A 72,089-nucleotide genomic window follows, 5' to 3' on the forward strand; every position below is an offset into this window, starting at 1 on the left:
TTCCATTATATCATATTCCATTATATATTTTATTTTAGATTTCAATAAAATCTCTTTTCCACATGAAAGAAGGCGGGTATTTTTATTTTATCAATTTATCGTTTATCACTTTATTTCCCACATGCAATAAAGGCAGATTCGAACTCCACCTGCCTCCACTTCTGCCCCAATTTCTCCCTCTCTGGACCAGCTGGAAGTGGAACCTCCGGCCTCTCCACAACGGGCCACTCTGCCTTTACCTCTCTTCAGTAGCTCTACGTTGGCAGGGCGGCGCGGATGACGTCATCAAAGCGCGACGCACGCACGCACGGCGAGCGGGCGAAGGCGCCGTCGGGCCGCTGATATATTACGCCAACTACGCCCCGCTCGCTCGCTCTGTGACTAGAGGCTCGCGGGAAGAGGGCGCGGCCGACGCCGGTTCTCTCGGGTCGCCGTCATGACAGGGCGCAAGTTTCCCAAGGAGAAGAAGCGGCACCGCTCCCGCCTGGGCTGCCTGGACGAAGAAGGCGGAGGCAGCGAGAGGAAACGCCGGAGCATCGAGCCGCTTCAAGGCCTGGCCGAGGTAACCGCCGCCTGGGCCGCCCTGAGGGAAGGCGGGGCAGGGCTGGTATGCGCATGCGCATGCGCAAGGTGCCTTGGCGGCCACGCCCCCCCCGCGCTTCTTATAGTTGTTTTCTAAAAGCCCTGGGAGTGGACCTTTCAGTATTTGTAAAGCACATCTTCCGTGGATGGCACCTCTTCTTCTTCTTCTTCTTCTTCTTCTTCTTATTATTATTATTATTATTATTATTATTATTATTATTATTTTATATTACGTTTGGATTCAGCTTCTTGAGATTTTGAAGCAACGTTCCCCATATTCCTGGACTTGTGTCCATTTGCTATGAACAGCTGTTCCGTTTACTTGTTTGCAACCCAATTTTTGTCCTAGAGTAACCCAGCTTTATACAGAATCTGTATAAAGCACATCACAAGGTGGAAACCCAAAATGGGGGGGGGGGGGAGCTTTACAATAATCAAATAAGAACTACCAAAAACGTTTATATTGAAAAATTGAGTGGTGGTGGTAAAATTATGAATTGCTTTGATCAATTTGACTAACAGCCTAGCAAGGTTAACATTTTTGTCTCCAACTAACTATTATTATTATTAATAATAACAAAATAATAATATACTATTTATACCCCACCCATCTGGGCATGTTTCCCCAGCCCCTCTGGACAGCTTAACTGTGGAGCATAATCATCCCCATGTTTTTTTTTACTCCAGTAACTTCTAATCACAAACGTGACTGTCCACTTCTCAATATGGTTCTGCTTTTAGCTGGCCTGATTCAGAGCCACTGACAGACCTAACCTGCATCATGAATTTGTTAAAGGTTTTTTTTTAAGTTAGAAGGCATCACTGTTTTTTGCAAGGAAGTTATTAGTACATTAATTGTATGCTACATTAACATTCTTAAGATCTGGTGTTAGGGAGCAACTTTCTGACCACTCCTATGCATGTTTACTTTGAATTAAGGCTTACTCCCAAGTAGGTTTGCAACTTTAAAAATATGATCCAGATACTCAAATTTCACAGTCATGAATTCACAAGGTATCTTGAGTTCAACCTCTTGCCTGTAATTGTGATGACAGTACCAGCGTCCCTTACAGGGCTGGTGTGAGAAGAACAGGGATAGTAACCAAAGTGCTTTGAATGTGTTGTTTCATCCCCCCCCCCGCTCCCCCGAATGTATTCTCAGTTCCTTTTACTGGGTGGCATAATATTTTGAGAGATAACTATCCCAGTGGATTTTCTTTTGCAGCATTCACCTGTAAACTTCTTTGCTGACTATATGATCTTTCAAGTAACTTCAAAATGCAAAACTGAACACCAACTTTATGGAGCATCTTAAACATTGCATTTGTATTTTAGACTGCAGCATTAGGAGCCTATATAAGAAGCTTCATTGATTCAGGCTGTAATCCTATATCCTGGGAGTAAGACCTATCTAACCTTGTGGGACTTACTTCTGAGTAGACATGAAATGGCTTGCACTGTTCCTTTTGTAGTCAAAGCTTAGTTGCCGATATTACTACATAAGCAAGTGTTTTGTGTTGGGTCATGATTGAAAGGATTTTCTGTGTCATCATTTAGGAAACAAAATGTACTACACAAATTCCAGAAAGTGAGGATGTGGAAGAAGAATCCAGTGACCTAGAAGAAGGTGGATTGGATCTCAGCGTGCAATTGAAGCCAGTTAGTTTCTACATCACAGATAAAAAGGAAATGCTACACCAGTGCTTTTGTATCATAGGAGAGAAGAAAGTGCAGAAAATGCTGCCTGATGTCTTAAAGGTACTGAAATATATCTATTCTGGCAAATTTTGGAGAAAGCTGAACCGTTTCAGCATTTATCAGGAATAGGGAGTGTTCTGAATGCTCTGTAACAAAGGTTAAGCCTCTTGCTACATGCTCTGGATTTTATTTATAACCACTCTGATACCATCTAACCCTGCTTCTTCATTCCACAGTTAAAATATACTCTTTTATCAGGATTGAAAAAATATTTCAAAAATTAAAGGTGTGCTGCCTTGTTGGCTCCATAGAGGTTGCTTAAATTCCATTCAGTGGGTTTTCAGTAGCTTAACTGCACGTAGTGTGATAGTCATCCTTCTGTGGACATCTGTACAGTAGAAATTAAACAGTATATATTTATTATAAATTTATTACCCTGACATGTGCAATTGGCTAGCTTTTGAGATGGTAAGGAAACTCTGAAAGGTTTTGGTGCTTCATTGGAAATGGGACATTTTCTGTTATGCACTGAAATCCTTAATTTTAATTAGAACATTGCTATGGCTATTTCCTTGATCATTTTTTCTTTTTCTTTAATTATGGCTATGGTACTGGATGTATATTCAGTCGTAACTTGGTTCTCCAACGGAATCCGTCCTGGAAGTCCGTTCAACTTCCAAAAATGTTCAAAAACCAAGGCGCGGCTTCCGATTGGCTGCAGGAGCTCCCTGCACTCAGTTGGAAGTCATGGAAGCCGCGTCGGACATTCAGCTTCCAAAAAACTTTCACAAACCAGAACACTCACTTCTGGGTTTGCGGCGTTCGGGAGCCAAAACGTTCAAGTTGCAAGGCATTTCAGAACCAAGGTACGACTGTACATGCATAGATTCAATTAAAAATATAAAGGAGTCATATTCACTTTTCAAGGAGCCATGCCTGCATTTATATTTTAAATATTTATGGAAGGTGTTATTATCTTGCTCTTGAACTGTACAGGCTCCCACAGTTTATGTAAGATTTTTTATAAATACTTGCTGGTGTGGAAACAGCTCAGGGAGAGAAGGGTAGAATATACAATAACTAACAAACAAACAAACAAACAAACACATACATACATACATACATACATACATATATACATGTGTCACACTATATTGCCATAAAGAGGGAACCTATTTCCAAATTTCATGTTTAAATTTTGGCTTCCGCCAGCATAATACCATGGCCTGTGTTTCAGAATGGCACAATTTTCCACGTTGGGACTATCAACTTAATTAGAGAATTTTTAGTTGATGCATCATCTTCTTTTTTTAACGGGTTGGTTGATTGATTATTGCTAAAACAATTTGCAGTTTAACAACATTTAATGTAGGTATCTTTCTAAGAAACTGAAAGTGGAGTATGATAATTTTATAATTTAGTAACTCAGGAATTCCTAAATTCTGTTGTTCAAGAGCACTTCTAATTTGCCCTGTGTAATGCATTGGAGAAAGGCTTCTGTGTGCCCTAAGTGCCCTTCTTGCCACAGAAGAGGTAGCACATCAATTCTCTGCATGAGTCACTAGTTAGGGGCTGCATTTTCCCAACCAGAAGGCACACTGAGAAAGTGACTCCCATAGAGCGTGGGTTCCTCCACTGGTAAGTGCTACTTATTATTAGTGTTTCATTTGGGTTAAGTTTTCATTCCCTAAGAAAGTGTGTCTCAGCTATCATTAGTTTATGAAACATTGTAATAAACAAAAGCTGCTTCACATTGTTGAAAGGAAACATGTGAGTCCATTTTCTCTTTGAGTGTTACAGTAGCACACGAGAATTTGAATAGCCTTAAAAATGCGCATGTGCCCTCAAAACCCCACCAATTAAAATGTACTCTTGCCTATTAAAATGGTATTGCACTGATTAATCAACCTAAGCTTTAATTGATTAACTTGCCAATTAAAACTTGCAGCTCTATTCAGTGTGTATCCTATGCACTTACAAGCTAGTTCAGCAAGTACTGAGATCAGACTGCTACAAAGGCTTTCAGAGTTTATATATTTGTGTATGTGTGTGTTTTAATAAATACTGTTGTAGAGCCCTCGGAATGAAGCAGGCTGCAAATGTAAATAACCTTAATTACTGTGGCATATGGAATAATGTAGTATATAATTATAGCATTTCCACAGGGATGTTGAAATTTTTCTTTAATTGGACATAACACCATCAGAGATGAGTGTGGCAGCCTGGCAGTTTATAAATAAGTAATTTATAATTAAAAAAGAACACTACTCCCAACAGACTTAAGACATCCTTGCTTGAAAATAAAGCAACTTGAAGTTGGGGGTAGGCAAGATTTAAAAATAAAGTAAAAACCACACAATAAGTATTCTGGCTATTTATAAGAATATCATAGAATGCTCCAGTTGGCAAGAAAAGCACGTATGTTCATTTTTATGATATACTAATTTTGTCTCAACATTTCTGGAGAAAAGGATTTTGTAAAATTTGGACTGGGAACAGAAACGCTCCCTTAACCACACTGTTTTTCTTGTAGTTCATCCCTAAGGCTGCAGAGCAGATTCCATAGTAACACTTTGCCTGCCAGCTATACTGAGCTCCTCTTCCACTGCAGACACCAGGTCTGGCCTAATACATTTTGGCACCTGAGGAAAACTACAAAACGACACCTCCCCCCTCCAGGGCAGAGAGGCTGCTGTATAGGCGGCATAGCAGGGCTACAGAGAGAGCAGATCCGGCCTCCAAGGAATGTGCCACAGCCATTGCTGGTACTGCGGCAGCGGGCCATGCATTGCTTGGAAGCTAGATCTGCTGCCCGCTACCACGTACCCTCTCAACATTTCTCAAGTGAAAACAGGAATGTCCTATTAATATTAATATAAATTTATTTATACCCCATCCATCTGACTGGGTTGCCCAGCCACTCTGGGTGGCTTCCAACATATATAAAACATTAAACATTAAAAAAACCTTCCCTATACAGGGTTGTCTTTAGATGCCTTCCAAGGGTGTATGTATATCTCCTTGGCTCGGGTTCACATAACTCCAATAACTTCCAACATTTCTCCGATGAAAATAGGAATGTCCCAAGGGAAAACAGGACAGATCAAATCAGAAACCAGGGAGGCTTCTCTAAATCTGGGACTGGCCCTGGAAAATAGGGGCACTTGGAGGGTTTGCTACCACCTGAGGCAATTGACCCACCTTGCCTCATGGGTGGGCTGGCCCTGGTAGACTCCATAGAGCAGCCTTGGAAATGTTGCTACCTCCCAAATGTTTTAGTTAGTCCTTGTTCTCCCATGTTCCCACGCTCCCATGTTCATGGCCTTAAAAGCCTGTGAAGAGAAATTTGTAGGAACTTCTCAGCCTACTTGGAAGTAATCAGACAAGTGGCTGTTTACAAGTCTACCATAGATATGGGATTATGTAGAATCTTGAATCCATCAGGCAAGGAGTTCGGGAAAATGGGAATTGCTGGAAATGCTGAAACACTGTTAACTCAGTCAGATTTTTGTTGTATGTAGCCAGTGTCTATTACTCTCTCTCTCTCTCTCTCTCTCTCTCTCTCTCTCTCTCTCTCACACACACACACACACACACACACACACACACACAAAGACAATTCAAGATAAGTTTAAAACATTTCAAATTTTAGAACTGCAAATGATTGAAACTTAAAATTATAACACTCCCCAGATAATTTAGATTTTTAAAAATCTACTTGGCAGAGTCAACACTGCTTTGGATCTGTACATGTGCAGGTAGTAAGAATGTTATCCTTTAGATTACAAAGTTGTATACATCTGCTTGCAGCCCTTTGTTTTTGAAATAATCTGATTGACCTTCTTAAAAAAACTTTGAATGAATAGAGGAATCTTCCTAGGTGGATTGTATAGGGGCAATAAAAAATACAACACACAATGTCTTCAATCTGGCCTGATCAACATACAGAAAGATGGTCATATGTTGGCTTATTAAATAATTTACTGGTCAGCTGTTCTGTGTACATAGTTCAAAATCTGAACTGGGTAAATGCATGTCTAATGGGGGGGATTAATTCCTGCAGGAAAGTAACACTTTTTGTGATCAGAATCAATTTTAATGTACCAGAGTGAAGACTTGGAATTCTTTACATGTTCAAAGTCCATTTAGGCATCTTTAGCAGAAATTACATCATGGGTCTCATGGTAGGAAATATCAACCAGTTGGCTGTGTCCACTTTTGTGCTGCAGACCTGGGAAGGTTGGTCATAAGTCAATATGTTCCTTGGCCTGCAAAAAATTAGCTACTCCTCTTATTGATGATGCCGATCAATGGAGTCAAAGGCAAATGAGGGATTAATAAATGTGACATACTGCTTTTTTGAGGGACCACTAACAGCTGGATAAGGTAATTCAAAACAGAACATTGATCTGCAATGCTATGCTTCTTGGAAAAGCCAGCCTGCGTCGGGGAAGGAGCCTGGTACTCCATTGTTCTAACTTCTCAGATCTTCTCAGGAACATCAACAAAACTTACTGGTTGAATTTTATTTTCTCTTCACTTAACTCTTCCAAAAAAAGAAAGAAAAGGGAAGCAAATTTTAATAAATCATACAAGAGTTTGAAGTGGGTTTAAATCTTAGGGTAAGGGAAACCTTGGTTAGCCTTAATCACAGTTAATTTGATGCTGGCAAATGATAAAATTTAATTCCAGGAAGGGGTAGTGTTACAAGAAAGTGTGTTTCCAAGGCTGGTGCCTCATAACACTTGTTACATTATATCTGTATTAGCCCCGTTTCTCATAATTAAGGTTTAAACTACCTGTATAATTTTTCATGGGCTGGTCCACTAAAATTCTCTGTCAAGTGTAAAGTACGAACAAGAAGTCTTCTGAATGATTTTTATGAAAAAGAATGTATTAAAGGTTTAAGAGTCTTATGGCACAAGACTTTTCTTTTGCTGTAGCAGACTTAACACAGTTACCTACCGGGAGTGAAAGCCTTATTAGGGTGAGAGTGATATTTTTCAGAAAGTTGTATTTCTTCTTCTTTTTACTCAAGCAATACTAATGAGAAACAGTGGCTGGAATAATCCATATCCAACTGCCAGCATTAGGGAATTTGAGAAGTGCCCTTGGGTTGTATTTAATTGTATGACCCCCACTGACAGAAGGCTGTTTGATCCAGCAGAAACGTCCATGAGGTGAAAAAGAGGGGAGAGGTAATTTTTGCAGTTTCTTCCTTTCTCCTGCAATCCCCTGCTGCGCTTGCCACACCGTTCAAAGGGTCCGCCAGCGCTCTTGAGCAGATTGGGGTATGTGCACAGGGGCCTACCCTTTATGCCAACATACGCCCCTGCTGGATTAGAATGCCTTCCGTCAGAGGAGAGGCACAACTGGCTGCAATGCCTGCCTTGCGAAACCTAAGAAGAAAGCCAGGGTTCAGATCTGGCATACTTTGCTACTTCCTTAACATTGTCTTTTTGCAAAACCGTCTTAATAAAATTTCTAATTCAGATCATAATGTTTTAAGTTTGGGTTTAGTGTCCAGATTGTATGTACCTGGCCAGGGAGGGTGGGGTACAAATAGAAAAAGGATGATGATATTATGTTGTTGTTGTCTTTATTAAAAAAAAGAAAGGTGAAATTCAAACAAGCACTAAGGAGATGACCTGCCACTGAACGGAGTGGTCTCCTCTCTTCCCCAACCTCTCATTTTGGAAGTTCTCCCAACTCTTCCAGAGACAGGACTCCTCCTGTTGGCTCCTGCTAGCTCAACTAAAAGCTAGGTGCCAAATGGGACCTTAAACCAGGATTGCTTGGTCGCAAGTGTCCGATAGGTGCAAAATGCGCATGGCATCTGGCTAATTGCAGGCACCGTTTATAACAGTCCCCCCTCTCTTTCTGTAGGGCTGTTCAATAGAAGAAATCAAAAGGCTTTGTCTTGAACAGTTGGAGCTCCTGTCTGAGAAGAAGTTACTGAGAATTCTTGAAGGTAGGCACTACTGTATCATATTGGAGCTCCTAATGAACACCAAGTACTGTACATGGATGCTTGATGTAGCAGAGAAGCATGGCAATTACCTAGAAGATAGATTGGAAGAGAAGCTTTGAGCAAATGAGGGTAGTCATGACTTGGAACCCTGTTATAGAGAGACTTAAAATTAATGGTTACACCGTTCAGAGGAGCTGCTCACAAGAGATCTACTTGTGGTATTAGGCTTTCCTTTTTGCTCTGAGGACTGGAAAACCAGCCCCCATAAGCTTTCCATCAGTTATCTACATTAATGAGCATTGTATGATTGTGCTAGGGACGCGGGTGGCGCTGTGGGTTAAACCACAGAGCCTAGGACTTGCTGATCAGAAGGTCAGCGGTTCGAATCCCCACCACAGGGTGAGCTCCCGTTGCTCAGTCCCTGCTCCTGTCAACCTAGCAGTTCGAAAGCACGTCAAAGTGCAAGTAGATAAATAGGTACCTCTCTGGCAGGAAGGTAAACAGCATTTCCGTGCGCTGCTCTGGTTCGCCAGAAGTGGCTTAGTCATGCTGGCCACATGACCCGGAAGCTGTATGCCGGCTCCCTCGGCCACTAAAGCGAGATGAGCGCCACAACCCCAGAGTCGGTCACGACTAGACCTAATGGTCAGGGGTCCCTGTACATTTACCTATGATCGTGCTTAATTTTTAAAAATAGTTTTAACTCCTCCTTGTTAGTTAGCCTTTTAGCTGTAGTGCTGAACTTCTGTTACAGAAGTTGCCCAACACTTTTAAATGTGTTGCTGAATATATGTTCTATCTATAGACTACTCAGAGCTTTAGTATGAGAACAGGTCCTTGAACAAACTCTGTGGCCTGTATTACATATGTGTGTGTATGTGTGTTTGCATAAGAAAAAGGAATACCTGTTTTCTGTACAAATGCTCCTACAATAGTTTAATATAAATGGTTGTGTTGTAAGAGAAGATAGGGTTAATTTTATATTATTCCTTTGACAAAGACTCTTGAGCTGGGTGGCATTTTTTTCTCTTACCCGAGTGACACAAATTTCCCGGGGAAACCTTTTACCTGGATTCTTTTGTGGTGAAAGTACTGAAGACTTACTCTGTGTTTGTAATGGTCGTTTGCTTGCAAAGATACCAAGTTAAGCATGGAGGTGCAGAGAAGCAGCCAGACACTTATTGCTGCTCGTTGAAGCATCGTATCTCCCCCTACCCCAGGCTCTCCAAACAATATAGCCTTGGGACGTGCTATGGTTCCTTAGCGCCAGCCATCTTCAAAACTCAGGCCACTGTCTCCCTCACAGACTACAGCTCCAAATGGTTTCTCTTGAGTACCTTAGGCAGGCAGGTGGGCTGTGTCTCTTCATTTGACAGTCATAACAGTATTTACTGATGCATGTATTAATGAGGCAGGAAAATGCTGCCACACTGTATAGCATCTCACATTGACGTTGTATTTCAAGGTGAGAATGAAAATGACTCCGACAGTGATGAAGAGGCTAGTGGTGGGGAAGAGAAGACAGCAGTTGAATCTATCAGCCAGTAAGTAATGGTAATGAGCAAATTTAATTTAACTGTCCTCTGAGAGTCTATTTAAAAGTTTGTGCTGACAATTTCGTTTTCAAGTGTTGGTGAAATCCCAGATAAACCCATGGTGAAATCTTGGCTGAACCGCTGCAAAAACTGTGGGGAAATTTGCAAAACATTAGTGAAATGAAACTTCAGGTGAAACTTTAGTGAACCTTGCTGAGCATTTGTAAAAACCCAGTGAGCCTTGGTGAGATCCCGTTGAAATGATAGTTAAATTGGCAAAATCTTCTGAAGTCCAAAGTGCCTTGGAACAGAGAATCCTAATTGTATCCTCCATCAGATCCTACGGTACAAGGGTATGTGTACAGCTGCTCTTAAATCATGGCATAAAGTAGGAAAACCAACCAAATCAAAGACTGTTTACATACAGGCAACCCTGATTTTTTGTGGGGGTGTGTGTGTTGCATTCGGGTAATTGTGCGTGCTGATGGAGCCTGTTCCATGCTCTTCCTGGTCTGAATGTAACACATGTTCAGGGTCATGCGTGTTTTGAACGTGTGCAAAATGAAAGTTGCCTGTAATCAGCTTGTTGCCCATCCCATGGCTGCAAATAGGATCTTTTTGTTTTAGGTTGGCTGTTAATTGCTAGGGTTAAAACAGCGTGGAAAATTGTGATTCATTTTGTTATGTAATAGGGTTGGGAGAAGGCAGAAGTTCTTGGGTTACCAAGCTTCTTTTCGGTGGCTGCTTGTGAGTAGCATAGTATGGGTCCTTCTTGGTGGGAATCAACATTTAAACGGCAGTTTTTACAGTTGCCTGGGAGTAAATCCCATTGAGCTCAGTGGGGATTACTTCTGAGTAGAAATGCATGTGATTGTGCTGTCAGTGTGAACGAGATGTACTAAGTGACTCACATATCAGCTAGTTATTTCGGTTAATACTAAGCATCTAAAAAAGAGCATCTAATCTATGCAACATTTGGCCACAAGATGGCAGAAAATGCACGTGTATTAAACTTAAGAGTTGCGCCATTACATCAAGAAGCCTTTTTATGACAGCATAAGAATTGCCCAGTGACAAAGTGTTTTGGACAGCAGATTGTCTGTATTAGTATGTGTACCTTTCTACCGAAGTGGTTGATCTCAAGCAGGTACCACATAGTTTCTGCAGCTAGTTTTGCAGTGCACTGTTCAGGGATCAGAAAACTTGGTAAAGCTCATATGTTGAAAATCACCATTTCCATGACCAGTATTTAAAATAAGCTGCATAATTGGAAATAAAGAACTTGTTGTTGAGGCTCTTGCCAAATGAACAATCCTGATTCCTGAACAAAATTTGGCAGGACGACTCCGGACAGCAGGAGCTTTATTATCCTAGAGCAGATATCCTTTGATACATTTTCCTTCTGCAAACCAGATGACTGTGCCAGATCATCCCTGTTTGCCAATGAGCAATACTTGATAACAGCATTATCACTCATTTAGGAGCCGATGTCTTCATCCTGTGGTTGGTTAGGAATGAGGGGTACGAATGCCAGGGACATGATTGCCAGGTTCCTTTTCCTATAGTGTGCTGGGTCTGTACCGATGCTCAGAGTTGTACATACCTTGCGCCAAACAGCTTCAGATATTCTGCATCGGGATAAATAAAATTTTGTGCCAAGGAAGTTTCAGCCTGTCTGCCCAGCCCAGCACCCTGGTGGGGGTGCAAACCACTTCCTCCTCATTCATCAAATGATTGATTTGATGAACAAGGAGAGACCAGTTTGCGTCCCCATCAGCTGTGGGAGGAGAGTTTCCTCTTTCGCTCTGCTCATCATGTATTTTCCCAGTGGGTTGGCCAAGAGTGAATATAGCCTTCTGGCCAAAATGCTTGCTGTAGCCTAAATCCAACTTATTTCCCCACATTTGGTGCTCTTTCATGACTCTGATTCTCCTCATAGGTTTGAAATTTACGGTACCTTTGAAACCTTAAAGGCTTGAAGTTTAGTTGCTGTTGTTTTTTTGAATGGAAGGCAATGTTTCATTCTGAACCCAGTGCCAATTTTCTCCTTCATAACCATGAAATGATTGCTGCCCTGCACACACACACGAATCTATATGTTCTGAGTAAATGTCTTAATATCTGTAATAATTTCATAGGTTTGGGGGTTCAATAGGAAAACTTTGCCTTGAGGGCTGAATCTGTAGCAGCACCTGGTACTGAACAGAAGTGAATTGAGATGAGATGAGCCCACTGGAATATTTGGCAGCTTCTGTATTAAGTTAGACAAGGAGGCTTGTGGAGACAAATCCAGGGGCAGCAGGAAAAAGGTTTCTTCTTTGTGGACAGATAGATTATTTTTCAGGGATCTGGTTAAAAATGAATCGCTTATATATACACCCCCATTTTAAAAATTATCTTTAATCATAGTTTAGTTACAATACTTAACAGAGGTGGACAAACGCCATTAGAGCTAAACCTCTGAAATGTAAGTTAGGATGACACTAACCTTGTAATGTTAAATTTAACTCCTCCCTGCAAGCTGGATGCTTTGATTGTGTGCATATTAACATAATACGTACATTACACATTTTAGACAAAGTAGCTGAGGTATGAAATTGGTTAGATGAATATAAAATAATTTTATGGCTAAAATGCTCATTAAACTCAACAATTGGACTTGCCTTCCATGATTTTGAAATCCTGTGGAGAGCTGTATCCTGTTTCCTCAAGTGTGTCTTACAATCTTTCATTTGCTTTCATGCTTTGTATAAAGACAGTTGAACATCATGGCGAGATAGCAGATGAAATGTCATCCTTTTTAGCACTTTCTGAGTTATTTCCCCCATCCTTTGAAACAGAAAGCAATGTGTCAAATTTTGGTGAGAACGTGTAGAAATAGCTAAACCAGCATCACCCCACCCCACCCCAAAATGTGGGTTCAGTGATCTTTTTATCATTTTTGTGCAGATTGTGTAATGCACAAGGCTGTTTTGAAGTTTGGCTGCACCATGCGGTTTTGCAGGTTGCATCCTTGCCTTGCTCTTCTTTCTTAATGATCCAGTGGGTTCATGTCTGAAAATACCTTTTCCCCTTTTCTGTCAGAGACTAGATTACTTTTAAAATTAATGATCAGTAGTGTGTTTGTAGTATTAATCTCAGCAATTATAAATACATTGCTGTGCAGCAGCGTTGATGAACACTGTAAGTAGAGTTAGGATCTGCTGTTTTGTGGGGCAAATTCCTACGTGTAATCCCTCGGCAGGGCTTCTATGCCCAGTTCCCCTATTGTCCACAGGTTTTCTCTGTGTGTTTCTGCAGTTGCCTTACTGGGGAGCTCTTTCCTCCTATTGATGTATTTCAAGGAACTTGCTCTCCAGATTCTTCCCCTGATAGCAGTGGCATCAACCAAAGATACTTCACAGTTAGGGTCTCTTTTGCTGATGTTCTGTATCTTTCACAAGCACAGATGTTCTCTGGGCTGTTTGGGGGCTGTCTTTTTCTTTCTTGTTCTTCAGCGAGGTTCTTCTTTTGAAAAAACAGCGGTGGCAATTCTGGGGAAATGGACAAGGAATGCATCACTTTTTGGCACTGTAGCTCAGCAGTAAACCACATGCTTTGCATTAAGGTGGTCTTGGGTTTGATACCAAACATCTACTGGTGATAATCCTGTAGGAAACCTTGGATGAGCCGGTGGTCTGGCTCTGTATAAGTCAGCTCTGGGGATACAATACTGTTAATACAGTGTACTTTCCAAGTTTTCAAAGCATTTAACATAACTTTTATCTCAGTAATACTTACAACTGTCCTGCAAAGCAGATCCCTTATTAATCTTTAGGGGGTGAGCTGTGTGAAATAAACCACGGAGTTCTTGACTGAACCAAGATTTGAACCTGGAACTTGTAGCTCCAGCTCTTGTCACCGTAATTCAGCATATCTCTGTAGGTTACCGGCTTGGTCAGACAACTCCAACTAGGTGGTTCTTCTCATTGGAAGGCAGGAGTTAGGCTGGCATTTCAGAAGAGGATGTTTTCCTTGCCTTAGAACATGTCTAATTTGGATTGCTCCACCACACTGAGGGGGAAAGTAAAATCGACACTTGTAGGGTGGTTTTTTTTTTTTTTGTCTTTAGGATATATGGTTTATTTACGAATGCATACTGCCTGAGTCCACGATGGAGGGATTAATTGTATTTTCTTCTCAGGTCGGGCTTAGTGGAGTTATTTTGCTCTGCCTTTGATAAAAACAAGATCTTGTCACATGGCAGGGAAAATATTGGTATAGCTTTGGTGGTCTGGTGAGTTGTGTTTTGGGCTAGCAAGAGATGTTTTCTTGTCCTCAAAACAATGTTTTCTGTAGCACTAAGTTTCTGTTCTGTTTACTCTTCTTGGGTGCAGGTAAAACTGATTTCTGATTTAGAAAAATTGACATATTCCTATAGTTGTGTCCCCAACTGGGCAGGCACTGCTTACCGTGTAAGTGATATAATTACATTAAGTGAACTAGCCCTATATCTTTGGGGAAGAGCATTACATTCCAGGCAGCCCTATGAAACTTGAGAAGAAAGGAAATTATCAGTACTACTGCCTGAATAAGCATGGCCTGCTTCACAAAATAAAGCAAACAATGAAATGTGGGGGCACGAGAGTATGGATATGAAATGCTTCTTTTTATAAACATAAAAGGTATACTAACTGAAATGTATTATTGTTTGTTCTCAGGCAAGACAATAGTATAGATTCTACTTCTTCTTTGAAGGAAGACCACAAACTGGAAGCTTTGGACTCAAAGCAAGGTAGGAACTGCAGAAGGCTTTAAACGTTGCCGCCTCTGCGTTTGGCATTCTAAATAGAGCAGTAGCAATAATGTAACATTACTTTCCTCGAAACAAATGCTCTGGGTCATCTCTGCAAATGCTACATAATAGATTGCAAATGAAACAATGATGCATGATAGAATAACTTTCTTTGGAAGATATAATTGAATTTCAGACATTAGGAGCCCCTTCTCTAGCTAGTTGTCAAATGAAACCCAGGAGTTTGTCAGCATTTTGGGCAAGCATTTGGGCTGTGCTTCCCTTTTCTTTCTTTCTTTTTTTTTACATTTTCACTAAACATGACTTTGTGATGCAAGTTCTTCTTTACATCTTTGGCTGTGGATTATGCTTTTTAGTCATTCTAGACTGTAACAAAGATCGAATCCATCTCTGAGTGTTATTTGTACTTGTTGTCATATTTGATAGGAGTAGTGATCCAATCTAGAGTTCCTGACTTTCCCCCAAACCCATTTCTCCTCTTCTTGATACATCTTCCCTAGCACACCATCCATCTCTGACATCTTGTTTTACCATCTGAGCAAGGGGTGGGAGTAAGGTGTTTTTTTCCAAACCATACAACGGCCTCTCAGAATCAAGCTGCCTATTTTCATAGCTGTGCCCTCTTTGGAGGTGCACAAGAGTGTGTGGAGGAATATCGGTGGGGGGGCATCTTTTATGGGCAGTTTCATGTGGGAAGGCTCAAGCCTTTCCCCTTTGACTCTGGGAGATATAGTGCAATAGGGTCCCAGATTTAGAGCATTGTTTATTTGGTGCAGTATATAGCGGGAGCTCCCATTGCACAAAGTATCCATGCTTCTGTCAACATGATGGGAAGGAGCTGCTTCTATCGCTCCATACCAAGGGCAGATTTAATCACTATCCATACTGGTGCCCCTGAGTATACCCCTTTACTTCTTTTCGTGTAAGTGAAAGATTATTCTTCATTTCTCCAAGAAAAAGTGCAGGTACTTAAGGAAACTATTGGGATAAGGGCAAAACTCGCACTCCATCTCTGCTGTTTGCCCAGGAGGAAGAAGGTTGGAAGGAGAAGAGAGTGGACTTAGGATCACACAGGGAACAAAAGGAGTTGTTTTTTTGGTTGTCTGGGTTTAACCCATCAGCAAAACACCAGCGTGAACCCAAATAGTGAGTCCTAATGTATTGTGTGGGTTTGTGCCTGCCAACGTTTTCACCTCTTTGCCTAGTGATGACAGGCTTGCTGCAAGCCATGGGGAAGGATCATTCTGTATCTTATTGCCACAGGAAATATCCCCAGTAATTACTTACAGCTCTTTAGAAAGAAGTGCCCCATTCTTCCTTAAAGATGGTAAAAATAGCTAATAGGGGGAATTGAACTTGATTAAAATGGTCTCATAAGGCAGCCAAGCGATTAGCAGGATGCTGTGACTTTGTGAAGACTGCTTTAAATATTGCTTGTTGCACTCTCTGGAATGACCTCTGAATTGACATGTCTCCTGCAGACTTCCTCTCTTCCTTCTCTGCTATCAGAGGGAATTGATGACTGTTGCAGGTGATTGCTTCTTTGTCCTTTTTATGACTTTATCAGCCACTGGTTTCGTGATGGCTCTGGGCAATGACAACAGTGCTAGTCAGGATGTTAGCTTTTAAAGAGCTTTTTTGAGACTGTGCAGGCATAAATGGTAAAACTTAGCAACTGTTCTTCTTCCACACTGCAGTCTGTGATGCTGAAGATGAACAGTACGAGAGCCAAGGGGTAAGCAGAAATGAGTGAAAAGTGGTTAAGAAAGAGAAATTAAGTGCCTGGAAATGAATTTCGCAATCCTAGTTGAAAGAATAAATACAAGTTATCAAAATGAAAAAGATAATGAGAAAAATGCCATCAGAGACTTTTATTACTATGTAAAATTACAGCTGCAAAAAAAGGGGGGAAATGAAGCGGTTCAGCTAATTAAACATTTGTTAGGGCAGTAGGGCTATGTGATTATTGTGCATTGTACTTCCATGGAGATTTCAACTCTGTAGAGAGCCCAGGCTGATTGTACCTTTAAGCCTGGTTTAGGTAACTTCTTATTCTCCAGCAGAAGGATAAATGATTTCTATAAAAAATAGTTTTGTCTCATTCCCTCGGGTCAGTGCCCTTTCACTTGGATCCATTGGCCTTTGGCAACAGGAGAGGAGTGTGGTGGAACATTACTTCTGAACTTTGAACCAGCCTTATTCCGTTGAGAATGTATTCTCGCTTTGGAGATGTTCTGTTCACTTGAACAATGCATTAAGTAAATATGGACTAGTGCCCTGCAGCAAAGCAAAAGAATTTCCATTCCTTAATCCTATTGATTCCCATTTCTTTGATCTTTCACACACTTCTCTAGCAAGTTAAAAGCAGTCGGAAGATGTTTTGAGTTCATGCCTGCCTTATTGTAGGCAATGTGTGGTGAAGAGTAAAAACGCCTTGCAGATCAAAGTTCGCTATTTGATTGTTTTTGAGAACTGCTCCTCAGAAGACTGTGGTGATGACATATTTTGCATAAGTTTCTAACAGCTGCTTTTAAAACCATGGTTTCATAGGTCTTGGTAGACTTGTCAGAGGAACAAGAAACCCCAACTGTGGCCGTTTGACTTAGAGTTTTATAGCCTTGACCATCTGCCTCATAATTAGACTAATGTAATCTAACTTCTTTCACCTTTTGTTGTTGTGTGCATTTTAAAGCTCATCAGATCAATGCTGTGTTCAGTTGATCTGATTTTGCAAACATACGGCATACTTAATAACTCTTAAGTTGGTCAGGCTCTTATGCAATAATATAGTACATATTAAAGGTTAGCTTGGCTTTGTTCTCACATTTTCTTGAATCAGTTGTGTTATTCTGTATGTGTTTTTTAAAAGCATAGGTTTTGCTGATTTCCTCATAATATATTTACAGGCTACAATTGTCTATATTTCTAATATTTGTAAAACTGCTACATGTGGAATGGTTTACTTTCTAGTTACTTTATGGAAAGCTGCCTCCTATTTTGCAGAGGAAGAACATTTATTATACATTTCTCTTAGTGTTCGGTATTGATTTTTCTTCCCCCTCCAGATACCAGTTATATCATAAAAAGTCAAAGAAAATATGCTTTTCTAAAGATTTTCTTCCTTGCTCATAAACACAAGACCCATACACACACAAAGAAAGTTGCGATACTTCTTTCTAAAAAGATTTAAAAGCCAGGCTAGAATTTCTAAAGCCTTTCCTCCTACTTTTGTCTTGAGAGGAAAACTAGTCTTCCTTCAACTCATTTTGGAACCAGCACAGATTAATTTCAGTAGTATGTATTCTGCTTCTCAGTCTTTGTAGAGGACTTGCTGAGAATGGAAAGTACCCAGTATAAAGATCAAGCAGAGAATATTGCCTTTTATGTGTATGGAGAGGTTTTTACTACTCCATCCCATTTTCCAAAATAAACCCTCACATCCATGTAGCTAGCCTTGTGATACAGTATACTATTATAGCCAAAGGCTCTGAAATATTTAACAGCACAGCAACACGCCTCTAGAATCTAGAAACTTTCATAATAAGCAGAGGCCAGCACATGTATTTCTAGTTCTTCGTTTTCATTCTCATTATAAGGCCAAAGAATGGTGAATAATCCTCTTGGGACTTTTGCAAAAATGAAACTTTGCCTATTAGCAATTTGTGAAAAGCCTGGCAGTATCAGCAATACAATTCTGTTGCCAAATATGGTATGGACACATCACAAATCTATGACATTCTGGGTGCTGTGGGAGTCTTGGCAGACAGACATTGTTGCATAATTTCTCTGGATCATGGTTCTTGTTTATGACTTAGTGGTTGCCAACCATTCATGCATGTGTCTGAGGTCAAGATCAAAGTATGGGATTGGGCTGTTCAGTTCCCTGAACCAAGATCCCTCTCTCTCAGTCCTCACCATGCGTCTTTGTCTCACCATCTCCTCCTCATGATCCATCCCACAAAATGTCTCTGTGCACTACAAATGAGGGACATCTTTGCAGCACACAGATGCACACTGTGATCTGAATTGCAGCCCCATGCACCTGCTCCATTGGTGACCAAGGAGTAGGCAGTTAGTGGCGGGGGGCTCAGTTTGTGATGCATGGAGCTCCTGCCTGGAAATACATGGAGTTCATTCATTGGATGGAAGGAGAGTGAACCCTGATACCCCTAGAACAAGGTCCACAGGACCCCTGATTCTTCCCCAAACTGCCATGGATCCCTGCTGCACCTGCTACTTACAACGTACTTGCTGCAACTGATGGTTATAAAAGGCTGGAGTAACCTGCTTCCAGATTCTTAGGGGCTACTTCATTCTGCACAAAGTGGCTCAGGGGTCAGAACTATCCACCCTGTAATAAAAGTTGGCATCATCTATCTTCACAGTGACAAAGCAGAAGATACTGGATGGAGTCATTGCCATTGCCTTTTTGTAGATGGGGGAGCTAAAGAAATTAATGTGGTTCCTGAAAGATCCCTGGGGGAACAAACAGATGGGCGATGGCATTTTGCTTTTCCCTAACAGATATGTTAGCAATATAGTAAAAGTCATGTGAAATGTCCAGAGAATCCATTCTTTCTGTGCAGCTGATTATATCACATCTTGATTAAAATTTGAGAGTCCAATCAACCACCCCTAATTTTAAGGATACCAATGTTTAATTTTTTGTTATCTGATTAACCAGCATTCCCTTTATAAACAGAGCTTTACTAGGGCTGGGGTTATTTGATCCTCGGGAACCGCAATTCAGAGGCTGCTTTGTATTGGTTTCCAGTATATCAGTGACTGTGGTGCTGATGAGCAATAGTACCAGATCAATAACACTTCAAGCCTTGGAGATTTGAAAGGAGAGGGTAGAAGAGGGGAAACTGCTAAGTTCTGCAAAAGCCGTCCAGTAAAAGAAAATATTTGGGACCAAGTGGGGAAGGGCTAATTAAAAACCAGAATCTCCAAGAAGAAAATGACAGAAGAGTATTGATAAACACGTTAATTATTTCAGAGTGTTCTAATCTACTGCTATCCTTTTATTATCATAAATGGCATATAGGAGCTCTCAAATGAATGCCGTGTTACTTTAGACTTTTCAGAGTGAGCTGAAAAGCTATCTTGTGTTTTAATCCACACATCAATTTAATGCTCTTGAGGTTTTATTGATAATTGTGGCAGCTATTAGTGACATTTATATTGTAGGCAGAATGGATAAAAATGGGCAAGTGTAAACCTTCAGCCTAACTAACTCCAAATCTGTGTATCAAGGCCTTAAACTGTAAGGATTACAGAGAATGCGCACATTCCAGAGGAACGTAATGCCATGGCCTCCTGAAGTAAATTGCGCAAATGAACAGTTGTGTGTTTTATCACTTTGCTGTTGCCAGGCTGCGTGTAAATTCTTGACAAGGTTTTCTCATTGTCTCTTTAAAAACACTGCACATAAAGAATCTCCCAAAGAGCAACATATTGATCTTTACCATAATAGGCCATATGTCCTTTAAGAGGTACCAATGGGTAAGTAGTCTTCGAATCCAGCTTTTTAATATAGGTAGTGAATTCTGAATTTTGCCTAGGCTATAATTGTCGGTTGGGATGTGTCACAGCGAATGTGTTATGCCTCCATACATTGAACAAGGGCTGGTTCATACATTTAAAGTATTTTGTCTGCTGTTCAGCAAAAAGAAGGGGGAAAGCTCGTTGAACGGCTTACAGATACCCATAAATTCCTGTCTTCAAGCTTGCAGTCTAAAGGACACAACTAAAAAAGGAAACTGATTGGGAGGGAGGAGGAAAAAAGGAAACCTGAGTAGTATTTAGTTGTAGAACTCTTGAAATGGCCACCTGGAATGGAGAGCATTCAAGGAGAGAGGAGGAGCTGAATGTTGCTGATGGCTCAGCTCAGCTGACGGAGAGGTTCTGAAGTCCCATTTCTCCTTTACCGTAGCCTGATGGCATGGTTGCTTCTAGGTGCATGTGTGTAATTTGACGTGTCCTCATTTGAATATGTGTGAACTGACTCCATTAGAAAACACTGTGTGGATGGGGTAAGGTGGTGGCACCTGTGTCCATATTGTTGGCTCTGCGATGGCATCTTCACATATTGAGTAAATAATTTGATGCTAGAGCCATTGAGCAATGAATTGTGTGTGTGTGTGTGTGTGTGAGAGAGAGAGAGAGAGAGAGAGAGAGAGAGAGAGCGCCAGTCCTTGGTAGATCAGTTCCATTGATTTGATACAATTCACTTTCAGTAATTTTTTGATAGTCACACCCCGGATTTTATGTTCCTCAAGGAAATACAAATGCCATTTTGTAATAAACAGCTTATTAAAAGTTCATCTTAGGGTGCTATCAGACACATTTTTCCATATCAAATAAGTTTAACACTTTTTACATTTTGTAATGGCTTATTGTGCATTTAACAAATATAAGTAGTTTTAATGGAGAACGTCCAGAGATAAATGATCACACATACATAGTACCTGAGGACAAGATGTCAAAAGAAATATATGCTTTATTATGAGTATTTGTCATGTCAGATTCAAACTTGTTTCCTTGCATCATGTTCTGTTACATTTTCCTAAAGACCATTGCCTGGGTCCAGAGAAAGGGAACCCTAGTTCTGTGCACCTCAGGGAGTTTGGGGCTTGTGTTTCTAGAACCCTAGTTCACCATCTTCCATGATTTATTTTTCCTTGGAACTGCTGGGATTTCAAAAGCCCAGTGAACTACTGCAGAATGCAGCTTTGGCATTCAAAGGGCCTTTTAAAATTCTCAAACCTTGAGGTCATGTCCAAAGTAGTTCTTTGGATCCCAGCCCATGTTTTTAATCATAATTGAACAAATAGGAACACTGTAATTGTTTTTGAGATAACTTAAATTGAAACACTTCATTAAAAGTCTTTGCACAGATATCTCTTAATAAGTGTATTGCCACGCTGATATCCGTACCCTCATTTTATTTTGTTGCAATGTACACGAGAATTTTAGGACTATTTTTAAACTGCACTTCAGGAATTAAATTCACTTCTAAAATAATAAACAGCAGTCAGCCCCAAAGGCTCCCCACATCAACTTTCATTTTGTAATGCAGAGGCGTCCTTGTGATATAAAACCTTATGACATTTTAATTAGGAAAATAGATCATGCAATTCCATACGATGGAATAAATTTTCCAAGCGCTGCTGCTCTGGTCTACTGCATGTTCTCCTAAATTGGAATAAAAATGCATTAAAACTTGTCTAAATTAGATCAGTCTTAAAGCTGGGGGAGGGGAGGAAAGAGAGAAACTGTTGATTTTAATTTATAGATGACCTTTCCTATACCTTAAATCTATGCAAAGGAGTATTTGTATGCAGAGGAAATGTTTCACAAGATGAAAAGACAATTTTATTTTATTTTTAAAGGGCTTCTGAATTCTTCCTTTCTGTGTTACAGGCAAAGGAGAAGACAGTGATGTTCTCAGCATCAACGCAGATGCGTACGACAGTGACATTGAAGGCCCATGCAATGAGGAAGATAATTCAGATGGGCTGGAAAGGACTGTCAGAAGTGGAGATGGTCCAATAGACGACCTCCAGAAGGACATTGAGAAAAGCGTGAACGAGATCCTGGGGCTTGCAGAATCCTCCCCAAAGGAGCCAAAGGCAGCAACTGTGGCGGTTCCTCCAACAGATGATGTCCAGCCATCAGCACAGCAGCTGGAACTCCTGGAGCTTGAGATGCGAGCCAGGGCTATTAAGGCTCTCATGAAAGCCGGAGATGTAAAAAAATAGCCCCAGGGCTGTTTCATTTGCAAGATGTCTGCATTTGTTCTGATGGGTGTGATGTCTGCTCCCTTCAGTGCTAAAATATATTTGAACCGGTTTTGACATTCCTCATTCAAGCCCTTTGTGTATCCTGACCCATGGCTGAAGAAGTTGGCAGCAGTTTGTCACTGCCATCAGAACTGTGTGACTCTTGCACAAGTGGAGAGGCTTGACGCTGTTCGACTCAACTGGCCATTTTTTCTCTTTGTGTCGGATTTCCCCCCTTCTCTCCCACCGCCCTCAACACGAATTGGGAAATGGTTGTAGATCATATGCATCTCTTGCTAAATCCCGGTGCTATGCAGAATAATTGGGGAACAATGTAAGGCCTTCTCAGGGCTTACTTCAGCATTCTGGGGAGGTTCCGTTGGGGAGAAAGAAACAGACCACCGCTCCTTAGAGATGGAGGCCTATCGGGCATGTATATTGAGAAATCCCTTGCACCAGCAGTTGAGACCCAGATTGCTTGTTTTCGTTGGGTTCAGTTTATGAGCAAAATATTGTATGCTCTACGCCAAGGGAGCCAAGATGGTAGTGCAGTCTGTGGAGCCCTTAATGGGTCTTGGCAGCTTCTGGTGCCAGCCCATGAGCATTCCTAATCTGTGTAGTTTGAACCATAATACAGTTACTGTCTCCCTTAATTTTTAGTGAGTTTAAGTAATGATGTGGGTGCATCCTAAAACACACTCTTTAAAACGAATTTCTGGTGCTTGACTGTAGTTATGTGCGTAGCATCCAGCTTTCCAGGACATGTTACAAATTCATTTTTAATCCCTTAAGTGCATTTTTAATGTTAAGTTATAGACTTAATATGGTTAAATGTGATTTGTAAACTCTGCCTAGGAAGACCCTTTCCTAGGACTAGATAGGACGTTTTGACAATGCAAAAGTAGATATTTATATGCAGCTGGGGTAGTTGTTACACATGTCTATCTTGTACGTTATGAAGCAGAGCAACTAATACTTAAAATGTCAGTATCCTGAGGTTTTGTTTTGAAGTATGTCTGCACTGATTGCAGGGGGGGAAAAGACATATAAAAATTTATGACTCCTTATTCAGGGTGCAAGGCACACCAATACCTGCTGCTTTGAAAACAGCCAAAAAGTGTGGGAGTTCAACATTTGACTATACATTTCAGTGCATGCTCAGGTTGATTAAATTAAAATAAAAATAAAAATGGGTGGAAGTTCCAGCAGGTTGCACTGTGTGGTATAGCAGGGCAGAGGCAGGCTGGCTAGTGACTGCTGGTTGAACAATAAATACTCATTTTAAATTGCATTATTTTGTTCTCCTGCCTCCTTAAGCTTGAATGTTTGGGTTGGAGAAAGGAAGAGCTTGCTGAGCCTAGCATTGAACTGAGTGAAAAATGGGGACCATCAATTTCGTGCATTAAAGACTGGAAGGAAACAGTTGGCTTGAATGAGAAAAATGGGGATTTTTCATCTCCTTGGTTGGGGAGCAGAAGGGACAGTTAAGTGAGGGAGGAAATTCGGGGGATAAGGAACTGATTTGGAAATGATGCAGGGAAACTTAGAAGAAAAGTTAATGGAGTTAAATGCCTTTGAGTTTTGGTATAATCAAGGAAGTGTTAATACTTTGTTCTATTTTGTAGATGGTTGTTGACACCACTTGGGGGAATGAACAAGGAAGGCATCTAAGCTTTTTCTTGTGATAGATACCATCTCTGTCTTACTAAGCTCATACATTTCAAATTTTTCACATGAAATTAGAGTCATTGTCAAAACTATCTCTTCAGCTGTGATTTAACAGAAATCTCAGCTGTCAGTACTAGAGTGGTAAAGTGTTGGGTTTATTTCTGAGTGTAGAAGCTTCACTGACCATTGTGAATTCTTGAAGCAATAGTCTAGAAAAATAAAGTATCTAAAATATCTCCCGGGCATTCCTTGTATTGATTCACCACTGGGCACTGTTTTTTAGCAAGTGGATTTCCTTACAATGTCTTAAAAATGAAGTGCAATTGATTTCACTTAAAAAAACACACCTCCCCTTCAGCCGTCAGTTATAATAGAGGTATAAATCTAATGACACAACCGTTACGTTAACTGTGAATAAATAAATAAATCTGGGGTGTTTTTGGTGATCAGCAAGTGGCATCCCTGACCCCAGATTTTTCCATTTAGCACAGCAGTTGGGGGATATTTGCCGGAGTTCAAATGCAAAGAAGAATGGAGTGAGCCAGTTAGATGCTGCTGAGAATTCTGCCTAATTAAGTTTGTCTCCAGTAATTCTTCTTGTTCTTGGCTGCTTGGAGAGCTAGGGATTGCTTCGAGATAGGAGGCAGGTGGAGGACAAAATGAATAAGTAAAGGGCAGGTGACGAGATCCTAAACTGCTCTTTGGGATTCAAGAAACATTTAAAGTCAGCTGGTTCTAAGAACAGATCCACTGCCACAATGGCTCGTAAGGTATATATGTTACAGCTCTCTCAAGTTAGTACGCATCCTTATTCAGTAAAACTTACTACAACCCTGGAAGCTTAAATTTAAACCAACATGGCTGTATCAAGCTGATCTGCTCTTCCATTCCTTAGTGTGAACAGATGTAGCCCCTCCAGGTGTCTGTTTTCCCTGGGCAGTCCCGGATTTACAGAAGCCGTCCCGGTTTCTGATTTGATCTCGGAATGTCCTGCTTTTCCTTAGGATGTCCCTGTTTGCATCAGAGAAATGTTGGCGGGTATGGAGTTATGCGGACTGCCCCCAAGCCAAGGAGATACAACCTTTAGAAGACAACTGAAGGCAGCCTTATATAGGGAAGTTTTTTAATGTGTAATGTTTTTTTCTGTTTTAATATACCGTATTTTTTGCACCATAACACTCACTTTTTTCCTCCTAGAAAGTAAGGGGAAATGTCTGTGCGTGTTATGGAGGAAATGCCTACGGGTGGCATGCCTACGGATTTTCCTCCTCTAAAAACTACGTGCGTGTTATGGTCGGGTGCGTGTTATAGAGCGAAAAATACGGTATGTTGGAAGCCACCCAAGAGTGGCTGGGGCAACCCAGTGAAATGGGATGGGAATAATGAAATAATAAATGAATTAAAGGTAAAGGGACCCCTGACAGTTAAGTCCAGTCGCGAACGACTCTGGGGTTGCGGCGCTCATCTTGCTTTACAGGCCGAGGGAGCCGGTGGTTTGTCTGCAGGCAGTTTTTCCGGGTCATGTGGCCAGCATTACTAAGCCACTTCTGGCAAAACCAGAGCAGCGCACAGAAACGCCGTTTACCTCCCCGCTGCAACGGTACCTATTTATCTACTTGCACTGGCATGCTTTCGAGCTGCTAGGTTGGCAGGAGCAGGGACTGAGCAACGGGAGCTCACCCAGTCACAGGGATTCGTACTGCCGACCTTTTGATCGGCAAGCCCTAGGCTCAGTGTTTAGACCACAGTGCCACCCATGGCCAAAATAAAGGAATAAGATGGCCCTGTTTTCATCGGAGAAATGTTGAGAGGGTATGCAGGTGCTTTGTTGTTTACCACATGGTCTAGTCACTTGTGGAAGACTGGAAGTTGGCCAATACAAAGCCGTCTTTTTCTTTGGCAATCACTCGTAGCAGAGTAAGATTGTCTTCCATAAACACGGTTTTAACCATGAGTCTGTAAGTGACTGTGGAGGCCAATTCTGGATCTACATGTCCCTCCAGAGCGGGGGCATAGGTTTCCAGGTGGGAGTTGGTCATGGTGAGGGTTTGCCAAGCATGCCTTCCTCTTTGCACATTTCTCCCTTTCATCCTGAGTTCGAGCGTCTTCAAAGCCCATGACATCTTGGTAAAGGCTGTCCTCCAACTGGAGCGCTCGCAGGGCAGTGTTTTCCAGTACAGAGTAGCACACAAGTGACTTCCCCAACCCAGACCCTTGTGTTTTCTCAAATGATAGGTTATCTAAATCTCTGGAGTAGATGCAGTGCAGTGGCCTAATCTCCACAGCACAGGATGCTGGAACCAGGAGCAGGAATAGCTGTGTGTGCAGGACAGAATAAGGATGTCCACAAAGAAATCGACCACAGGGGTAGACTTTGCTCTTTCAAACTTCTGCGGCAAGCCCAAAATTCGGCGCCTCTCGCCTTCCATTCTGCTCAATTCACTACATCATAGTTGTGACGCCCCATGGGCCTGGTGTCCAGTGCGGCGGAACCAGTCGAGCTGCCCTAAATCTGCCTCTTGGGTACCACGATGAAGTGAGATGGGTGGGGAAGAATGCAAATATAGCACACGCCCATTGAGTAGTAGGTCCCACTGAGCTGAATGGGACTTCCTGCCAGGTAATTGTGTCTGGGACTACTGCCTGAACTTATTTCTAACTAGTTCAGAATTTAAGAAAGGGAGGGGGCGAGGGAATAGCTGTTCTTTGTCACAATCCAGGAAATCCATGGAAATGTTGGTCGTTGACAAGAAAATTCCAAGTCCTCATTAAGCCGCCCAAGTTCCCAAGGAATACAATTTCATTAAATGATTCTTTGCCGCTTCAGTGTTGGCAAGACTGCAGTTGGATGATCTGAATAAAAAGGTGCAACTCCCCCGAGAATCAAAAGTACCAATTATTCCTGGCATGAGGCTTTAATGCTGTTTTTATGGTGATTTGATAGAGAACAATAATTAGACTTCAAAATGTCACTTTTAAAAGACAAATTATAGGCATTTCCTCTGAACAATTCAGGTTTGTTTGCAGCTCCTTCCTTTATTATAGTGTTTTGCAGTTGCAGGGAAATGTTTTGCCTAAACTGCTTAGTAAACCAGAGGCCTGGTTAATTTGCTTCTAAATATCTTTAGGATTTTTGCCATCTTTCATGTTTGAAATAATTAGCTGCGAGGTATTAATGCATTGATCACAAAGCTGGCAGGTTATTAGATAGCAATAAGAATAAAAAAAGATGACGTCTCCTAAAGGCAACATAATAAAAATGCTACCAATGTCCTTCAATTGTTTCAAACTATTCAGCTGTGAAGCTGGTGATATAGAGTACTATGCCCAGCTTGAAATGGAGTTTCAAAGCCTCTTAGTGAAAGTTTCTTAAGAAAAATACTCTTCAGGGCCTTCCTCCCTTATGTCTGATGAGAAATACTTCCACAGTACAAATCTGATGAGGTTGGAAAACTGATCACATGGAGAGCTGATCTCCACAGGCAGAAAAGTCACCTATACAGCATTTTTGGGACTGTACTGCGTCACGCTTCTGTTGAAGGACTGCATATAGGGAGAAGATGGGATGACCACTTCCATACCCTCCAATATTTCTCCAATGAAATAGGGATGTCCAATTCCAGCATCAGCATTATAATTGTACTATTATTTCTTCTTCTTCTTCTTCTTCTTCTTCTTCTTCTTCTTCTTCTTCTTCTTCTTCTTCTTCTTCTTCTTCTATCACTCGTAGCCAAATAAGATTGTCTTCCATGAATACGGTTTTAACAGTGAGTCCATAAGTGACTGTGGAGGCTAATTCTGGATCCACACATCCTTCCATTGTGGGGACATAGGTTTTCCGGCAGGAGTTGATGACAGTGAGGTTTGCCAAGCGTGCCTTCCTCAGAGCACGTTTCTTCGTTTCATCCTGAGTTTGAGCGTTCAAAGCCCATAACACCTTTAGTAAAGGCTATTCTCCAATTGGAGTGCTCACAGGCCAGTGTTTCCCAGTTTTCAGTGTTTATACTACATTTTTAAAGATTTGCTTTGAGAGTGTCTTTAAACCTCTTTTATGCTTTACCATTTTAAAGTTTGGAATAGAGTAGTTGCTTTGGAAGACGATAATCAGGCATCCACACAACATGACCAGTCCAACGAAGTTGTTGAAGAATCATCGCTTTGACACAGGTGATCTTTGCTTCTTTCAGTACACTGACATTAGTTCACCTGTCTTCCCAGGGGATGTGTAAAAATTTTTGGAGACACTGTTGATGGAATATTTCGAGGAGGTGGAGATGGCATTTATAAGTGGTCCATGTTTTACATGCATACCGTAAGGTTGGTAGTAGTACCATAGCTTTGGTATTATTTATACCCCACCCATCTGCCCCAGCCACTCTGGGCATCTTCCAACATTCTGGGATCAAATTAGAAACCGGGATGGCTGCTGTAAATCTGGGACTGTCCCTGGAAAATAGGGACACTAGGAGACTCTGCACTTCCTGGTATCCACGTGCAAATAGATTTAGAAGTTGACATTCCAGCATGTCGCTCCCTACTTGCTCTCTTGATTTATGTGATTTATGTGACTGCAGATTGCTGCTTACATTGGTTAAATGTTTGTCTGAAAGCATTAACTCAAGTTGGTTATATACTAGGGTAACATGAGAAACGCATCATGGGCACAGTTAGGTGAGTTGTCTTTTAAAGTCCATCTAGGAGGACTTAAGGTAATGTTGGGAAAGATTGAGGGCACAAAGAGAAGGGGATGACAGAGGACAAGATGGTTGGACAGTGTTCTGGAAGCTACCAGCATGAGTTTGACCAAACTGCGGGAGTCAGTGGAAGACAGGAGTGCCTGGCATGCTCTGGCCCATGGGGTCACAAAGAGTCGGACACGACTAAACGACTAAACAACAACAACAATAAAATGAAGGTTGCTCCAGTACCTTCAAAGCATAGGGACGCACGTGGGTGGCTCTGTGGTCTAAACCACTGAGCCTCTTGGGCTTGCTGATCAGAAGGTTGGCGGTTCGAATCCCCACAACGGGGTGAACTCCCGTTGCTCTGTCCCAGCTCCTGCCAACCTACCAGTTCCAAAGCACGCCAGTGCAAGCAGATAAATATGTACCACTGTGGCGGGAAGGTAAATGGTGTTTCCATGCGCTCTGGCACTTGTCACAGTGTCCTGTTGCACCAGAAGCGGTTTAGTCCTGCTGGCCACATGACCCTGAAAGCTGTCTGTGGACAAAACGCCAGTTCCCTTGGCCTGAAAGCGAAATGAGCGCCACAACCCCATAGTCGCCTTTGACTGGACTTAACCGTCCAGGGGTCCTTTACCTTTCACCTTCAAAGCACATTATGGGAGGGGTGTGTGTGCATCCAACATGATCTCCCCGCTCTTGGCATAATTGGGGCATGCATGGAAACTCATGTGAGGATGTTTCTTCCTTCAGCAAAATTCTCCATGTCTGTTGCCAGACCCCCCGCCCCCTGTAGTGTTCCTGACTAATGCTCTTCTGAGACCTGTAGAGTTTCACAGTGGAACTTGCCATAGAGGCGGTATTAGGTTCAGACTTTGCCCCAAAAGGAAAGGAAAATAATGCCACGCGAGGAGTCCAGATCCCAAATTAAAACCTCGTTATTAAGCCCTGCAGTTTAGTCATGATAATATAAGGTTTCATGTTTATTGCTAAGTCAATCTGCAATATGTGCAGAAGGGGTAAAAAAAAAAGGTGTTTATTATGTTTACTTTATTTATGGCCAAATTTAAATGTTAAAATACTGCAATTTTTTTTTGTCAAGTCTCATGTTTTATGGTCCTTTCTTTCCATTAATATTAAAATATGTAAACAGGATACATAAAAGGTGAAGAAAAGTCTGAAGCCTGTGAAGAAGGTTTTTTGCTGCATACCAGTTAATCAAAGTGACTCTCTAGTCAGAGGGGGGAAGAAGCAAAGAGAGTATAACTGTAAATATTGCATGGTTATTAAACTGTGGAGGACAAGTTATCATCTCTGGTTGTTGGCTGGTTTTTTTCCAGCCTCTTCATGTGCTCCAACAGATCCCTCTGGAAATACATGGTCAAAGTCAGTCGTTTCCAAAGCCTTTTAATGGCTAGTGCCTATAAAAAGGGAATCTTTGGGTGTCTTTATATCCTGCCTGCTATATGATAATAAACGCTTCTGGTGGCATAGTCCCTTTTATAAAGATGTCGCCACTTCCTCTCCCTAATTTCACTTGTTGGCACTTAAATATGAGGACTTTTGTAACAGAGATTAAAGGCTCCTCTCCCCAAATCTAGGATAAACCTTCAGTGAATCAACATTTGAGGCTAGTTCAGATGAATTCCTTTAGTCTAGAATCCAGCCAAATTTAAGCACATTGGAGATTTATTTATTCAAATGAGTGAAGCAGGTGCTTAGTTAACTCTTCCCTATTTAAATTGATGCGCATCTAATCCTAAGCATATCATTTTTAATGGGGTTTATGTTAGGTGGTTCTTTTTAAGTATCCAGTCACAATGGGTGATATTCAAGTAGGTTTTACTCAGGGTAAACCCACTGAAATTAATGAACCTATTATTATTATTATTATTATTATTATTATTATTATTATTATTACTATTATTATTGAATTTTGTATATGATCTACCTGAAGATCACTGGGTGGTTCACAACATAAAAATAAAAAATAGGAACACAAACAGAAAAACAGACTGATAAGCACTCTACCACAAACACATTTAAATGGCTGTTAATCAAACAAAGACCTAGTTATAGAGGAACATTTTTGCCTGGCACCTAAAAATAAGCAAGGAAGGTGCCAGATGAGCTTCCCTGGCGAGAGCATTCCACAAATGGGGAGCCACCACAGAAAAGGTCTGTTCTTGTGTTGCCACCCTCCAGACTTCTCATGGGAGAGGCACACAAAGAAGAGCCTGAGATGATGCTTTCAGGGTCCAGATTAGTCCATGGCCAGAGTGGCTGGGGAAAGCTAGCCAAATGGGCGGGGTAAGGTAAAGGGACCCCTGACCATTAGGTCCAGTCGTGACCGACTCTGGGCTTGCGGTGCTCATCTCGCTTTATTGGCCGAGGGAGCCGGCGTACAGCTTCCGGGTCATGTGGCCAGCATGACTAAGCCGCTTCTGGCGAACCAGAGCAGCGCACGGAAACGCCGTTTACCTTCCCACCGGAGCGGTACCTGTTTATCTACTTGCACTTTGATGTGCTTTCAAACTGCTAGGTTGGCAGGAGCAGGGACTGAGCAACGGGAGCTCACCCTGTCGTGGGGATTCGAACCACTGACCTTCTGATCGGCAAGTCCTAGGCTCTGTGGTGTAACCCACAGCGCCACCCACATCCCTGATGGGCAGGGTACAAATAAATAAATAAATAAATAAATAATTCTGTGAATCTATTTTGAATAAAGCTTAAGTTGTTACCACCCATTGGTTCCCGGGTGTAAAATGGAACCTTAAAATATGTGCAGAACAACCAAGTTCAGTATTAATTAAACAGGAAAAAATACTAAATGTTGCCATCTTCTGGGCTCCAGAGACCTCCGGCGGCAGTCAGGGCGGGGATCCTTGCATGGGGGCACCTGGCTCACGCTCCCTCCAAACCATGCTCCCGGGACTGTGCCCCCCCAGGCCCTCTCCATGCTATGCCCATGTGCATTTGTGGTTTTAACAGTTTTTAATTACTTACGTGTTGCCTTGAGACGGTGGTTTAGAAGGCGCTTAATAAATCAATTCTAATAAATTAATTCTAATAATATATAATACAGTGGTACCTTGGTTCTCAAACTTAATCCGTTCTGAAAGTCCGTTCCAAAGCCAAAGCGTTCCAAAACCAAGGCGCGCTTTCCCATAGAAAGCAATGCAAAATGGATTCATCCGTTTCAGGCTTTTAAAAACAGCAATTTAACATGAATTTTACTATCTAACGAGACCATTGATCCATAAAATGAAAGCAATAAACAATGTACTGCAGTCAATCCATCAGTAGCTGAACTGGGTTCCACACAGTCACAGAAACAAAACAAAAAGAGCCACAGAAACGAAAAAGCAAAATAAATAGCAAAAACACTAGGGTTAGGGTTAGGGTCAGGGTCAGGGTTACCATAAAACTCAAAACGGAAGTGTGGCACTTCCGAAAAATGTTTGCAAACCGGAACACTTACTTCCAGGTTGGCAGTGTTTCAGTTTCAAGTTGTTTGAGTACCAAGGCGTTTGAGAACCAAGGAACCATTGTAATAATATAATATTATAATAATATCAACTTGCCTGCTGATTATGATCATCACCTCAGGCCCTTCTCCAGGTGCCCCTTCCGTCTGCAGCTGAGAGAGAGAGAAAAAGAGATTCATTTTCTTTGGTGGCAACCCAGTTGTGGGAACCACCTCTGTCGAAAAGGTTCCCTCGAATTGTCATTGCCATTACTTAATTGCCAGCTTAAGCCTGTCCTGTTTTCCCGTGCTTTTCAGAGCATTTCATTATAAATTTACGCCTGTCATTGCTCCCCATTTGTGTTTTTGTTGTCTGTCTAATTATTGCTATATGCTTCCAAGATCAATAGAAATGAATCACGAGGGCATTTATTAGTCAAAAGGTGACATAAAAATCTCTTTAATTACCACTGACCCAGCCTGCCTTGTTCTGTAGGGGCAACACTTCGGGGGAAACACAGGACTGTTTAAAAAACACTTTGAACAAGTGAGGCAGTAAATGAATGATAAGTACTATAATACCAGGACGTTGAAAAACCCACCCTAACCCTTTCTAATTTCCATGAAATTAGCAGGAAAAGAGAGAAGGATGGAGCAGGCAGAGATTGACATAACGGTGTTGTATTGTGCCTTAATCGCAGGAAAAATCAAAACTCATAGAGAAGATACAAAGCTAAGGGTTGCCTCAGCTGCAGTTTAAGTGTCCAAAGCAGGGGTCAGCAAACTTACCGCACCTCAGGCCGGTGTCCAGCGCCGCTCGTGCGGCGGGCCAGAGGGCGGGGGAGCGCGTGCCCATATGCGTGCGCACATGCTATTTCTGGTGCGCTTCCAGGTCAGAGGAGCACCGGAAATAACTTGTGCGCATGTGCATGGCCTTCTCTGACTCGGATGTGCACCGGAAATAATGCTTGCGGATGCGCAAATAATTCTCGTGCATGCACACAAGCGATTTCCAGTGCTCCTCCGAGCTGGAAGTGGGCAGCCATGCAGCGCAGTGCTGGTAAGAGTGGGCGGTAGCAGCAGGAGGTGGGGCTTGCCGCGGGCCGGATAAATGAGTCCCTCAGGCCTTATCCAGCCTGTGGGCCTTAGTTTGGGGACCCCTGGTCTAAAGCAATACTGTGCTCACTGGAAGGACGGATACTTTGGCCACCTCATGAGAAGAGAAGACTCCCTGGAAAAGACCCTGATGTTGGGAAAGATGGAGGGCACAAGAAGAAGGGGATGACAGAGGATGAGATGGTTGGACAGTGTTCTTGAAGCTACCAGCATGAGTTTGACCAAACTGCGGGAGGCAGTGGAAGACAGGCATGCCTGGCGTGCTCTGGTTCATGGGGTCATGAAGAGTTGGACACGACTAAACGACTAAACAACAGGCAAAAACCAAATGGCACCAGCCAATCAGTCAAATGGCAAAATTCCTACCAGGCCCCTGCCCCAAAGCAGTCAACCCCATGACAGGCATAGCAAGGTCAACGCAAACAGCCCTAAATATAGGGAGGGTGGGCGGGTGATCCGATGCGCGCAGTGAAAAGAGGAAGTGCAGGGAATAAACAGCCCCTCAACAGTCACTCATAAAATTGCTACACCAAATTCTCCCCAATGACTGAGGGGTACCCAATCAGATTCGTGGCCATCTATACTAACCCGCCCAGCAAAAGAGGGATGTCTTGGTTGCCCCCACCACAACACGTGCTCTCCGTGATGGAGAACACGCTTTGCCAACATAAGATATATATCCTGAGTTTTGCAGTCTGGGAGACAAGAAGGGGCCTGAGGGAAGAGGATCCAATAACCTATACCCTCCAACATTTATTCAGTGAAAATAGGTAAAGGTAAAACACCCCTGGATGGTTAAGTCCAGTCAAAAGCGACTCTGGGGTTGCGGTGCTCGTCTCGGTGTCAGGCTGAGGGAGCCAGCCTTTGTACGCAGATAGCTTTCCAGGTCATGCGACTAAACTGCTTCTGGCTCAATGGGACACTGTGATGGAAACCAGAGTGCATGGAAGAAGAAGAGTTTGGATTTGATACCCCTCTTTATCACTACCTGAAGGAGTCTCAAAGCGGCTAACATTCTCCTTTCCCTTCCTCCCCCACAACAAACACTCTGTGAGGTGAGTGGGGCTGAGAGACTTCAGAGAAGTGTGACTAGCCCAAGGTCACCCAGCAGCTGCATGTGGAGGAGTGGAGACGCAAACCCGGTTGAAGTCCACCGCTCTTTACCACTACACCACACTGGCATGGAAACGCCATTTACCTTCCTGCAGCAGTGGTACCTATTTATCTACTTGCAATCTCCAGTGGAACTATGGAACCCTATTCCATAATAATAATAATATACCCTGCCCAGTCGCTCTGGGTGGCTTCCAAAATCTATAAAAACATAATAAAACATTGAAAAACTTCCCTGTGCAGGGCTGCCTTCAGATGTCTTCTTGTTGTATAGTTATTTCTCTCCTTGGCTCAGGAGTCAGTTAACTCCATGCCCTCCAACATTTCAATGATGAAAATAGGGACGTCCTAAGGAAAAGTGGGACATTCCGGGATCAAATCAGAAACCAGGGTGGCTTCTGTAAATCCGGGGCTGTCCCTGAAAAATAGGGACACTCAGAGGGTCTGCTGAGTCTCTCCTTAAAATGCTGTTATTTCCTGGAAATCTATCTGTTCCCCTTTTCTTAGATTTGATCTTTGGAAAAACTGCGAACGTCAAAAAAGCACTGTAAGTATCTAGTATTCTTTTTCTCTGCTGAGAAACCTACCAGCTCAATCCAATGCATTTTCTACATAGAGCTAAGTGCTATTGAGTTCAGTGACACTTACCCCCAGTTATGTGCTTATAGAAAACTTATAAATACCTCAAAAAGGCTGCCCCTGGAACTTCCTATTGTTTGAAGATGTTGGGGAAAACATATTCACCTTTAATTAACTGGCCTGCATAAGATATCTAATGAAATCCATCATTTGCTCACTAAGCCCTTCGCTGTGCATTTATCAGAAATAGCCTCCTTACCTGAAAAGCATTTAAAGGTGGTGACATGAAACTGTATTTTCCTTGGGGATGAGCTACCGACGAGTCCTGTCTGGATTTCTGGTGATGCTCCCACCCTATTTAAATAAGCAAATAAAAAGGGGGAGGAAGGAGACAGGAGAGCTTACATGCCCACCCGGAGGCACTTCTTCCCCCCATTTTGCGGCAAACGCAGATAATGTTGTCACTACTGTTCATTAAATATCAATAGGCCGAAGGGAATGAACATGGCAGGGCTAAGATCTATGGTCGATGAAGAACGGCAGGCCTCATAAAGCTGTTTGAGGTGTAATATACGTTTATCATTGAATGCTCTAATAAGCCCCCCAAATTAGTGGGCAGAGTTCGACACATTGAACGTATAAAGTTGATGAGAAAGTTGATTTGAAAGGCAAGAGCTTTTATGGGTGGAGTGGGGGACGGAAGTCAGGATGGTAGAGATCTCCCCCCAGTGATGTGTGCAAATGCAGACCATTTTTTTTCCCAACTGCAGACTTCTCGCCTGAGACCTTAGGTTTGGCATGTATAAAGTGAACAGCAAATCCCTTTGTGGAGGCTATAAATTGTGCTGACATTTTTTTGTTTTTGTTTAAGAAAGCTTAGGTATGCGAGAACAACCGAAATGTGCTTCTTTGTCTCTGTGTGCGGCAGGACCCTTGTTATTTCAACATTAAGACCGAAAATCACTCAAAAGATCAAAATTTTCTCCCTGTAGTGATACAAGAAGAGTGCTAAAGTTCCACCAGATTTTGACCAGGAGATCTGAGTATGATTGTACACATGAGGGCAACTTCGATGGCAGTTCCCACCTCCCCTATGTGGGATGTGATACATAAGTAGCAGTCAAGTACAGTGGTACCTCTGGTTACGTACTTAATTCGTTCTGGAGGTCCATTCTTAACCTGAAACTGTTCTTAACCTGAAGCACCACTTTAGCTAATGGGGCCTCCCACTGCCGCCGCACCGCTGCTGCATGATTTCTGTTCTTATTCTGAAGCAAAGTTCTTAACCCAAGGTAATACTTCTGGGTTAGCGGAGTCTGTAACCTGAAGCGTATGTAACCTGAAGCGTATGTAACCCGAGGTACCACTGTACTACATTCCTTTTTTTCCTAGAGTGGACATGCAAGGGGATGTTTGGTCCAGCCAGTCGGAACTTCCTGTTTCCTCCTGGGCTGGGACATACTTCTTTTTGCATGTGACTAGAGGTGGGCGTGACCATACCTGTTCAGGTAACACAAAAGGACAAGGCATGCAGCCATCTCTCTCTTTGACTTCCTCCATCGTAGGACCAACAGCTTTTTAGCTAGAGATGTTCTGTTGGCTTTTAGCCAACAGATGACAAAGGGACTATTCCCATTTGGGACAGACCCACATGTATATATTTTGTAACTAAGTCTGCCTTAGCAGGACATTCTGGGATCAAATCAGAGACCGGGAAACAGCTTCTGTAAATCCGGGACTTTCCCCGGAAAATAGGGTCACTTGGAGGGTCTGCAAACTTTCCACTCCCTGTCAAAAGGAAATACCGATTTTGCCAGTTATCTTGGAAGCAATCCCAGTGGCTGGAATGGACTGCAAAAACATCCTCTGCATCTTCAGTTCCTCATCCTCTTAAGAAATATGTTTCCATGTGGCTGCGACTGGGGCATCTGTTTCTACACCTTGGGGAACACATGGAGGAATTATATAAATTGCAACACCCCCCCCCTTGCAAATCCCTTTTGGAAAGAGTAGGGAAGAAATAGACATCATTAATCAGAGTACTCTAAAAAACCCCACAACAAACAGAACCCCTCTCTCAAAAAAACAAAACAAAAAAAACCCCCTTCTTTTGACACCCCCTCTATAAAGTGAAATGGCATATTCTGTTTTTTAAACCCCCCACACCATTACGTACTCAAAGCAATAGATATATATTGTACTATGGCGGTTCACTTCTTGTGGTTTCTCATGTTGGTATTGATAAAGTGTTATAATCAACACTTTGTCTTGCGGCCTCATTTTAATCTCTCCCCCCCCCCCCCCGCTCTGTGTGTTTATCTCGGCGGAGAACTCTAAACTATATTTTTTATAATGTCCTGCAAACTTTTATCTCCAGCTAGTGAAAAAGATTAATAATCCCCTTACCTTCACTGCAAAAGGTTTAATAAACAATGCTTAATTAAAACAAGGCAAGCGCAATAAACCCAAAGGGTTCTGCTTTAGTATTGCATATTTGTGTCATTTTTCTTGTTTGGTATGGGGGCTTTAAAAAAAAAGAGGCATTGGGAGGGGGGGGAGACAGGGGAAGGGCCAGCCGAGAACATCAGAGTTTTTATATTTAATTGAACTAACAGCATGTGCTGACAAGTAATAAATAACAGCAGAACAGAGTGACTAAATAAATTGGTTTTCCCAAGCAATGATTCATCCTCTGTCTTTCATTGCCATCAAGTTAAGAGAGAGCTTCTCTTTTGTCACCTAGTAAGGAGAAATATTTAATAGTGTAACCCTCTTTTCTTCTTCTTCTTCTTCTTCTTCTTCTTCTTCTTCTTCTTCTTCTTCTTCTTCTTCTTCTATTGCAGCTACAACGGACCTTTTAAGGGCCCAGAAGTACTAGGAATAAATAAAATTTGCAGTAATTAACAAAAAAAATCAGGAGTTTTTTTTTCTCACAACGCATGCTTATCACATGAAACTTGTTGGCATAAAAGGTGGTGATGGTCTCTGGCCTTATTATGCCTTTGAGGAAAAGAAAAGAAAGAAAGATTGGACAAATTAATGCTAAGGGTGGGCTGAAAATGGGACCGTCCATTTGCTGTGAAAGTGAGGGGAGGGCAAGGCCCATTTTCCCCTGGCCTGGGGGCGGAGCCCAGACTCACCTTGAACAGCTAAAAGAGGCTCCTGGGAGGCTGGAGGGACAACGCTGGGACAACTCTTGTATTGGGGCAACTCGCTAAAATATTTTACAGTGTTTTAAATGGTTTTAATTTTGGTTCCTCTGTTTAGTGTTCGTTGGGTTTCGGTTGGTAAAATGTTGAGTTGGGGTTGGCGGTTACTTTAATTTGGGTCAAAACAAAAAAATAAAAAAAATTTTCCTTCCAGTAGCACCTTAAAGACCAACTAAGTTAGTTCTTGGTATGAGCTTTCGTGTGCATGCACACTTCTTCAGATAGTGTATCTGAAGAAGTGTGCATGCACACGAAAGCTCATACCAAGAACTAACTTAGTTGGTCTTTAAGGTGCTACTGGAAGGAAAATTTTTTTTATTTTTTTGTTTTGACTATGGCAGACCAACACGGCTACCTTTCTGTAACTTTAATTTGGGTATAACTGTAAACTGATTATTCTTATTATCTGTTGATTTATTGGTTTATCTATAGTCTGTATAAGATATTCTGTTTTTTAATGTTTGATGTTTTAATATATGCTGTAAGCTACCCAGAGTGTCTGGGGAAACCCAGCCAGATGGGCAGGATATAAATATATGATGATGATGATGCCCTAAGACAGGGATGTCCAACAGGTCGATTGTGATCTACTGGTCGATTGTGGGGTGTCCGTGGTCGATCGTTGTGGATTGTGGGGCCCCGTCCCCTAAAAAAAACCCCAACAACTTTGGCTCCCTAAAAAAGCTCAACAACTTTGGTAAATCACTGCCAGTTTTTTATAGTGGGAGTAGATTGCAGTCTTTTGAAAGTTGCACATGCCTGCCCTAAGACAGTTGTCAGAGCCAACAAACCACAATGATGTTGCCATCAGCTGACATCTGACATCCACAAGTGCTCAGCCACTTAGCCTGCAGAATGTTTTTGGGTTTTTTTAAATGAGATATCCTTCACCTCGTGAGGTATCAGGTTGTGAGTTTGGTCGCCAAGAGAAGAAACTGTGCCCTGCGCTGTAAAAGCTCTCCCTCATATCACTGGTGCAGAAAAGCTATCCAGTTTGTGTCTTTGCAATCGCGTTGGGTGTGTTCTGGTAAATCATTGATTGATCGATAATGTCTGGAGTAGCTGTACGGCCACAACGATATAAACGTTATCATTTAAATGAATTTTCACAACGCCACATGCTCGGACTTCATGTGAGATTAGTTCAGGAGCCTTCTACTTCACTACCGACAATGGAAAACAAAAATAAGATGTATTTACAGCGTAAACATTACGAAGGACATTAGCATATAAATAAACACAGATAATGGAGTAATAGTGTGAAGATATTTTTGCAGCTAATGTAATTTCCTCCAATGAAGTAAAGCCGGATATTCGTGAACGACTTGCTAAAAGGGCTTTTGTAAGGAGTATAGGTGAAGGTTTGGCTCTATTTCTAATGTGAATTCATCGGAATAGGTTATAAACCATATGTGTTTGGGAACTCATTCCTTTGCAGTGTTTAGCGGCAGAATGGCATTCAGTCCAAAGAATCCCTTATTCATTTCCTAGCCACACAATGGGACAGAATAATGAAAATTTAAACTCTCATTTCAATGCTTGAAAAAAGAGTGCATAAACGACTGGGCCCCATAGATGTATTTATACAGATTTTTAAACCTCTGTGTTCCTTAAAGCTCCTGCAAGATAAACACATTTTGTAACAAGTCATCCAAACATTTATTTATTTATTTGTTTGTTTGTTTGCATGGGGTGGGCACTACCAATTGTCATCATTGGGTCAGAAATGTTTTGTATTGCTTACAAAAAAAGAAATTTGGACCTTGACCACAATTTTTTAAAGCAGATTTTTCCAATTGTACAAATTCCTGATCAGACAACCTAAAAAGCAAAGCGAAACAGGAACACAAAGCACACTTTGCTCCTTGTTTACACCCTGTATCAGTGGTGGCTTCCTGACAGGAGTCAGGAGTTCTTATCTACTAAAAAGGTAAAGGTAAAGGACCCCTGACAGTTAAGTCCAGTCGCAGATGACTCTGGGGTTGTGACACTCATCTTGCTTTACAGGCCGAGGGAGCCGACGTTTGTCCGCTCTGAGGACAGTTTTTCCGGGTCATGTGGCCAGCATGGCTAAGCCGCTTCTGGTGCAATGGAACACCGTGACGGAAACAAGAGCACACAGAAACACCGTTTACCTTCCCACCGCAATGGTACCTATTTATCTACTTGCACTGGTGTGCTTTTGATCTGCTAGGTTGGCAGGAGCTGGGACTGAGCAACGGGAGCTCACCCTGTCGCGCGGATTAGAACAGCCGACCTTTTGATCGACAAGCCCAAGAGGCTCAGTGGTTTAGACCACAGCGCCACCTGCGTCCCTTTCTTATCTACTATATAGCCACAATTTCTTTAGGAATCTGTCTCAATTCAGTAACTAACAGGCATGCACAAAAGAAGTACTTTAAGAGTAATTACAAGGATGTGACAAAGCATTACTTACCTGAAGATGAAGGAAGAAAAGAAGGACGTCGCGGCCAAAAATAAGAAGGTGACTTGATACAGGCAGTTTGCTGTAAATATGGAAATAACAGAAATATGCATTCTACCTTTGTAGAATTTAGGAACATATTGGAGGTAGGTGCAGTGAAAGTGAAGCAGATCTTTATTTTTCTGTTGCAACAGAGTTCCCTCCCTCCTAGCAAGGAGGCAAGAGAGACCCAGAACCAAGAAGAAACCTCTCTTTTAAGGGTTTGCATTTTGGCGTGGAGAAGAAGGACATCTCCTCTATGTCAGGAGTGCATGCAGGAGCGAGACCCTGTGACAGTAGGGCTTTGCAGGACTGGGGCTTTCCTATGTTTGTTCTGGAGAGGCAAGGCGCGGCCACACAGGTGAGGCCGACTGGTAACTCACTGCACCTGGTGGCAAGAGCCGGGAAGGGATATAAGTTCAGCATTTCCCTTCGGCTTTTTGCCACAGCAACACACTTCCTGCCTTGCTGTGTTTGGCTCCCTGATCCTCAGACCTTGGCTTCCTGACTCCCTGCTTCTTGATCCTCTGAACCCTGACTTCGTGGCTCCTTGCTTCTTGATCCTTGGACCCTTGACTTCCTGACTCCTTGCTTCCTGACCCTCGGACCCCTGGCTTCTGGACTCTCGTTCCTGCTCCCACCCCGCCATCTTGCCCCCGGTCCCGACGTCCTCAGCCGGGACTTCGATTGCCCCGAGACCGGACCGTGACACTCTACAAACAGTCAGAAATAACATCCCACCTAAGGTGGGGTTGTTGTAAGCCAAAAATGGCTTATCTCCTGAGTTTATGCCAATAATAAAACTCAGAAACATGAGGAGTTAGGAGTCCACTGTGGTTTATTGCAAAGCAATAGGTTACAGTTGGATAGTTCTGCAAAACTGCAACCATACCTGATGGTTCAGGCAGTGGTATTTATGAAGTTTCAAACAAAGCATTTCAATTTTCACCAATCATGTACATCATTACCTCATAATACACATGTGCAATAAGCACTGGCAATTTATGATGATTCAGTTCTGATTCCCACCATCCTGTTACATTGTGTTAGTATGCATGTTGGGAACCTGTGTTCTGTGCAGCCATTTAAACCATGTAGCAATTTACGTTCTAGCTTTCAGCTGTATCTTTGTGATTCACATATTAGCTGTACTGTATTCCTGCCCCAATTTTTTTTGGGGGGGGCCCAACTTGCAAAATCATCAGTTTCATAAAGCAACAGGTTACCATAATTTCTCTAACAGAAGCGCACTCAAGGATTTCCAGGGGTACACATTATCACATTTATTGTGGCCCCTTTGGGCCGCCACCACAGGGTTACTGTGGCTCAGGCAGGCCAAGGTGTGATATTCCTGAGGATTTAACAAGTTTCACAAAGTTCCAGACACAGTTTACACAAAACATGAGCATTTGATAAGACAATCTGGATGCCCATCAGACATCCCTCAATGCAGAGCATCTGGGCAAATAATGACCATTAATATCAAGAAGGTTCAAAGATATACGAGAGGAATTTCCTTCAGGAACTTCCCCTGAATGGTATCTGCCTACTTGTTCTCATGCAGAGGAAAGCTTTGGGATTGCTTTCCTGTACTATTTTAGATATGTGGTTTATATACTTAAGTATGTGTGTTTACCTTGTGCAATTATCAACATTTATTCTATATTTGAGACTTTCGAATTCCTATAACAGGTGTACCTTAAGTAATTCCCCTCCTCCATTTTTTTTCAGATCACACATTACTAGCTTTTTAACTGCACGTTTCCCCCCTACTCTACATTTTGGGTCTTATTTCTCACAGGGCCACAACTGTGCACTAAAAACAACAACAACAACAAAACATTGACTTTGTTAGAAGAGAGGCCTGGAAATGTTGGAAATGTTAGCAGAGTAGCTAAATTGCAGCTGGGAAGTCAATGTCATGTGCAATGCTGACTCCTTTCTTGGAATTGAAACAATGCCCAAACACTTGTTAAAATATTCAACAGCTTTTACTTGCAGAGCATATAGCTGAAGAAGAATATATGCAAAGTGTTTGCATTCACATACTTATCCAAGCACGGGCTTCGTTTTTTAGTTGAAGACAGCAGCTTCTTCCTTAAACATTCAAATAAACCGTGTCTTTCTCTCTTTCCAGTATTCCAGCTGGGCCATGCAGTTCCTTCTGAGAGGTTCCCACTCTCTCCTTCCAGCAGACGTCTCCCGACTGCTTCTTTGGGAGAGCATCAACTTCTTTCTGCCACATACATTCACACAAGATATACCGTACTTTTCCATGTATAAGGCAAGGGTATTTAATTAGAACACCATGTTCAAAATCTGGGGTCATCTTATACATGAATAGTGCATAAGGGGGACGTGGTATTGGTTGCTGCCGTGAGCCTGAGATTGTCAGTGGCTATTGGGCGTGTTATTGGTTGCTGCGGCAAGGGCTGGTCTTGATTGGCTGTCGCTGCGGCAATTGGGTGGGCAATTGGTGGCTTCTGCTGGTGAGGGGACTGACGATTGGTGGCTTTTGCGACGCACGCGAGTGGTAGCACAGGTCATGCGGGTGAGTGATGTTCGGCAGTCTGCTAAAAAGCTCAACATCTCTGGGCAATCTCCCCCTATTTTCTTAATTTGGAGTCCCCTAAAATAGGAGGTGTCTTATACACAGGGTTGTGTTATACACGGAAAAGTATGGTACTTTGTTAGGGTCGGACTCTGTGGCAGTTGAGATAGAATACAGTGGATGATCGGGTTGCGAACATGATCCATGTGGGAAGCACATCCGCAACCCGCAGTGTCTGCAACCCGTAGTGCCGTGTCTCCGCACGTGCAGGTTGCAATTTGGCGCTTCTTCACATGCGCACAGCGCAATTTAGCGCTTCTGCGCATGCGCAAGTGCTGAAACCTGGAAGTAACCCATTCCGGTACTTCTGGGTTCTGTGCATTTGCGCAACCCGAAGCGTCTGTAACCCGAGGTATGACTGTACATTTTATCCACAATGATGCCAAAGAGGAGTCAGACATAATACAGGCTGCCAGGAAGACTCCAAGTGGTTGTTGTCTATATATTATCCCAGCATATGGTGATACAATCTTCTTAGTAAGCTCAGAAAGCCACTTGATGGTCTACCAAGACCGACTTTTCTTCAATCATATTGTTGATAACATTCCATGTAGCAACAACTCTGCCAAGAGATGCTTAATGAACTTTGAGGGGGGGGGAGTTCTGAATAGAAAAGGTTCCATTATCAACAAATAGTAGCTGGAAAGAACTAAATAGGATTATGAAGATTATCCTTCTTTAACAATGCCTTAAATTTTTATCTCCTTATCCTTTCCTCATTGCTTTCTCTCTCAAGACATTATGGTTTATTGTGTCTCCGCAAGGTACCTTGCATGTGATTTACACACTGAACGGGCCTGCATTTCAGAGCAAGTTAATGATATAATATCCCCATTTATATTCAGAGCAGTCAACACTTTCCAGCTCTCGGAATAATAAAACCACCTGCATTTAATATACATGGAAAAATGGGGAGGCAAATAGCAGATATGGCACAATCAGATAAGTGTAATCAGATAAAATATCACAATATTATAGCAGATCAGCATCTGGTAATGACTTGAATTTTAAAAGACTGACAAACAGCATGGCCTAAAGCAATCAGGCATACCTCATTCTGAGCTACTTATCCCAGATATGATTGCTCTTCTAGTATGTTTCTAGCAGATTAAACATTTGGGGTTTCTTAGTTTAACACTTCTAGTGCTGGGTGCCTCTCTGGTGGGAAAGCACCAAAAGATGAATGAATGGGGGGCTTCCTCCAATCGTTACAGTTAATGGAGCCAAATTGTTCGCAGCAATCTCGCTTTATAGATGGGCACAGCTGCTGGTGTGTTCTGTCAGCCTCTTTTGCATTCATCATGGTCACTTTCTCTGACATCTAGCTTTCATACTCTCCAGCATTTCTCTGATGAAAATAGGGGTACCCTATTCCATCATCTTTCTCAGTAGTGATGTATGGAGGTGAGAGTTGGACCATAAAGAAGGCTGATCACCAAAGAATCGATGCTTTTGAATTATGGTGTTGGAGGAGACTCTTGAGAGTCCCATGGACTGCAAGAAGATCAAACATCTCCATTCTTAAGGAAATCAGCCCTGAGTGCTCACTGGAAGGACAGATCCTGAAGCTGAGGCTCCAATACTTTGGCCACTGCATGAGAAGAGAAGACTCCCTGGAAAAGACCCTGATGTTGGGAAAGATGGAGGGCACAATGAGAAGGGGACGACAGAGGACGAGATGGTTGGACAGTGTTCTCGAAGCTACCAGTATGAGTTTGACCAAACTGCGGGAGGCAGTGGAAGACAGGCGTGCCTGGCGTGCTCTGGTCCATGGGGTCACGAAGCGTCGGACACGACTAAATAACAACAAACAACATTCCATCATCATCATCACCATCTTCACCATCATTTTATTATTTGTACCCTGCCCATCTCACTCGGTTACCCCAGCCACTCTGGGCATGCTTCCTTTTTAATATTTTTTTTAAATTAAATTTTATTAAACAAGAAAAACCTTAAAGTACGTACAATATTGCCATACAAACATTCAATGAATTGTAGAGATTGTAAAGAGTATAAATAGAAAAAAGAACAGAAGAAGAAGAAAGAAAGAAAAGGGAAAGGAGATGAACGTGTGAATAGAAAAAGAACATAATTATATCTTCGCGAATCAGTGAAGAAAAGAAACTTCCGACTAAGCCCATTGTCCTGATTTACAATTAAACTATTATTTACACTGGAGAAGGAACTGGCAACCCACTCCAGTATTTTGCCATGAACACTCCATGGACAAAAGGAAAGGTGTTGAGAAGAAATTCCAAAGCATGCTCTGGTTCATGGGGTCACGGAGGGTCGAGCACGACTAAGACGACTGAACGATGAATGATTATTTACAGTTACACAAAGTTGTTTTTCTTTGACCTAATTTGACATTTTCCAACAAATATTTTATATTGCATGGCTCATTCAATATCTGCCAGGAATCTTTTATTGTCACAGTACCCTTTGAGATATTCCTTAATTATTATCCATTCCTTATTAACTTCTTGCTAGTTGTAAGTACTCTAATATTTTGGCTTGCCACTCAATCTTTGGAGGGATGATTTTGCTCTTCCAATTTGTTGCTATTAGAATCCTTGCTGCAGTTGGTGCATACATGAATAGTCTAAACTTCTTTTTAATTTCTACTGTCATAAGTCCTAATAGAAATGCCTCAGGTTTTTTAGGGAATGGGATCTTAAACATTTTCTTTAACTCGTTATAAATGATGTCCCAAAAATCTTTGATCTTTTCACATTCCCACCACATGTGCATATATGTTCCAATATGGGGCATGCTTCCAACATGTATTAAAACATAAGAAAGCATGAAACATGTTTTCCTCTTCCGGTGTGGCTGCTATTGCTGCTGCAGCTCCAAGATGGGTGAGTTTATGAAACCAAAGAAAGTAGTCCTTGCCCTTGCTGGGCGTTACTCTGGACGCAAAGCTGTTATTGTTAATAATATGGATGGTGGCACCTCTGACTGCCCTTACAGGCATGCTCTGCTGGCTGGCATTGATCGCTACCCACACAAAGTGATGGCCAGCATGGGGAAGAAGAAGAAGAAGAAGAAGAAGAAGAAGAAGAAGAAGAAGAAGAAGAAGAAGAAGAAGTTGTTTTTATTTATACCTTGCCCTTCCCAGTTGAAAAACCGGGCTCAGGGTGGCTAACAACAAATTTAAAACACTTAATTATAAAAGCAGCATAAAATACAGTATAAAAAACATGAATAACAATAAAAATAAAAAATCAATTAGATAATCCCCAGGCTAGCTGGCTGAATTGGTCCTACTTGGGCCAGCAAGGAGCTATAATGCCATAGATGGTTGAGGAGAGCCAGAGGCCGGTTAAGATGGATATAAAGGAAAACAAGATCAGGATGATGGAAATTTGGTTTGAATTGAAGAATGGAAAATGGAGAGATCTCCCTATGTGGAGATCTGAAGACATATGGAATATAAACCTGGCTAATGTGGAAACTGGAGCTTTTGGGACACTTGGACTTAAGAGAAGTAAGAAACAAGATCTTGGCTCCATTTTTAAATATGGAGGCCTGGCTGGAAGAAATATGGACCTTATTGGGACAGAGCTCCTTCGAGATTCAGAATTTAAAATAAAGGACTATCAAAAAAACCGGCAGAGAGGAATTGAGAGAGAGTTGAGAGCCTCGGATGTGAGGTCACCAGGCTGACTGCAGATGGACTGATGGACTTTGGTTGGGGTTCGAAACCGGGAAAGGGGGTGGTGGGGCTTTGGGAATCCAAAGGGTGTATAATTATATTCTGTTTTAATTAATTTGGTTTTGCCACTAACATAAAAATGGGGATTTCGGGGAAGGGAATTGGGGCCGACCTTAGAAAAAGATTTTTAAGAATAAGTATTGACGCATAAAGATTGAGGCTTTTAAGTTAAAATTGGTTAATTAAATTGATGGGGTGAATCTAGAAAAAGTTTTTTAAGAATAAGTATTGATATATAAAGATTGAGGTTTATAAGTTAAAATTGGTTAATTAAAATGAATTAGAGAAAATAAGGTAAAGTGTGGGGACAAGAATTTGCTGAGCTAAAAATTGGAACTGGAATACAAGAAGGGGAGGTGTGGGGAAGTCAAGGAAATTGGTTATGGAAAGCAAGAAATGTAAAATTTATGAGTTTTTAATTGTTCTTTTTTTCTTTTCTTTCTTTTTTGTTTTTTCTCTTTATTTTTCGAAAATTCCAATAAATATCTTTAAAAAAAAATAAATAGAAGCCATAGCAGTAAAACGGAAAAATACTCAGGAAAGCTGGCCAACATATAAAATACTTCTAAAAAATGAAGATAACCAAATAAAATTTAAAAAACTTTGAGGAAATAAGAGAACACATTTCAGACTGGTTCCAATACCATCAGTTATTTGAAAAATTTAAATCTGACAAACAAAAGGGGTTCTCAACAGAAATTTCCCGATTCGAATCTGATCTTGTAAATTCTAAAAGAAAAACTCTTTCCAAAACTTACCGACTCCTCCTTGACTGGACAGTCAAGGAGGAGGAGGTAACAGTGGCAATGGTGAGGTGGTCCCAGGATTTTGGCCATTCAATAACCATGGCCCAATGGGAAAATTTATGGAAGATCAATTGGAAATTCATAAATTGTTACACGATTAGAGAGAACTTTCAAAAAATGCAACATCAATGGTATCTAACACCATGGAAACTTTCAAAAATGTATAAAAATGTGTCAAGTAATTGTTGGAGATGCGGAGACTCAGGAACATTCTACCATATGTGGTGGATATGTAGGAAAATACAGGTATTCTGGGAGAGTATCCATGCAGAATTGCAAAAAATGCTAAAGATCTCTTTCAATAAAAAACCAGAGGCCTATTTCCTGGGAATAACAGATTTGGATGTTGCACAAAAGAGGAAGGGTATCTTTTTATATGCGACAACAGCAGCTAGAGTTTTGATCGCAGGAAAATGGAAGAGTAATGAAATCCCCTCTATACAAGATTGGATCCAAAAGCTGACAGAATATGTCAAATTAGATGGTTTATCAGAAAAAATAAAGAATAAATCAAAACAGGAATTGGTTTGAAAATGGGAGGTTTTCAAAGAATATCTGAAAAATAAATATAGTAGTTTAAATTCTGTTGTAGCATTCGAGGAATTTCAGTAATAGTTGCAAGGTAGATATAAGAAATTAGATTTATTGAGAATAAGTTTAATTATGATAAAAGTGTGTATTGGCAATAAGTAATATGAATTTGAAATATGGAATAGACGGGAGGTTGGGTCTTTAGTGTTAAGACCAATAGATGTTTTATTGTTTGCTAAGAAAATTATGTGTCTATGGTTATTTTTGTAATTTGTGTGTAATTTGGTATTTGTGTTTTTTTTCCTTTTATCTTGTTGTATAAATAAAAAACTTTATTAAAATAAATAAATAAACCTTAATTTAATCCTAGGCCTATTTGTTTTTCAAGTAATTTCTAATTTTTTATATTACAATATTTATTCAAATAGTCATTGAATTTCCTCCCGTCCTCTTGAAACGCCTCTTCTTTCTTCCAGTCAGGTCAGCTAGCTCCGAAAAGTCCATCATCTTCATCTGCCAGTCTTCCACTGTTGGTAGTTCTTGTGTTTTCCTAACAGAAAAAGTTATTAATAACATAACATCAAGCCTAAAAACATAGCAATAAAAGTAAATACACTATAATATTTCACTATTTTCTAAACATTTTCTAATACTAATAATGTGAATGTTTATTTAAATCCTGCCATCAAGTCTATTGACTTTCTTTGTTTCTGCAAATATAATATAAATGGTTCCCATTCTTTTTCAAAGTTGCTGTTGTCTTTTTCTCTTAATCTATCTGTCATTTTTGCCAGTTCTGCATAGTTCATCAACTTCTCTTGCCATTGTTCTTTAGTTGGTATTTCTCCAGTCTTCCAATTTTGTGCAATCAACATTCTTGCTGCTATAGTGGCATACATAAATAAAGTCCTCATTTCTTTTGGTATGTCTTGACCTAAAATACCTAGCAAAAAGGCTTAACGAGGATGTCTTTAGGGACCCTGCGCTGAATTGTAAAGCCTGGCAAGAGGCCAAAATGAAATTTGAGGAGAGATACAGGCAAGAACAAATGGTTTTTCCAGAAGCTCAAATTCTGAGTGGCATGCAATTGCACCAATAAATATTTATGAAAGGCGCTGTGGGTTAAACCACAGAGCCTAGGGCTTGCTGATCACAAGGTTGGCGGTTCGAATCCCCGCGACGGGGTGAGCTCCCGTTGCTCAGTCCCTGCTCCTGCCAACCTAGCAGTTCGAAAGCACCTCAAAGTGCAAGTAGATAAATAGGTACTGCTCCGGCGGGAAGGTAAACGGCGTTTCTGTGCGCTGCTCTGGTTCGCCAGAAGCAGCTTAGTCATGCTGGCCACATGACCCGGAAGCTGTACGCCCACTCCCTCAGCCAATAAAGCGAGATGAGCACCGCAACCCCAGAGTCGGCCACGACTGGACCTAATGGTCAGGGGTCCCTTTACCTTTACCTTACAGGCAAGAACAAATGGTTTTTCCAGAAGCTCAAATTCTGAGTGGCATGCAATTGCACCAATAAATATTTCTGAAAAGCCAAAAAACAAAAAGAAAGAAAGCATTAAACATAAAAAAACCACTTCCCTATACGGTACGGCCATCAGATGTCTTCTAAAAGTTACTTATCTCCTTGGCTCGGAGGTTCCATAACTCTATATCCTCCAACATTTTTCTGATGAAAACAGGGACGTCCTAAGGAAAAGCGGGACATTCCAGGGTCAAATCAGGGACCAGGATGGCTTCTGTAAATCTGGGGCTGTCCCTGGAAAATAGGGGCATTTGGAGGGTCTGAGCTTTTCCCCAAATTGAAGGCTAATGTAAGAAATTTAGAGCAACTACCTCTGGCTGGCATCCATGTGGGGCAATAATGAAGCCACACCCGGGAGACACTTGCAAGGGCAGTGCTGTTTGTGTGAACTGGTACGCCCATACAGAGGCTGTGCCTCTCTGAACTAATCCAGAATGCAGCAGCTAGACTGGTGACTGGGAGCGGCCGCTGAGACCACATAACACCGGTCTTGAAAGACCTACATTGGCTCCCTGTACGTTTCTAAGCACAATTCAAAGTGTTGGTGTTGACCTTTAAAGCCCTAAATGGCCTTGATCCAGTATACCTGAAGGAGCGTCTCCACCCCCATCGTTCTGCCCGGACACTGAGGTCCAGCTCCAAGGGACTTTTGGCGGTTCCCTCCCTGTGAGAAGCCAAGTTACAGGGAACCAGGCAGAGGGCCTTCTTGGCAGTGGTACCTGCCCTGTGGAATGCCCTCCCATCAGATGTCAAGGAGATAAACGATACACAACTTTTAGAAGACATCTGAAGGCAGCCCTGTGTAGGGAAGTTTTTAATGACTGATGTTTTAATGTATTTTTAATCTTTTGCTGGAAGCCGCCCAGAGTGGCTGGGGAAACCCAGCCAGATGGGCGGGATAGAAATATTAAATTATTATTATTATTATTATTATTATTATTATTATTATTATTATTATCCGAAGGAGCTGTTTGGATTTCAGAGGAAATTCCCATCAGAGACTCCCCTGAAATGCAAAAAGCAGCTCAGGAGAGACTATTTTTTGTGACAGGGAGAAAAAGAGTTAAACTTTCCCCCCACCCCAGGTCCAGAGACTGCTCAAACATTTACCTGGCTGCTATTAAATTACAACAACAACAACAACAACAACAACAGCAAGCCATGCTAATGACATTAATGCAATTAACTTCACAGCTACTGTAGTTTAGCCCTGAGTGAGCTGATTCTCTCCTGTAGAAATCCACAGCTGATTTTACACAGCAGCTTTGGCTCTGATGAACAGCCTGGATAATGGAAGCTTCATGGGTGAGAAGCATTTTTAATTTCTCTCTCTCTCTCTCCTCTTCAGTCTTCCCACGTTACAAGCTGCGGGAAAGCAGATCTCTTGTCTCACTTGCTAGTTTATTCACGTCTGTTGACAGGGCTCCTGGTTAGACTTTGGGATCTACACACTTGGAAGAAGACTGTTATGCAAAGTAGTCCCTGCACCTCGCCTGTAGTACTCTGAGCATTCACCCTTGTGTTTGCTGGAGCATCAGGCAAATTCTTCACAGAGCAGTGTTAAAAGAAAGTGCCTTGTATACTACTGTAAAGCATGGGGAAGCGGGAAAGAGCAAAAGAAACATGCCTTCATTGATCGCATATGGGATTCTAATTAGGGGATTAAAGAGAACATAATATTCAGAGCTCATTATTCAAAAGCAGTTACAAGGTTCAAGAGTTCTCTCCATCTGGTTTAAAAGCAAGGTTTTGTGAAGTCGAATATGAAGCAGAGTAGAGTGAGGACTCTCTCTCTCTCTGGAGCAAAACAGGAAAGAAATTACCCAACAGCTCTGAGTATCAGAGATCTTTCACACACGTGGCTTACAGCAGCTCCTGCTTCAATCAGGTCAGTAATGTGAATGCAAAACTGACCAGAATGGTCTCCCTGCTTTGTTCTTCTGTATGATCAACAATCAGATGTTAATATTTGTTATGGGAAAATCTAGGTGTGAGGCTGCTCAGTCACCCAGCTCATCAGGCAGAGCCCACAGGTCCCTGCGGAATAAAGGAAGGAGTCCAGCCACCAACCGGAGCAAATAGCTGTAGACCAAAGTTTATTGCGCAACAGGTTCAAAGAGTAATTTTGAACCCTGAGGATGGGGTGACAAAGACTTTTAAAACTTTCCCACCATATCCCAGAATACAGTTCGTACAGCATCATTGCTACATCACTGACATGTCACAAAAGGGGAGGGGTAGACAGGGGTTACACTAGTTTAACCTTGGCAGACATGTCCAGACAAGTCCTTGGTACAAAATTAGCAGAAGCAGACATGGCAGGGCAAGACTCAGGTATAAGATTAGCATAGGCAAACACCTCTGAAGTCCCACCACCCAAAGTACAACAGAACTTCCTTTGCATGTCTGGCCCCTTGGCAAGTTTGGTGATGGGATTAGGCTTTCCTTGGCCAACAATCAGCTCAGCAATTGTCACCTCTGGTAACTTCCTGGAGTCCCTTTCAAGGGGAAAATAGCTTTGGAATGGAGGAAACTGGCAAAGGAGTTGATTTTATAATATTTTTAAAGCTAGGTAACTACGCGGGTGGCACTGTGGGTAAAAGCCTCAGCGCCTAGGGCTTGCCGATCGAAAGGTCGGCGGTTCGAATCCCTGTGGCGGGGTGCGCTCCCGTTGCTCGGTCCCAGCGCCTGCCAACCTAGCAGTTCGAAAGCACTCCCGGGTGCAAGTAGATAAATAGGGACCGCTTACAAGCAGGAAGGTAAACGGCGTTTCCGTGTGCGGCTCTGGCTCGCCAGAGCAGCGATGTCACGCTGGCCACGTGACCCGGAAGTGTCTCCGGACAGCGCTGGCCCCCGGCCCCTTGAGTGAGATGGGCGCACAACCCTAGAGTCTGGCAAGACTGGCCCATACGGGCAGGGGTACCTTTACCTTTACCTTTAACTTCCCTGAGCTGTCAAGTTGAAAGGATACATTCAGGCATAATATTTGTAACATTTAACATCTGATAACCCTACTAAACATTCTAAGCAAGACTCTCACAGGGCAACCAAGATTCAGTTTGGAATTTACTTACTTTACAGCAGGGATAGGAAAGCTGGGGCCCCCTGGTTGCTTTTGGACCAGAACTTCCAAGGGTCCCTATTTTCCAGGGACCGTCCCGGATTTACTGAAGCTGGCCCAGTTTCTGATTTGATACTGGAATGTCCCTATTTTCATCGGAGAAATGTGGGAGGGTATGGAATTATGCGACCCCCTGAGCCAAGGAGATATACAAGCTTTGGAAGACATCTGGAGGGAGCTCTGCATAGGGAAGTTATTAAAAATGTTTTATTATGTTTTATATCTGTTGGAAGCTGTGCAGAGTGGCTGGGGCAACCCAGTCAGATGGATGAGGTATTATTATTATTATTATTATTATTATTATTAATAATAATAATAATAGAATAGAACATCCCTATTTCCATTGGAGAAATGTTGGGAGGGTATGTTGGGCTTCAACTCCCATCATCCCCAACTATTGGCCATGTGCCAGCAGGACTTATGGAAACTGGAATCTGACATCTGGATGGCCACTTGTCCACCACCTCAACCTTTGAGACTGAATTTAATAAAGGCCTTTATGAACCCTAGAATAAGGTTGCCACTGCCTCATTTTATAACACTGGAATCCTGCTATGCCAGCTGTCCAGAATCCGGTTACTTGAATTCTCTGATTATTCCAATTTCCTCACACAGTCACAATAACCCTCTGTAAAAAACTCCCTGATTTATCACGACGACGACGACGACGACGACGACAACAACAACAACAACAACAACAACAACAACAACAACAACAACAACAACAACAACATATTCATACACTGTCCATCTGGCTGGGTTTCCCCATCCACTCTGGGTGGCTCCCAACAGAATATTAAAAACACGATAAAACATCAAACAATAAAAACTTCCCTAAACAGGGCTGCCTTCAGATATTTTCTAAGAGTCAGATAGTTGTTTATTTCCTTGACACCTGATGGGAGGGCGTTCCACAGGTCAGGCACCAATACCGAGAAGGCCCTCTGTCTGGTTCCCTGTAACCTCATTTCTCGCAGTGAGGGAACCACCAGAAGGCCCTCGGAGGTGGATCTCAGTGTCCGGGCTGAACGATGGGGCTGGAGACGCTCCTTCAGATACATCACGGGGTGTAACCCAAACCATGTTTCATGTACAGCAACCGGGAAGAGTCGAAGGGTTAACTAACCAGTTGTATATTGGTAAACCAGGTGCAGAACTGGAAATCTAAGTCAGTCGAGGATCCAGACTCCTCACTTTCCTGTGTAATCTCTCCTGTCACAATGATTTGTAATCGTGCGCATAAAGCAACGCCCAAAGAAGGCTTATTGTTAACAAAGCAGTAATGCAATTCTTTTTGATGTTGGGTTCTGTTTGTTTGTTCTAATATAAAACAGATTTCTTAGCTGCATAAAAGAGTCGCAAGGCATTTCTGACTTTGTCCCCCCCCCCCTCCACAAGACTGTATATTCTTCTACTGCTTGGTAACTGCAGGAGATTGGTGAGCAAATTTATTAGGCATGCATTGTGCCCATGGAAATAGATGAAGAATGATTTGTCATGAGTCTCTCTTTGTTTCGATAAAATGCACAGCTCTCAGATGAAAGATATATCTGCATTTCTCTTTTGTCTTCTTCCTCTTTTCTGTTGCCTTATTGCTTGGAGCTACAATCCTATTGTCCTTGCAGCTTTCCTTGCAATTCCTTTTTGTCTGCAATCATTCTCAAAATAGTGGTGGGTGTTTTTTATTTGCCCCAGGGAAGTTTCACACAGGACTATAACAGAGGGCCTGTGTTGTATGGCAGGATGTAACCATGATATTAAAGATCTGCACCCTTTATAAGGGTACAGAATTGTTCCTTTTTAAGAACTAATCACAGTTAACAATGAAGCCATGTTGGGAAAAGTGTGGGAATCCCAGGAATAACGGAAGCACACCTGTCTGCTGCCTCTAGAATGCTGCAGAGTTCTAAATGCACAGCCTTCCAGTTTACCATTGTCCTAGAACAGTGTTGGGGAACCTTTGGCCTTCCAAATGTTGCAGGATTATTATGAATAATAATGTTATTATTTGTACCCCACCCATATGACTGGGTTTCTCCAGCCACTCTGGGTGGCTTCCAGCAAATATAAAAGCATAATAAAACATCAGACATTAAAAACTTCCCTATATAGGGCTGCCTTCAGATGTCTTCTAAAAGTTGTATAGTTCTTTATCTCCTTGACATCTGAAGCGGGGGTGGTGTTCCACAGGGCGGGTGCCACTACTGAGAAGTTTTTGATTCACTTCACTTCTCACAGTGAGGGAAATGCCAGAAGGCTCTTTGAGCATGGGAATAGCCAAGGGGGGCGGGCGGAGGGGAGCTGCACCCCCCCGATCAATTAAAAAATTAGAAAAACTTAACTAACTGACCAATTACATCGGTTTTGCTTCCCCAACAAAGTCCTGCCCCCACCCTAACAAAAATCCTGGCTACGCCCATGCCTTGGAGCTGGACCTCAGTGTCCGGGCTGAATGATGGGGGTGGAGACGCTCCTTTAGGTATACAGGACTGAGGCCATTTAAGGCTTTAAATGTCAGCACCAATACTTTGAATTGTGCTCAGAAATGTACTGGGAGCCAATGTAGATTCTTTATAGGGTCCTGGCAGCCACTGCCAGTTACCAGTCTGGCAGCCGCATTCTGGATTAGTTGTAGTTTCTGAGTCACCTTCAAAGGTAGCCCCACGTAGAGCGCATTGCAGTAGTCCAAGCTGGAGATAATCAGAGCATGCACCACTCTGGCAAGACAGTGCGCAGGCAGGTAGGGTCTTAGCCAGTGTAGAAAGCTGCCCTGGACACAGAATTATAATGTCCCTAGAATATTGCTCACACATGTGTGTGGAATGGGAGCATTTCTGACTCAGGTTAATAAATCAGGTATACAGTGATACCTTGGGTTACATACACTTCAGGTTACATACCCTTCAGGTTACAGACTCTGCTAACCTAGAAATAGTACCTTGGGTTAAGAACTTTGCTTCAGGATGAGAACAAAAATCGTGCTCCGGCAGCAGGAGGCCACATTAGCTAAAGTAGTGCTTCAGGTTAAGAACGGACCTCCGGAACAAATTAAGTACTTAATCCGAGGTACCACTGTATCTGAGTTTCTATGGGTATGTCATCGTTCTTAGAAAGTAAGGGAAAGGAGGGAGGATGGGAAAGGGGTAAGGAGTAACAGTGACATAATGATTGCAGATCATCATTAACAGCATTTATTAACATCATTAATAAAAAAAAGAAAGATGGCAATTGGCATAGGTCCCCCCCAGCCCAACCCCCTTTTGAGTTCGCAGTGCACCAGGAAGGAGACAGTTGCTGTCACTGGAGCAATATTTCTGTATAAGAGAGAGGGAGGGAAAGTACTTATTCTTCCTTAATCCTAGCAACCAGTTAAGAACACAGGCTGGAGACAGATGACAATTCTGCCGACTCTGCCTGTGGATGGGGAAGGTACAAAATAGGAGCGTCTCCAACCCCATCGTTCAGCCCAGATGCTGAGGTCCAGCTCCAAGGGCCTTCTGGCGATTCCCTCACTATGAGAAGCCAAGTTACAGGGAACCAGGCAGAGGGCCTTCTCGGTGGTGGCGCCTGCCCTGTGGAATGCCCTCCCATCGGATGTCAAGGAAACAAACAACTATCTGATTTTTAGAAGACATCTGAAGGCAGCCCTGTTTAGGGAAGTTTTAGTGTTTGATGTTTTATTCTGTTTTTAATATTCTGTTGGGAGCCACCCAGACTGGCTGGGGAAACCAAAGGAACGCATACCTGGGGGAATGCCTAGAGAGAGTGGGGGACACCCAACTTTTGAAACAATAAATTTTAATGTTCTCCCTGCCTCACCACAACACCAGCAGGCATCAGTGTATGTATTGCAGTGCATTTCTTAGAGATGCAATCGGAAGTCCAGTGTGCCTGAAAAACCAGCTTTTGCCAGATAAGACGTAATCTAAGGTCCAGGGAAAAATTATTCCACTTTCAAACTGTAACCACCCATTGTATATTTCTCTGGCTGAATACGACAGTGAATCAATGTGATGCCGATATAATATAGGGAAGTATCCCTGGAAAACATCCCCAATATCTCATGGAGCTCTAGAAAATGTTCTCTTTTCTAACTCCCACTAAATCTTTCTGCAAAGAAATGAGAGCAAAAAGTCCAGAAGAATCCTATTCGTTCAATTAGCTAAAACCACTCTGGCATTTCAGAGGCATTCTGCTGTGATTGAGAAAATGTTGAAATGTCTCACGCACAAGAAAATACTTTTTTAAAAAAAATAAATAGCTCATTGGAGTTTTTAAAATATTTTTTATTAAGGATTTTCTTGTTTTACAGAAATAGCTCATTGGAGTTGAATTAACATTCTACAAATGTCTTGATTTTATGGCTGGGCATTTCTTTGGTCCTGTACGAAATTAGTAATGCCAAATACTAAGACCTTGTTAATGTCTTAATCGGGTGATGGGTCCAACCAAGCATGCACAAAAGGATAATTTAAACCAGCTATCAGTTCTTAAGTGCAATTATGTTCCTTGTGTTTTCCTCTGCAGCAGCCTATATCTAACTTCTAGGCAGCTATGGGTCAAAGGTAGATAGATACTTATGCCTTGAAACTGGGAGCGGCTGCCGGAACACTGGCTCCCAGTACATTTCATCAGGGAGTCAACGGTCAACGGTCAAGATGAGCAGGTAGGGCCAGCAGCTACAAGTGTACAGTCATACCTTGGGTTGAATATGCTTCAGGTTGAGAGTTTTCGGGTTGTGCTCCGCGGCGACCGAATGCGTTACTTCTGGGTTTTCCTGCTCGCGCATGTGCAGATGCTCAAAATGATGTCACACGCATGCATGGAAGCGGCGAATCGCGACCCGCGCACGCGCAGACGCGGGTTGCGTTCGCTTCAGGATGTGAACGGGGCCCCGGAACGGATCCTGTTCGCATCCAGAGGTACCACTGTAGTAGTAGTAGCAGTAGTAGTAGTAGTAATATAAAGGGGATAGCTTTGCAGCTGCCTGTTATGTGGTTGGTGTATATACAGAAGAAGAAGAAAGCTGTTTATACAGTGGAGAAGGAAAAATAATAATATGAACAATGATTCAATCGCAATAAAAACCCCAATCCATTACTTGCAAATAATATGACTGAAACTTAATCATTTTTTTATGAAAAGAAATCCCATCAAACTAAAAAAAAAAGTAAGAAAAAAAATGAATACATTTCTATTAAAAATCTTTTGGATCGGAGATGTAATCTCTTAATTGAAGAAATGAAAACAGGAGAGAGTCATTCATTTGACTGTCTTAAAGCCTCAAGATGAATGGGGATCAAGGCTGCCATAGGTGTTCAAATGAATCACTCTCTTTCATACGAATCAAAATAGGCTCTTCCATCTCACGTTGTGGAAGCTATCTTTTTGTGTTTGCAATGGAAACTGAAGTGAAAGTTGGATGTTTTCTTCAGTGCCATCCGGTTAACGCGCTGTCTACTTTTCTTTGTTTGAAGTGGAAATTGGTAGGTTCGTGTAGAGTTATATTCATGTAGAGTTACAGTGGTACCTCGGGTTACATACGCTTCAGGTTACATACGCTTCAGGTTACACACTCCGCTAACCCAGAAATAGTGCTTCAGGTTAAGAACTTTGCTTCAGGATAAGAACAGAAATCGGGCTCTGGCGGCGCGGCAGCAGCAGGAGGCCCTATTAGCTAAAGTGGTGCTTCAGGTTAAGAACAGTTTCAGGTTAAGAATGGACCTCCGGAACGAATTAAGTACTTAACCTGAGGCACCACTGTATTTTTAAAGGCATTTGTATTATTATATTATATTAGAGCCCGGCCCTACCATGAGACACTTGTCTGAGTTGGCAGATTGGGAGATGAAGCAGAAGAAATGCCACTTTCCTGCCGCTTTTTGCCTAAGTCCCCACCATCATACCAATGTTTGGGGGGACCCTCTGAAACAGTGCCGGAGATGTAATGGGGGTTTAAGGGCGAATTGGGGATAATTGCATCCTTCTTTGTTCCGTTCCAAATCCTCTCCAGGATCAAAGTGGTTTCTATCAGCACAAAGGACTCTACTGGAGACAAATTGACTTAGCATTTTGTGGATTAGAGCCCACTGCATACCAAGTAAGGAAGAAGTAATACTATGAATGTGATAGCAAAAAAAGAGAGGAAAAAATAAAATCTGTGTGTGTGGGGGGGGACATAGCTGACAGCAGCTTCCAAACAGCTTGCAATTCAAAAAATAAACACCGTGGGGGATTTTTATTTTTTAAAAGCACCATGTTGCTTTATAAGGGACAGCATATAAAGCAAAGATATGAGAAGGGGGAAATTCAATTTAAGTTTGGTTACCAGACCCTAATAATATTCCAATAAATACTGACAAAAAGTTATATGGGGAAAGGAGAAACTGTGAAAAACTCACGAACGCTTCTAGACTAGATTAAAAGATATATTTAAAAGCATATTGTCAAATGCCAGTAGCAATGTAGAAAACTCTCACACGGTCCAGTGAAGGGAAGCAAAAGAAAATATCGTGCAAATATACTGTTAAATAGAGGTTGCAGAAACTGATACATAAGCAATACATAAGACAGGTTGATTTCATAACCTTCCTTAAAAGCTGGAGCATAGAGCAAGCACATTGATAAGGAAAACCAAACTGACCTCCATGATAACCAGGAGTTAGTAACACAGTCCACATCAGAGCGACATATATATATGTTGACTAATAAAACAGAGGGCCAAAATGTCTCAAGTAACTTAACAAAATCACCTTATCCTACAGACAGGAGCATTACATAATCAAATAGAAACTTTCTACAACACAATGTGGGTAATAGGAAGTTAAATGTAAGTAGCAACCAGCTTTTTGAGGGTCAGTGTTCATTTGTAGCGGTTTTGTCCTGGACTGTCAGCTCCTCCTCTTGCACCCAAAAAATGTTCTGCAGTAATCCTGTGTTATTGACTCTGCACTGGCCTCCTTTGACTCCTGCCAGTCAGTGCCGGATTTGAGTATAAGCTAAACAAGTTATAGCTTAGGGCCCCACTCTCTTGGGCCCCCCCAAATATTTAAAGGAAAAACAACAACAACTGGATGTACGTTTCCAAAATACAAGATAAAAAACAAATAAAATAAAACCTACATACAGCAACAGTGTTTTGTGTTGTGTAGGCTCCTATGATGTATGTAACAGGCCCCTGCTGCTATCCTGCTCCCTAAAATATCACTGGTTTTCTCATTTCTATATATAGGGTGCCTACATTCTGCATTTGCAAATGGCTTTAGATACCTATGTTGTAAATAAAAATGTGCCCTTTTCCCTTATGGGGTATCCAAGAGCCCATATAGAGTCCTTACATAGGTTCCCTATTGGTAGGAGAAAATAACAGAGGCCAACCAGAGAATATTGAGAAGCAAAGCAGCTAGTAAGCTTGATCTTTATTGATCTGTTGCAACAGGGTGCTCCCCTCACACGCAGGAAAGGAGGAGGACCCACAAAAATGCTGTGCAAGGGCTTATAAAGACTTTTGAAATTCCCATCCTGTAGATCAAGACCATCCCCAGAAACATTATACATACATCACAGAAGGGGTGTAACCTAAGACCACCCCTCAGATACATCACAGAAAAGGCGGTCTAAAACAGAATATTTGCATGTTGTTTTCTCCTGTCACTGTTTATCTCCTGTCTAGCAGGTTACTTGCTTGGATTTCCTGGGGAGCCTGGCCATTCTTTTGTAGTGATAAATACTTGGGAGCCTGTGGTGATAAATACTTATTTCCTGAGCCAGGTCACAGGCTCACACCCTGTTCAAACATAGACATACCCTTAAGACAGGATTTGTGAAGGAAAAGACAATGGGGAGGTTTTTCCACTTTGACCATGCAGAGAAACATTTGCTCAGTTTAGGAATCAAAATGGTTCCAGGTTGGCCTTCCTGTGCTGATCTATGTATGTGCGGTTATGAACATTACCATATATCTAATACCATAAAATTCCTATATATCTAAGACCATAAAATTCCTATCACACCTATTAGGTCCATAGATTACCATATAGCATATATTAAATACAAAAAAGTGACAATTTGTTGTTGACAAAGGACAGCTGGACATATAAAGGGCCCCATTACCTTCAGTAGCTTAGGGCCTCACCAAACCTAAATTCAGCCCTGCTGCCAATCCATTGTTTCCATTCCCACCGACTGACCTCCCTGCGGAAGTTAGTCGTGCTCTGTCACCATGCCACAATTCCACCCAGCTCCCCTTCTCCATATCACAAAAGCATGGTCTCTGAGAACATCAACAGGCAACAAGATGAAGGTCACAATTCCTTAATGCACTGTCCAAGATTAGTTACAGAAGTTATTAAACTAGTAAGCATGCTCTTGCATCGCTTTTCTTAAGAGAATATTCACCAAGGTAATAGTACACTTTCCTTTGCACCTGTCGTAATCAATGTAAAGGTTATACCAGAACATGGAATAAATTGTTTTCCAATAGCAGGAACTCTGCATGACAAACTTACACCTGGAAATACAGTCTCTGCAACAGCCTAATGAATATTTAAAATCTTAAAAGTGTCCAGCTGCAAACTTTTTGGTGTGCAGCCTCATAAGTTCCCCCGTTTTCAAAACAGTTCACCTTTAGAATGGCCATATACATACATACATACATACATACATGCATACATACATACACAGTGGTACCTCAGTTTTCGAAGGTAACCCGTTCTGGAATACTGTTCGACTTCTCAAACATTCAAAAACTGAGGCACAAAGGGCAGCCTGCAAATTCAATAGAGAAAACTGGGGGGGAAACTCAGTGGAAGCCATTCAACTTCTGAGGTGATTTTGAAAATGGAAGCATTTACGAAAACCGAAATGTTCGACTTCCGAGATGTTTGAAAACCGAGGCACCACTGTACATATTATGTTAGCTTCACTTAAAGACTTGTGTCTAAAAACGATGGATGAAAAGGAAACAGTCTTTATGCCCATAGCTATAGATCTCTCAGGTGGGCACCATTGCCATTATAAGAGAACAAGGTGCATTCCGGCATCTCTTTTTCTAGAAAAAAATGGCACTAAGTAGACTCACTAAAATGACCCTCAAAAATGTCAATTAATTTCAGTGCGTCTCATTTGAGTTAAACTTCACTGAATGCCACCAACTATGTGTGTGTTTATATCTGCTGCTGACCACCAGCATAAAACCTTCTTGTGAAGGCTGAAGCCTCATCCTTGCCAGGGAATCGTTTGCCTGCATCCCCAGGGCCGAAGAGAGAGCAAAAAGCACCAGGAAAGATTCTTCTTTGGAGAAAAAAGTTTTATTGAAATCTGTGCACAGAGGTGGCCAGTGGGATCGTTCCCAAAAGACTGGCCCATAGATACAAATAAACAAGCATCTTTATACCTGAGAGTCTGCCCATCTCTTCCCACCTCTTCAAATTCTCCAATCAGCTAGCAAGGTTAAGCTTATTTCCTTATATGGTATATAGCTATCTGGCTAGCTAAGCCCACCTCCTTCCCTTGTTCGTGTGCTCCTCTCTTGCGTTACTGCAGCAAAGAGCATGCGCAGAGAGCAGTTCCTGGTTTGCAGAGCTCAAGCAATTGCAAAGAGGAAGTAGCTCCCAGCTTGCAATTGCTAAAGCAATTGCGGTTTTGTTAGCTGCTTAACCACAACTGCAGAAGTTAGCTTAGGTGCAGATAGTATTGAGATTAACCCTTTCAATTCCCTCCTCTTCTTTTGGACAACCTATCTCCTAGGTTCGTCCTGGTCTCTTGGGTTTATAATCCTGGGGGAGAACAATAAGGGCCATGATATTTTTATTTTTTTGCATCACACCTTGTAAGCATTGCACCAAGCAGGGTATACAGAGGCAAAGAAGCAAAAGGATTAATAGCGGCCTTGCTAATAATACCACAATATGCCTGAGCCAACTGCCATGAGGCAGCCAGGAACATACCCAACCCCATAGATCACCTCCTGTAGTTTTCAGCGGGTTCCTGGCTATCATTGTTTCCATGTGATCAATGGTGGCTGAAATGCTGACATTATTATCTGGGACATATCTATTTTATTGCTGAAGGGCCCACTGATACTCGTGCTCTATCAGCTGCCTTGCTTCTTGGGAGGTTGTGTCCCACCTCTCTGAGGAGGAGCCTATTATCTTAACCAATTTTCCCACCTGTCCTTGTGGATGCTTAATACTCTCATGATTTCTTCCCAACACACTGTATCCGAAAGGGGCTTCTCCCTCTACATATATTAACATATACCCACAGGAATATATATCCACCCTTGCAGAGGCCTGACACACGGCTGGCCCCAATATCAAAAGTCCTGGCGGTGCCTTAAAATTTGCTGGGAAAAAAGTCTCTACGTTGGGGACGCTGCCCGCGGGCGTCCCTCCCATCCACTTGTCCAGCCGTCTGGCGCTCTTCTGGAGATGGTTAGCTTCAGAGGATCATCAGGATTTGGTGTAACTGTCCAATCTAAAATAGCCTTCTTCACTTAAGTGTGGTGGACCCAAGGGGTGAGGTCAGGAACTTTAACAGCAGTGGGCCTGGGTCCACCTGTTAGAAAGAGAGAAAATCTCGGGAGAATTACTGCACATAATTATTAAACTGCACATTTTGACTAGCATGGGGGGTTATTGCAAAACTGAGTGGACAAAAGCTGGTCCATTGTCAGATCCTATTGACCTAGGTAGTCCATAGCGGGGAATGATCTCCCGTAACAGGCACCTGGTCACCTCTGGAGGCAAGCAAACCTCTTTCCTTCCAGAAGGCTCCATGGGCATGTAAAGTCAGAAATGCATACTTGGAATCAGTATAAATGTTTATCCTTTGTCCCTTTGCCAAGCACAAGGCTCTGGTGAGCGCTGTTATTTATGCCAGCCGGGCCGACGTTCCAGGCAGGAGTGGCTGCACTTCGATCACTTGGTCTTCCAAGGCTACCACTGCATAGCCTGCCTTCTGCTGTCCAGCCTTAACAAAGCTGCTTCCATCCACAAACCATGAAGGCCAGTGGGGGTTTGCTTCATCTTTGAGGTCAGGCCTGCTAAAATATTCTTCATCATCTTTGCTTGGGAGAGGAAATAGGTACCCTTCATGTCAAGCAGAGCTGGGACTGCATGCGGGGTCACACAAACAGTGTCTTGGCCAAAAATAAATTTGTCTGCTTTGTTCAGTATGGTGGCTACTGCCACAACTGCTCTCATGCACGGCGGTAAGCCTTGTTCTGTAGGCGTCAGGCGCTCAGATAGGTATGCCACTGGCTGTTGCCAGCTTCCCAATTTTGGCACAAAACCCCTTTCGCTGTCCCTTGGTCCTCATCCACGAATAGAGTAAAGGGTTTCTCAGGGTTTGGGATGCCAAGCGCTGGGGCTTGCTGTAGTGCCCTCTTCAAATCCACGAAGGCTTGCTGTTGTTCTGTGCCTCAAACAAAGGGGTCTCTCTCAGTTCCTCTGGTTGACTCATGTAGAGGCTTGGCAATGATGCTGTAATTAAATATCCATATCCTACAAAATCCTGCAGACCCCAGAAAGCCACGGAGTTCTTTGGTTCTGGTATCAGGATAATAGCCTGCTTCCTTTCTTCACTGGTAACAAAAGGGTGTTCCACTGTGATTGGCATTGCCTCAAGATCCTATGTTGGAGCAGTCGCTCTAGATGCACCCACACTCCTTCAGCCGCCCTTCGTGGGATGGGATACTTATTTACTGCAACAGGATTGACAAATGGCTTGGGCTTCACGATTATTGGTGGGATATTCTTTGCCATTCCTAGGGGGTTGCCTTCAGCCCATACTGCGGGGTTCACTTGTTCCAGAATACTGGCGGGGATGGGTCCCTCCTCTTCTTTTACCATCATGAGGCGCCAGTACTCCCTCAGGGGTGCCTCCACAACCAGTTCCCCAAGTGACATAGTGGACAATGTGGCTTCTCCCGATGGCTTAAAAATAATTTGGGCTTGCAACTTTACCAACAAATCTCTTCCTAATAATAGAATAGGGCATTCTCTCTTCCAGTGCCCTTCCTGTCGGCAGATGGCGCACTGATTCCTCCCCAGACGGCTTCGCCCTCCTCCCCGGGCACTTCCTCTTTCCTGAGGGGTGGGGGTGGCTGCCTGTAATGCCATCAACTTCTTTGTTTGATACTTCTCCTTTTTTCTCTGGGCTCCTCATCTCTCTGATTGTAAGTGGTTTGAGCTATTTCCAACATCTATTCCAGCCCATGGCCGATGAACCTCTTATGCTTCTGGATTTTTTCAGCGAACATCGGGCGCGCTGCCTGAGCTACAAAGGCAGCCTTTATAATGGGGCGTTGGCAATATCATCTGGGTTCTCCTCAAAGGTAGGGTTCTGATTTCTCCAATTGCACACATCAGCACTTGAAAAAGGCACATGTTGGACTGTATAAGTGCATGGTGGTGCTTCCCCACCCTGTCCTGGGGGGCTGGTGGGTCATACACTCTGCGTAGAGGCATCATTGCAGTCCCACCCTTTTTCTGTGCCTTATGGGACTTATGGAGGGACACCCTGGTTGCTGCTAACAAATGGGAACTAACATCCACTTCTTTCACATAGGGTTGTACATACTGTTGCAATCTCAATTGTCTGATACTGTGTCCACATTTTTCCTTTCTTTGCTAACTCAATTAGTCCCTTCATAAACTCCTCATCATCCTCTTCCTCTTTGCTCTCTAATTCATCAACCTTGGAGGGTTCAGGCTGAGGGCCGGCTCCTCCCTGGTCCTGGGGCCCTGGGCCTCGGGGATTCGCTAGAGGGGCAGTTGGTGGAGCATAGGGTGGCGGCGGTTTAATGACTTCCCCCTCTTCTCCTTCCGGCTCTGGTATCACCGGGGGCTTTTCTGACTTCCCTGCCGGTTGGACTGCACAAATTGTATTTTGTGGGGCGTCGCCTCGGCAGGCTTTCAGCCACGGTGGATTCTTTTCTACATTGATTTTCCAGGTAGAAATATAAGGGATCTGGTCTGGGTGGACGTTCAAGATATTTTGATATAGTGGGTTGATTAGTTGCAAATTAAATCTGCCCTCCGAGGGCCAATTAATTCCTTGGGTGGGCCAATCAACCTCACATAATGTCCTCATCCTCTCTCTTCTCAATTTGAACCCAATCATCATGCTTCGTAGCTGCTTTCCAGTTGGTTAAAAAGCATTTCAGAGGACTACGTTGGCTTGCCCCAGACCCCATTTTTTTCAGATACTCCGCTCCTAACCGGGCTTAAGATCCTTTCACACACCAACCACTACAGACTGTGACTTGGCGAACTCTCGTTGCCAAGAAATGCACAGCCCTGCAATCGCTCGGCCAAGGGGACGCTAAGCCCCGGCCCACACTTGACAATTCAACCACTGGAGTATCTGACATGCAACATACAAAACACACCCCAATATAATTCCAACATGCAACACACAAAACACACCAAAATAATTCCAACATGCAACACACAAAACACACCAAAATAATTTTCCCTCTGTTTCCCCTTTCCCTTTTCCCGTCCCTGTCTGGCGGGGCGGCACCTTATTGCCACGGCCAGTTCCCTTGTTCCTTTTCTGGCGGCACTCTACTGCTCACAGCCAGACCCTTTATCCCTTTTCTGGCGGCACTCTACTGCTCACAGCCAGGTGAAGCTGTCCAGGCTTCCTACCACGCCCTTTCCCTTAGGGTTACCTGTTCCGCTGTGGACCCCTCCTTTGGCCGTCCTCTTTTCTCCCTCGACCAGGTGTCTCACTCCGGAGCGGTGTGGCCGGCTCCCCCCACGAACAGGCAGGGGTGCGCACTTGGAGCCGCGAACGCCGGTCCGGGGCTGTTCACCGAGGTCGGGCCTGGCCCTCCCCGGCCCCCTGGGGTGGGGCGATTCCCGGCCAACGCACCAAAATGAAGGCTGAAGCCTCATCCTTGCCAGGGAATCGTTTGCCTGCGTCCCCAGGGCCGAAGAGAGAGCAAAAAGCACCAGGAAAGATTCTTCTTTGGAGAAAAAAGTTTTATTGAAATCTGTGCACAGAGGTGGCCAGTGGGATCGTTCCCAAAAGACTGGCCCATAGATACAAATAAACAAGCATCTTTATACCTGAGAGTCTGCCCATCTCTTCCCACCTCTTCAAATTCTCCAATCAGCTAGCAAGGTTAAGCTTATTTCCTTATATGGTATATAGCTATCTGGCTAGCTAAGCCCACCTCCTTCCCTTGTTCGTGTGCTCCTCTCTTGCGTTACTGCAGCAAAGAGCATGCGCAGAGAGCAGTTCCTGGTTTGCAGAGCTCAAGCAATTGCAAAGAGGAAGTAGCTCCCAGCTTGCAATTGCTAAAGCAATTGCGGTTTTGTTAGCTGCTTAACCACAACTGCAGAAGTTAGCTTAGGTGCAGATAGTATTGAGATTAACCCTTTCACTTGTAGGTATTTACTTTTTTACTTAGAAGAAGGAGGAGGAGGAGGAGGAGGAGGAGGAGGAGGAACGGAAGGAGAAACTTTCCATTTTGTAGTTCATGCTCGTATTATTTATTGTATCACTTTGTAGAAAAATCCCATCGGGGCTTACCTTTCACATCCCGGGCCGCTCCAAAGGCCACACTCAGTTCTAATTACCAGTGTAAACGGGGATTCTTCCCACAGATTTCATCGGTGTTACTTCAGTTTTACACAGGTATAGCTGAGAATACATAGTATATGCCCCTGGGTCTTTGTATGAGAAGGTGAAGAAAATCAATTTCAATATTGAATAAGATGTCTGCGGATAAGGTCACTAAACTCTATAGGACTAGAATTTTAATGAAGGAATCCAGCAACATGGGGGTATCTTGGAAACTTTAATATGCGCTTTTCAGAAGTGTATGTGGGGATGGTGTTTTTGTTTTTTTAAAAAATAGTTCTGAATTAAATAAAGGGTCTTTGTTCTGTGTTGTTTTCATGCAGTGGTAGGACAGCTTTGCTTGCCATTTTCTCTTCTGAGGTACCTCTTGTAAAATCATAGCATGTTAGTCACTCTCATATTTATACAACAGCATCAGTGGACATATGCTTGGGGTACATCCAAAAAGCTTTCATTCTAACGGAGACTTTATTTTACAGTGCAAGACATATTTCTTTATTGCATTTTTATTTACAGACCCTGCAAGTGTCCCTATTTTCCAGGGACAGTCCCAGATTTCCAGAAGCCATCCCGTTTTCAGATTTGATCCAAGAATGACTCGTTTTTCCTATTTTATCGGAAAATATTGGAAGTTATGGAGTTATCAGACGCCCGAGCCATCTGAGGGCAAATGTTTTCAAATGTTTAATGATTTATCATGTTTTTATATATGTTGGAAGCTGCCCTGAGTGGCTGAGGCAACCCAGTAAGATGTGTACTGGGTTGTGTAAATACTAAAATTATCATTGTGGAATGGGATGCCCCTATTTTCTTTTCTTTTTTCTTTTTGTTGATTTTATTAGGACCTCCCTATTTTCATCAGAGAGATGTTGGAGGGTATGTTTACACAGTATCAGACCCATTGGGTGGGGTATAAATAGTAAAATTCCCCTTCTTCTTCTTCATGTCCCTATTTTCACCAGAGAATTGTTGAAGGGTATGTATTGATTTGTATATCGAAATATATTTATTTTGTGATTTATTTATTTCAACAACAATTTATTTACAAAACTCTAGAAGACAATAAAACAAAATGGAAGCACACCGAGATACTTTAAAGGCAGTAAAATCAACAGGAGGAGTATAAAGCAAAAACAAACCCAGTCAAAATAAGGCAGGTCAAATTGAATTAACAGGCCTGATAAAATTAAAAGGTATTGTCCTGGCACTGAAATGATATCAGGATTGGTGCCAAATACAGTAAGCTGCCTTGAGGAGAACATTCCCCAGTTGGGCCACCAGGAAAAAGGCCCTTTTTGGCAGTAGACACTCAGCATACCTTAGAAAGTAACATACCCTCTGACATTTCTCCAATAAAAATAGGGACGTCCTACTTAATAAAAATAAAAATAAAAATAAAAATAAAAATAAAAATAAAAATAAATAATTTTATTGTTTATATCCCACCTATCTGACTGGGTTGTCCTAGCCACCTTGGGCAGCTTCCAAGATATGTAAAAGCATAATAAAACATTAAACATTAAAAAGCTTGCTCGTACAGGACTGCCTTCAGATGTCTTCTAAAGGTTCCTTATCTCCTTGGCTTGGGGGTCGCATAGCTCCATACCCTCCAACATTTATCAGATGAAAATAGGGACACCCTAAGGAAGAGTGATGGGACGCGGTTGGCGCTGTGGGTTAAACCACAGACCCTAGGGCTTGCCGATCAGAAGGTCGGCGGTTCAAATCCCCACGACGGGGTGAGCTCCTGTTGCTCGGTCCCTGCTGCTGCCAACCTAGCAGTTTGAAAGCACGTCAAAGTGCAAGTAGATAAATAGGTACTGCTCTGGCAGGAAGGTAAACGGCGTTTCCATGCGCTGCTCTGGTTCGCCAGAAGCGGCTTAGTCATGCTGGGCACATGACCCAGAAGCTGTACGCTGGCTCCCTTGGCCAGTAAAGCGAGATGAGCGCCACAACCCCAGAGTCGTCCACAACTGGACCTAATGGTCAGGGGTCCCTTTACGTACCTTTAAGGAAGAGTGGGACATTCTGGGATCAAATCAGAAACCGGGACAGCTTCTGTAAATCCGGGACTTGGAAAATAGGGATAATTGGAGGGTCTGCAGTTCTACCATTCAGCTTCCTCACAGTGCATCGTATAGGCACCGAAAGCAAACGTTCACTCTGTGCTCATGCAAATTGCTGAGAAGCTGCATGTTTCTTCTGGCCATTAGTTGCTACCTCAATGTGTCTATGCAGGGCTGGATTTAGGTTTGATGAGGCCCTAGGCGACTGAAGGTAATGGGGCCCTTTATATGTCTAGCTGTCTTTTGTCAACAACAAATTGTCGCTGTTTTTTGTGTTGAATATATGCTTTATGGTAATTTATGGACCTAATAGGTATCTAAAGCCATTTGCCCATGTTGCCATGCCACCAGTCCTTGCAGAATGTAGGCACCCTATATATAGAAATGAGTAAACCAATGATATTTTAGGGAGCAGGCTAGCAGGCGGGGTCCATGACTTACAACATAGGAGCCTACACAACACAAAACACTGTTGCTTTATTTTATTTGTTTTTTATCTTATATTTTGGAAATGTACACCCAGTTTTTTCCCCTTTAAATTTTTTTGGGGGCCTCTAAGAGAGTGGGGCCCTAAGCTATAGCCTGTTTAGCTTATACATAAATTTTGCACTGTGTCTGTGACAGCAGGACAACTCCTTGTGAGGGATTTTTTTTTTTTTAGCATCTATGACTTGAGCCTTAAAAAGCTCCACATATTTTGGCTATCCTAGGCGAAAGACTCCGATATCCATAAAGAGGATAATGCTTTTTCCAAGTGGAGCTTGTGCTATGGGTTATTCCTTTCTCTGGCAAATTATTAATGGGAAATGCATTTTGTACTATACTCTGAACAAATTGCATTGCATTAGAATGCTGCTCTTTGGCTGTAGCAATGAATTAGATGAGGGATATCATTTAGGGGGCTTTCCCTACTGGGCATAATACCCAATTTATTTTCATTTACATTAATTTTTCTACATCAATGGCTGCAAGATGCATTAAACTATTAAACGCAGGCAATTCCCAGGTCATGAGATGCAAAATTGAAAGGTATAATGAATATATATTTATAACTCCTATAAACCTCTCGCCGACAATACTGGATGATACTGGTATGCAGAATGGTAGATTTGGTTTAATTGCCCTGACAGTTGGATGCTATAAAGGAATGCAAATATTCTGAGGGTTTTTGTGACTTGGCAAAAGAAATGTGTTTAAACAAAGCCTAATCTGATGATACAATAAAGATGGTAAAATTCAGAAATGGAAATCTGGCATGGCCGGCCAAGTGGTGCCAAAGAAGGACAGAACTTTTTTCATGTATGCTACAACAGCAGCAAGAATACTCATCGCAAAGTATTGGAAGACGCAAGATCTACCCACTCTGGAAGAATGGCAGATGAAACTGATTGACTGTATGGGATTGGCAGAAATGACGAGCAGAATCCGTGACCAGGGAGAAGAGTCGGCAGAAGAAGACTGGAAAAAATTTAAGGACTATTTACAGAAATATTGTAAAATTAAGGAATGCTGAATGATGTTGGATTGAAATTGAGTGGTTTCTAGCTGTAATGATATAAAGGAACATGGATGGAAAAAAAGGGTTTGGATAGAAAATAAGGTGATATGATAAGCTGTAATGCTTTAAGTTAAGGATTTGCTGAACAAATAATCTGAAATGGAATACAAGAAGGGGAGGTATGAGGAGGTCAGAGAAATTTGTTATTGAAAAGTATGTTTTATGAACTATATGGTGTTTTTTTAATTTCTTTGTTTGTTTTTTGTTTGTATAAAAATTGGAAACTTTAATAAATATCTTTAAAAAAAAAAACAGAAATGGAAATCTGTATCTAAGCAGACTTGTCAGGGGATCAGGGAGAGACTAACCTCGACCAGAGGGATCTCTCTTCTTTGCAAAGTTAGGACAAAGTAAATCAGCTTTTTAATTCACACAGTCATTGGAACTTATAGCTCCCCAATAGTTGTCTTCCTGTAGGGCCGGGGTCACCAGTCATCTTGGACCTATGGGAAGATTTTCTAATACTCATGAAATAATCATGAAACTCAAAACAATGCTTCCCAGCGGAGTCAGTTCACAGTTGTTGTTTAGTCGTTTAGTCGTGTCCGACTCTTCGTGACCCCATGGACCAGAGCGCGCCAGGCACTCCTGTCTTCCACTGCCTCCCGCAGTTTGGTCAAACTCATGCTGGTAGCTTCGAGAACACTGCCCAACCATCTCGTCCTCTGTCGTCCCCTTCTCCTTGTGCCCTCCATCTTTCCCAACATCAGGGTCTTTTCCAGGGAGTCTTCTCTTCTCATGAGGTGGCCAAAGTATTGGAGCCTCAGCTTCAGGATCTGTCCCTCCAGTGAGCACTCAGGGCTGATTTCCTTAAGAATGGATAGGTTTGATCTTCTTGCAGTCCATGGGACTCTCAAGAGTCTCCTCCAGCACCAGTCAGTTCACAAAGTA

General features: G+C 42.4%; 2 protein-coding genes across 4 annotated transcripts; both read left to right on the top strand.

Annotated features, from left to right (window-relative positions):
* Positions 1-298: 298 nt before the first annotated feature.
* Positions 299-23,399, top strand: CAAP1 (caspase activity and apoptosis inhibitor 1). Of its 3 annotated transcripts, XM_053370600.1 has the most exons (7): positions 299-607; positions 2,140-2,340; positions 8,167-8,251; positions 9,717-9,795; positions 14,487-14,560; positions 16,279-16,316; positions 22,007-22,245. In XM_053370600.1, exons 1-7 carry the CDS (start codon positions 437-439, stop codon positions 22,136-22,138), a joined length of 780 nt encoding a protein of 259 aa, XP_053226575.1. In that variant the 5' UTR covers positions 299-436; the 3' UTR covers positions 22,139-22,245. The 3 variants fall into 3 exon arrangements, with proteins under 3 accessions (XP_053226575.1, XP_053226574.1, XP_053226573.1); XM_053370599.1 differs by lacking the exon at positions 16,279-16,316 and having other exon boundaries at positions 302-562; positions 22,007-23,399; XM_053370598.1 differs by lacking the exon at positions 16,279-16,316 and having other exon boundaries at positions 586-607; positions 22,007-23,399.
* A 22,734-nt stretch (positions 23,400-46,133) lies between these two features.
* LOC128404768 (60S ribosomal protein L27-like) lies at positions 46,134-49,829 on the top strand. Its single transcript, XM_053370667.1, has 5 exons — positions 46,134-46,366; positions 48,006-48,032; positions 48,544-48,561; positions 49,286-49,370; positions 49,788-49,829. Exons 1-5 carry the CDS (start codon positions 46,134-46,136, stop codon positions 49,827-49,829), a joined length of 405 nt encoding a protein of 134 aa, XP_053226642.1.
* The last annotated feature ends 22,260 nt before the right edge of the window (positions 49,830-72,089 follow it).

This window comes from Podarcis raffonei, chromosome 17 (assembly GCF_027172205.1).
Source record: "Podarcis raffonei isolate rPodRaf1 chromosome 17, rPodRaf1.pri, whole genome shotgun sequence".
In the NCBI taxonomy this organism is placed as follows: domain Eukaryota; kingdom Metazoa; phylum Chordata; class Lepidosauria; order Squamata; family Lacertidae; genus Podarcis; species Podarcis raffonei.

Excerpts from the sequence above, each read along its gene's own strand:
- CAAP1 (XM_053370599.1), top strand. The coding sequence starts at position 437 with ATGACAGGGCGCAAGTTTCCCAAGGAGAAGAAGCGGCACCGCTCCCGC. Across the intron at positions 563-2,139 it reads CGCTTCAAGGCCTGGCCGAG|GAAACAAAATGTACTACACA; the intron begins GTAACCGCCGCC and ends GTCATCATTTAG. Across the intron at positions 9,796-14,486 it reads GCAGTTGAATCTATCAGCCA|GCAAGACAATAGTATAGATT; the intron begins GTAAGTAATGGT and ends GTTTGTTCTCAG.
- LOC128404768 (XM_053370667.1), top strand. The coding sequence starts at position 46,134 with ATGGGTGAGTTTATGAAACCAAAGAAAGTAGTCCTTGCCCTTGCTGGG. Across the intron at positions 46,367-48,005 it reads AAGAAGAAGAAGAAGAAGAA|GAACATTCTACCATATGTGG; the intron begins GTTGTTTTTATT and ends GCGGAGACTCAG. Across the intron at positions 49,371-49,787 it reads AATTTGAGGAGAGATACAGG|ACAGGCAAGAACAAATGGTT; the intron begins CAAGAACAAATG and ends TACCTTTACCTT.